Raw genomic sequence first — 72,089 nt, forward strand, 5'->3', positions numbered from 1 at the left:
CTCAATGGTCTTAAAAAGAACGCGTGGTTTATCCATATTTTTTGAAATAATGTCAGAGAAATGCCTTGATTTTTCCTCTTTGACAGTCCTCTGATATTTTTTCCAACACTCATTAAGAATGTCATGTGACACATGGAGCCTGTCTTTTCTCCACCTGCGCTCAGCCCTCCTACACTCTCTCCTGACAGCGCGGGTGGTGTCATTTAGCCAAGGCTCAGACTTGGGTTTGGGACGCATGGCTTTTAAAGGCGCAACATTGTCCAAAATGCCAGTGCAGGTGGAAAGAAACGAGGATGTAAGTTGCTCAGTGTCAAGACCCTCGGAGAGGCTAATGTCAGCATGCGCTACGCTATTAAAAGCTGAAGAAAAAAGACCGGCGGTGGCAGGTTTCAACACACGGCACTGGCGTGTAGAAGTGCATGTTTTAAACGTGTCACAGGGCAATAAAAAATCAAAAAGTACAGGGAAATGATCCGAACAAACTGGAGCACAGACCTGCACATTAGAGATTTGCAAACCATATGAAATGACGAGATCTAGCGTGTGACCAAGTTCACGTGTAGGTGCATTAACATGCTGGACAAGGTTAAAAGCATCAAGTACATCCAATAAATCTTTAGCTAGTGGCTTAGAAATGCAGCAAACGTGCACGTTGGTATCACCAACAAATAAGCATTTATCGTACTTAATCAGAATGCTAGCCAAGAAATCAGAAAAGTCCTTTATAAAGTCCTTATTGTATCCAGGCGGTCGGTAAATAACCGCACAAAGCACCGGGTCAGAGCGACGTAGTTCAAACAAGCTCAGTTCAAATGAGGAGAATGACAGCGGTGTCAAGGGTTTACAATAAAGACTGTTTTTAAACAGGGGATGTGGGAGTGGTTGACATGGAGACATGGTCTGTAGGGCGCCAGACCATGACACTGTCTGTCTGTCTGTCTGTCTGTCTGTCTGTGTGATTTTTTTTAAATAGCAGACCTACAAGCTCATAGCGCGCCACCGAGTGGCGCGCTATGAGCTTGTAGGTCTGCTATCTGTCTGTCTGTCTGTCTGTGCGTGCGTGCGTGCGTGCGTGCGTCTGTCTGTCTGTCTGTCACGAATAGGCAGGGGGGGTAGGACCCAAATGCAGTACAGAGGCAGAGAGGCAAAGTAGGTTTTAGGCAGAAGGTTTATTACCAAAATCCAGGTACAGGAACACGAGGAAAACAAGAACTTGGAAATACTCTGGGAGTTCACTATACGAGCAAACACTAGTCACATACAACAATGAGGAGCAAGTCCGGCTGTATTGTGTTGAATGCAGAAGAAAAATCTAGGAAAAGTCCTCAAGCATAGGACTTTGGTTTGTCGAGATGTTTGGAGATGAGGTGAACCAGTGTGACAACTGCATCCTCTGTACTGCGAACTTGCTTATAAGCAAATCAAATCAAATCACCTTTAATGATATAAAGGGTATTTGTGCATGTTGCACTTTGTATATGTACTGTATCTGAACTGAATGAAATGGGTTTTCTTTTATTTATTACACATTGGTTTCTCTGGGCTGAGCACGGAATATTGTGGTTTTCAGCTTTTTCTTTGGTGATGGAAGTTCTCTTTTCACTCGCGGCGTAATGTAGCACTGTTTGTAATATTGGAGTTTTGTTTATAAATGACACACTTTAACACACATTTCACTATCTATACTCTTTTTGCTACTGTACTTGAAGGAGACATTTTTAATAAAACAAATGATTTTACAGTACTCGTCTTAACATTTTATTTCAGATCAACTCAAGACTGTTTTTACTACAGGGTAATGTACTGTGCCCAACTGCCCATGATCAGGATCAACCCAGACAATACAGTCTCAGGGGGAAAAAGTCACATTTGATCCAGTACTTAACTCTGGCAAATGGGTTCTAAGTACCATAGGTTCTAACCTGACTCCACCAGCTGGGGGCAGTATTGTTTCACAACAGAAACCAATGTGATTGTGATTCTCTTCCATTTAGGTGAAATGGGTTCCCCTCTGCAGATTTACCAGTGCACAGATATAATTACCTCATTTTAAAAGTTGTGACCAGTTTACTTTAAATGTGCTTTGTTGTTGTTTTGATATCAGTATAGCCTATCTGTGGTGTACTTTTAGAAGTGGGTGCACTGTAAATCCCTGGAACATGTGACACGTTTAACCTAAACACCATGTGTGTAATAATAAAATGCCAAGTGTTTATTAATGGTCATAAAATACAGTAGAACACCTCACGAGAACACCTAGTGTTCAAATTCTAAACACCTATATGACTGACTTTGATTGTAAAAACTAAACACGTTTATGTGTTTAAAAAGTGTTACAGGGAATAAACATGTTCTGCTGTTTATAATCTAAACACTGTGACACGTTTAAAAAGTGTTACAAATAAGTGTTTAATACTGTTTATAACCTAAACGCTTGGGTTCAGTGTGTGGACCGTGGACGCCCGATAAACTCTGACCACAGACAACAAGGTCAGACTTTATGAATGAGTTCATGTGCTGAACTCTGGCAGTGGGTGACATTATATTATTGTGAGTGTCAGACAACCTTACTCTAACAGTATTGTCCTTCAGTGTGTCATTGTGACATCTCTGTTCACGTAGCAGACATAATATCACAGTACAGAAGATGTCATTTCATCTTTCCTGTTTCTGGACTCGGCATCCATCAGTAAATCAGAAGGATGCCAGGCTGCCAGCCCAGCACGCATTCTGTCCTGAGTGATGGCTGACCTAAACTCAAAACTGACTTTTATAATTTTATTCTCTGTATTTAATTTATAGCACAACTTTAAGCTATGAGAAAACATCATTCAACAGCACAAACCTGTCTGGGCTATAGTCTAAATCATATAAAAATAACAATTCTTCTACATTCTCCAATTGTGTTTTTCTTGTGAATTAAGTAATGCAGATATTTAACAATAATTTTACCCTTGAGCATTACATTAAACCCGTTAATTAGTACATTTTAGTAGGAAAAAAGAAGTGTGTGTGTGGGTGGAAAAGTAGAAGACATTGAATTGTTAGATTTGATTCATAAATGGTTTCTAAGTTTATATTTAAAATGATTCGGTGAAGTAAGTTAGACTTTGATTCCACCTTCCTACAGTTTTATTGGTTCACAATGAAACGGTTCAGTGTTTTGTAAAAGCCTTAAAATCTTTGCATTTTAGGTTGGACTTTATTCTTCTTCTTCCTGTTGTTGCTATCCTCTTCATGTTCTTATAAAACTTCATAAAGAACACAATATTCTTCATTGTTATTGATTCATTAAACAACTTGAGCTGAAAAACACATCTACAGTAAGAAGGAAAAACACATTTGTGTATCAGCCTATAGTATAATATTTGATTGGAGCAACATTAAACCGATGTTATGGGTAAAAGAAATGTGTGGATAGGTTGGTGTTTGTTTTCTAGCTAGGAAGTCCCCTATTGTGGTGTCGCGCGCCGGAAATAGCAAATCTACAAGCTCACAAGGCCTTCCATCGGGAGGTCTTTGAGCTTGTAGATCAGCTATTTTAAGGGCGCGACGCCGGCGTACGATGAAATATCGGGCTCAACGTAATTATTAGTCAATTTCAGTTTTCTTCTACCACAACAGTACCAGGTAAGTTAACACTGGGGAGCTTTTGCTAATAACAATACACTTTATTTAGTAGCCTAAACACAGTGACTTGTCACTTATAACTACAGTGCAGATAACAAAAAGCCCAGGGAAAGACAACGGGTCAATAATATATATTTTCTTTTTCAGTCTGTGGGTTAGCTAAGCTAGCGAGCTGCCAATCAATTTAAGTGAATACATGCTGGTTAGCACTGAGTGGATGACTTAACAAGTGAAGACTGGGGTAACTAGTTTAGCGGTGTAAACAGAGTTAATTGTTTACTATTAAAGTTAAATTTGTGTATTATTAAGTAACCTTAACATACAGTCATATCCTCCTATATTTGTCATTTGCAGTAACTTTGGAACACGATTTTGGAAGGGTCAACAGTGACAGGAAAGCTGATTCTACCACCAGCGAACCACACAGGACTGAATATGAATAACAGCAAAGGTCTTCAACAGAAAAGAACTCTGGAGGTGATGAGCACAAATTATAATAATGATAATAATATAAAGGAGCTTGTTAATTTCTGCTACTTTACCTTCATTCAGTGGTTTTCAAAGTGGGCCTGGCTGGGGACCCCCATGGGCCCTTGAGGGGGTTCCAAACTTCCAGGACCAGGGGGTCCCCAATTGACAGGATACAGGATGGACCTTTGTAGCTAAATTTGCAAACTTAATGAGCGAGGAATCATTTATTTAAAACAAAAACCCTTTTTGGAAGCCTTGGAAGCCTTCCTTTTCAGGTTTATGATCCAGTCTGGAGTGGAGGAATCAGAAGTACCCCAAATTCCCTGTGATCAAGGCCATCAGCATTTTTTAGGACTAGTACCCAATAAAAGCCTTGATGCAGCGTATTAATTCGACATGTTTCTTCAAGTAGCCTACTGTACGTCTTAGAATTGTTCATTTGGTATATCCATATTTTATTCCACAACAGATATTACCATCTGCTCGAGACCGGATCACACAGCGATTTAGAAACAAACCAGGCTTTCCTCCGAGGTGGAAAGCCTGGTGACGCCGAGGGTTAGAACAAAACTACAGCAGATAGTTATCTCATATTGTTATGATGTGCTGTAGTCCTAGTCTCCAACACTAAAATATGTTTGATAATACAAAATACAGTAAGTAAGTGAATACAATGAGCTTTTATATAGCAAGTCTTAACATTTCCTCATGTATCTATCTAGCTTTGTCAGAAAGCACTCACTTTAGATGAGGAAATTGTTTTGTTTGTAAATTGGCCTTGTGGCCGGAATAGCATTCTTCAGGCTGATCACTGAATACAACTAATCTACTCATTATTGTAGATGGAAGCCTACAGTAATGAGCCTCCACAGCAAGACGGCTCTCCACCACAAAAGAAAGGGGCTGTGGATCCAACAACTGTATTTGAGATGGCAGTTACAGGTAATGTTATGCCCAATGTGAAGTTTTTTGTCTCATACAAGATGTTTCGGTCTGGTGAAGAATGGGTATTCAATTATTACTATTCTATTACTAATTCAGAATCCACTGTATTGTCATTACATGACATGTTTTGGCACTAGACTAGTCACTAGACCATTGACCAAATTATGCTTGGCAATGCTCTCTGGTCTTATTGATCTTTCAGTCACAAGCTGATTGATATCAATAATGTTATGTAAATTATGTATTATAATGTGTATTGCATTATATCTCATCTACGTTGCCAGCTCATGTCATATTCCCAAGACTAGATTTAACTGCTAATGTCATTTGGATTATCAATTTATTTTCAATCTGTGAAGTTGAAGGCTTATTGAGTTATCTTTCGGTATCAGGTGCAAATGAGGAGACCAACATGCTGTTTGCAAACTTTGCTGATATCCTAAGGTAAAAACATTACATATATAAATAGGCCTATATCAGTCTTCATTGACAGTGTGAGGCAGATGTTTGCGCAACACATTTCTGATATTATTAGTACAGATCACGCAAATAGGTACACATTATTATCTCTATAGACGCCGCTGTTTCATGTTCCATCGTGATTGGCTTCACGAATGCAGTGTTCGATTGCCGTGAAACTTTACACGGACATTCCCACCAGGCCAAGGAAGAAATGTCACCCTTCAATTCTTCAAATCGGCCTTCATTGTGGTGCTGCTATAACAGGCCGATTTCTGTTGCAGCTAATATCCAAATATTGCCGTTGGACCGATCAGTGTGAAACTGTGCACGCACACTCCCTGGAGGCCAAGGAAGAACCTCTGGCCCAAATCTTTCCCATCAGACACCTGATGTTGTAGCGCCACGCCGCCTCCTGATGTTACTCCTACAGATTTTGTCCAAACATCACATCAATTGGTACACATTATCTCTACATCGGCATGGAACAAGCTCCCTCTGTACCTTCGTCAGGCAGCCTCTGTAAACATTTTTAAAGCTCAGCTCAAGACCCACTTCTACAACATTGCCTTTAAGTGATCTTATATTGTTTGTTACTGCTTGTTTTTTAATGTCGTTGCCTTGCTTTTCTTTTATGCTTTGCTTTTATTTTATTCTCCATTGTTCTGTAAAGCACTTTGAGCTGCATTTGATGTCATGAAAGGTGCTATACAAATATTATTATTATTATTATTATAGTCATGTGATCAAGAGAGAAAAGACGGTTCTGTTCGGTTTTTCATATTCCATCCTGATGGGCTAAGATTTGGCTACCAATGTTTGCAGAGGTTTTGAACAAAATGTTTCAAATCATGAACTCGTCCAATTGTTGTGAAACATTTCTGGCCCACAATAAGCTGTGCTCCGAGGAGACATTTTTCTAGTTTTATCTAAAATGATTGTATTACATATAGCCATTGAGTCACTTGTATACGCATGGAAATGTGTACCTTACAAGTACTGCATTTCCAACTTGTCCTATAAAAATCTTAAGCTGCAGAAAAAGGTATTACGTCTCCTCATCTCCCAGATGAGGGATCTGGAGGGCATTCTGTTGGAGGCCAAAACCCTGGACTCCCACCTGAAAGAAAAGAAAAATCACCTTGGGCGTACCCTGGCTCATATTTCTGACAAGCTTACTGGATAAATTGTTTTCCTCCATTGAAAAGCAAACATATGGCCAAGTGTCTTACAGTGTGTAACTAATCTAACAAAAACAATTAATTAATTTATAGTTTGTTATTGTGTTCCTCCAAATACTCGCAAAATGTCAAGTTATTTTGTAAGATGTACTGTACACTCCCAGTATTTATTTCCTCAGAAAAAGGTTATTTCTTTATGTGATTATTACTAATTAAAGTTAATTAAACTAATACATATATTGTATGAAATATTTCCTAAACCAAAATGAAATGTTATGGTTTGTTATGTAATGAAATACAATCAAATAATTTGGGATTTGCACACCTTTATTACATTTATGATTCTATATTCTATTTATTTACAAACAACAAACACTTCCACTTTGTGGCCTATAGGGCAGGAGCCTAACTCCTGTTACTGTTGCAATTATGTGGCAGCTTGATGTACAAGTTACACCCGCTTGTCTTTACACACCAGGGACAAACCCACAATCCAACCGTTGACACCGAGTGCCAAGCAAGGGTGGCATTGGGTCCCATTGTTATAGTCTTTGGTATGACCTGGCCGGGGATCGTATCCCGACCTTCCAAAATCTCAGGACGAACACTCTGGGGGCCGTGCGTTAGTCCAACATCCCGTAGTCTGACTATACATGGCTGGTTAGACCAGTGCATGGTTCCCAAACTTTTTCATGTCAAGGACCCCCAAATTGAAAAGATATGCCAGGGTCCGGGATAATAATAATAATTGTACAAAAAAGCTTTAATAGAATGTATAGGCCTACTAGTGCTGCTCAAAATGGGGTTCGGGGACCCCTGGTCCCATGGGGTCTGGGGGCGTTCCAGGAGGTCCCCAGGAAAAGTAGTTGATGCAGCAAATAATTTTAAACACTATTGGTTGTGCCGCGCTGCGAGCTTGTACATCTGTTATGTTCTGCTTTTCTGATGACTGACTGACAGACAGAATATAATGCATTTCATGTACTATTGAGTGGAGTAGTATTAAAGTCTCAATACCAGTAATTTGGCATTGTGATTGTACATAGTAGTAGTGTATTGTGGAATTTCGGGACGCAGTGGTTCCACTCCACTGCTAAAGTCACCCCGGACGGAACTCAAGAGTATGTTGCAATACTCTATGGTTGCAACACGGAGGAGAGAGGGGGACGGACACGTGTCCGGTGTCCGTGCCTCTCTCGTCCGGGTTTATATTTACACCACGTCCGTCCGTCGTGAAGCAGAGAGACAAACAAACAGCAGAGAGTGAGCGAACAGAGAACGTTTTATAATAGACGTTTGCAGTGAACAAACCTTTGTGTAACTTTGTGTCTGATGTTGTGTTTGCACGACAGTCTTTTTAAAGTTGTGAAAACAGGAAGAATTTCCACGGCTGTTTTATTGTGAGCTAATGCTAAGCTAGCCGTCCGTCCATTCCAAGTGAACAGACGTTTTCTGGCTAAAGTTAAACTTGAACCAGTTGGTCGTTTTGAGGGACAGTCTGTCCTTTTCAACCTGACACCCAGATAGAGCTTTGAGCAACCAGGGCTTTCTCCAGAGCTGTTTCAGGGAAACGGGAGGAACCTGAAGAGCGGCCAGACCTCAGTAAGTCTCTCTTTTACAGCTTAAAGGTGTTGTTCATTGTCACATAACAGTTTGGATTGAATAGTTGCGTCCCCTCTCAAAAGAGCACTCGCCCGGTGTTGCGGTTTAACTTGTGCCTGGTTTGTCTACTGGTTCCCTGGGCTGTCTTTGCGCGTGCATGAGCCGTCTTTCACAGCTGTTTCATGAAGGGGGCGGAGCTATCTTCTCCTATTCTTTTCGATAAAGATCATTAAATATCCATCCGATTGTTTGTGGAATCTCACTTGTATGAAACAGTGACAACATGCACTTATAAAACACAGTTAGAATGATGAAAACAAAAAATAAATGAAAATATCTGTGGGAAGTGGGATTCGAACTGTCTTTGCAATGAACCTGATGTGCCATCCTGTGAGAGGGTTATCTAATAGTCCAATAAACAGGCTGTACACTTAAAATTATGGATTCACAAGATCTGGCATTTATTGATTGCCCACAATTATCCCAAATTGAATGGTCATGTGATATATACATGTGAACAGCAAAGACATATATGAAAGCAAATACGACCTGTTACATCACGAATTCGGATTCGATCATATCAGTCCACAGATTTGGGGGCCCCGCGAAGCGCAGGACAGAGAGCTTGTCTGACCTGGAGAATTCTGCCGTGTCACTCTCTGCCCTGACAATATATACAGTAGCAATCTCTCACTCACTGAAGTGACCTTGCATGCGCACAGCTCAGGCGGCACACTCTGAAAGTAATGGTAACTGCTTGAAGGGTCTACTTTACCCCACCAGCCCTCCTTGGTAATGAGTAATCAATTACCAGATCCACTTGACCTGATGTTATCATACGGACGTTCGAGGGGCACACCAATTTAGGGACGGTAGAACACTGCATTCAGGGGTTAGTGGTAGGCAAACTAGGCATGTAACGATATATCGTAGATCGATATATATCGATATAAAATGTTGACGCTACGTATCGATTTATTAAAAGCATATATCGCGATCCAAACAGCAGAGGGCGCAATCACATTAAACTCCCATTCTTGTTCAGCGTCCTATGTCACACATGATAGAAGAACCGTGGGGAAAGAAAGAAAAAAGAACAGGCTGGCGTGTGGTGTTGTTTGGGGGCGTTAATGTGGAGTGCAGACGGGCGGTAGTAGCACACATAGAGAGAGAGAAAGATAAAAGAGGAGGAGAAGAGAGAAAAGAGGGGGAAAAGAGGGGGAAAAGTGACTCAGTCATGGCGGGGGTCGGTGAAAGTGATATGGAAATTGTGAACCCACCACTTGGTTTCAAGTCAGAGGCTTGGCAACATTTTGGCTTTCCTAGGACAACAAATGAAAATGGTAACAGACAAGACACACACACAGTATGCCGATATTGCAAAAGGCTGGTTCCCTACAACACCAACACAAGCAACATGATGATGCATGTAAACAGATATCATAAAGAGAAGCTCCAGCAAACCCCTCCAGCTACACAGTCAGACGGTGACTCAAGGAAACTCATTGCGACCGACCAAACCACACTGACAAGCGGGTTTGGAACTCCTCTACCCCCCACGGGTGCAAGATCCCAGCAGATAACGAGGTGCATTGCTGCCTTCATGGCACTTGATATGAGACCGTTCTCCGTTGTTGAAAATGTCGGGTTTAAGAAAATGGTGAACACGCTGGAGCCGAAATATAAAATCCCGTCGCGCCCACACTTCAGCGAGAAAGTAGTGCCCAAGCTTTACAGAGAAACGAAACAAAAAGTGATTCAGCGCCTCGAAGATGTAGATACCATAGCGATTACAACAGATGGGTGGACATCGAGGGCCACTGAGAGCTATATCACAATCACAGCCCATGGTATTACGAGCGACTGGGAGATGGTTAACTTTGTGCTTCAAACTCGCCCTCTGTACGAATCGCACACTGGTCGTAATATAGGCGAAGTACTGACAACAGCTGTGGAGGAATGGAATCTTACACGGGCTAATCGCGACATTCCTATCGTGTCAGACAATGCGAGGAACATGGATGTTGCGGTGAAAGAGGCCGGTGGGTTTGCGCCCCATATTAAGTGTTTTGCTCACACTTTAAACCTGGCCTCGCAGGCGGGTTTGAAAGTTAATTCTGTCCACCGCTTGCTGGGTCGTGTGAGGCGTGTGGCAGCATTCTTTCACCGAAGCACCACTGCAGCTGCTGTGCTGAAATCCAAACAAGAGGCACTGGGGCTTGGTGAGCACAAACTCATCATCGACGTCACAACACGCTGGAACAGCAGTCTGGATATGCTTGAAAGATATCTCGAACAGCAAGAAGCTATCGCAGCAACTCTCAGCACCGAAACAATTCGAAGGTATGGTGAGGATCTGGATACACTGAGTCCCCAAGACATAAAAGATGCCTATGAGATTGTGAAAATTCTGAAACCCCTGAAAAAAGTCACCAAGGTGATGTGTGATGAAAACAATCCAACGGTGTCTCTCATTGCACCATTAAAGCACATGATTGAGAAAGAACTGTTACCCCAAGAGAGAGAGTCAGCCGTCCTGCCCCAAGAGAAGGAGTCAGCCCTCGTGACCAGCTTGAAGAGAGCCATCCACAACAACCTGTCCAGCAGGTACACAGATGACATGGAGTACCTGCTGGAGTACACTGCATTAGACCCCAGATTCCGCGCCCTGTCTCATCTACAAGAGGAAGAGGAGCGCACTGATGTGTACCGGAGGCTGAAGGAGAAAGCTGTGCAGTTTTACAACCAGGTATTTATTTACTCAACAATGTATCTCCCTTTTTAATACTTAAAATGTTTTATTGAGTAGTTATTTTCTTGTATGATTATAATATTAATTGTATTGTGTTAACCCATTCTGACCGGGCACCCATTTTGGTGTCAGCATCATGTTATGCTTTAGCTATTTAAAAATAGCAGATCTACAAGCTCATATCGCGCCACCGAGTGGCGCGATACGAGCTTGTAGGTCTGCTATTTTTGAAAAATCGAAGAGTGACTGACATTTTTAGAATCTGATCTCAGGTCAGAATGGGTTCATCAGGACCAGTGTGTGTTCGGCGGAAACCTCGTATGAATCTGATCTCAGGTCAGAATGGGTTAATGCCTGGCTTGATGGTTTATGCTATGGCCTAGTCTATCTTTCTTTTCTAGATTCCTTCCTGTCTACCAAGTCGTTCTTTCTGTGATAAATGAGACCCCTGTCTTATTTGACTTTTCTTTTTTCCCCCCTGCTATTTACAGGCCACTCAGACCACCAGTGATGATGCGATGGAGACAGATGGGGACGTAGCAGGTACCAGTGGCCGCACACCTGCAGCAGGACCTGCTGTGGAAGAACCGCCTGCCAAGAAGACAGCCTTGGAAGACCTCCTTGGAGGGACTTTCACTGACACTGAACCACCAGCAGCAGCACGGCCCATCATTGAGATTGAGAGAGAGATGGATAAGTACAACAGTGAAAAATGTATTCCCCTCACAAGCTGCCCACTCAAGTGGTGGAAGGAAAATGAAAAGCAATACCCACTGCTTTCCCCTCTAGCAAAAGCCTTCCTCTCAATACCAGCCACCTCTGTCCCAAGCGAAAGAGTCTTTTCAACAGCAGGGGATATTGTAAATGCTCAGAGATCTCAGCTGCTGCCTGAGAATGTAGACATCCTCGTATTCCTCAAAAAATACATGTAAAAAAAAAAGAGACAAAGAGAGAGAGAACAAACATGTAAACTTGAATGTAAACTAAGCCTAGTTTGATTATTTCATTTTGAAGTTGAACATATTTTATTTATAATTTATTTATTTTGTCAAGGATTTGTTTTAAAAGTATTTTATTTTTGGTAAGACTACATTTTAAGTTATTCTTTATTTGATACAGTTGCCTTTAATGCCTTATGCTACCTCCTAAAAGAAAATACTGGATTTGTGTAGCATTTTGTTAAGACAAAGAAAATAAATATGCCTTAATTTGTGCCTGCCTGGCATGGTTTACAGACATAAGTTACACTAGTCTACAGTTGCCTTATGCTAACCTCAGCATATTAAAAAAGCATTATTTGATACAGTATTGAAAAGAGGGTGGTAAGAGTTGTTTAAATTCTTTAAGAGAAATGATAAACAAGTTTCCTGTCATTTGCTACAGTGTTGTTGAACTGTTAATTGAACACTAGTGTTGAGCACAAATATTGTAAAAGAAAATACTGGATTTGTGGAAGAGAAATGTTAGTTAATGTAAGAGTTAAGACAACGACAAGAAATAATATGCCTTAGTGTGTGCCTTTGCGTTGCAGGCTTACAGTTACAGCACAGTTGCATTATCTTGTACCTACAAAAAAACATTCTTTGATAGCCTAAAGCCTACAGTATTGTAAAGATTTGAGATTTGTGGAAGAGAAATGAAAAGTTTCCTGTCATTTGGTAGTTGCTACAGTATTGAGAACAAAGAAAAGTACTGGATTTGTTTAAGAGAAATTAAAATAAATGTTTTTCTGCCATTTTTGTCTGGAAAATAATTTGTTTAAAATATCGGGAAAAATCGTATCGTGAACCTCATATCGTGATATGAATCGTATCGTGAGTTGAGTGAATCGTTACATGCCTAATCAAAACTAGTTCAAACAAGTTCAAACTGTAGTGTAGACACAGAATTTGAGAAAGCAACTCTTATTGAATCTGCAGCCTTCATCATCATAATAAAAGGCTTTTTAGTTATTATAAAATAAAATATCGGCTGAAACAGATTATGGTTATTTCGGTTCGATACCGCATTTTTAAGGCCAACATTGGCCTATACCGATAAGAACATTGTTCATCCCTATAGGGGGAACCTACTATGTTCCCTGCTCTTTTGTGTGTAACCCATTTTGGTGTTAGCATTATGTTATGCTTTAGCTATTGAAAAATAGCAGACCTACAAGCTCTCGGTGGCGCGCTATGAGCTTGTAGGTCTGCTATTTTTGAAAAATCGAAGAACGTCTGACATAGAAACATAGCTTTTTCAGAAAACTGTGGGGTTGTAGAAGACATTTTTAGAATCTGATCTCAGGTCAAAATGGTTTAAGTCCTGTTGTCTCTCTCCCAGTACTACCACCACAGGTATGGGCTGGACTTCCGCTGTCTCAGGTACCCCGGCATCATTTCTGCAGACTCCCAGCCCGGTGGAGGCACCACTGGTAAGCACTTAACTGGTTAATTTCCTCTCCATATGCACATCCCAGTTTTTGAGTGGTGCAACCCAGGGGGGCTGAAGGGTGGGAGGGAAATCGCGGCCGAGCACAGCGATAATAATGACTTATTTAGGACCTAGTTAACCGAGTTAATCATAATAACAGTATGTGACTCTTATTGTGTTGTTGTTTGGGTTAGATTTCTTTAAACCTGGTGCAGGTGAAAGTAAAACTACAATAGGTTTTTGCTGTCTCGTCATGTTGTGTATCTGTCAACTCACTCGCTGTGCATTCTTCATTCAGCACGCTCTGATAGACATGTCAAAAAATGCTCCTCTCCACCAGCAGGGGGTGCTGGAGCACCCTCCGCACCCCCCTTCCAGCGCTGATGGTGCAACCACTCCCGAGGAACAGCAATGTCCGTGTTCACCTATTCCTGTGTTCACCTATGTGTGTCGGTGTTGGTTAATGAGCACCAGTATATGACTACGAGTACCAGTAGGGGCGCTGTTGTGCCAGAAACAGAGAGAGGGATAGTGCTGCACTGTTGCCTGCTAATGAGAGAGAGAGAGAGAGAGAGAGAGAGGTGTGTGTGGGGGGGTGGGGGTTGCACCACTCAGTTCACACAGGTGTGATTTTTAAATACGGTGCTGCTGGATCCAAAAAGTGCTTGAATGAAGAAAAAAGTAGAATGTCCGCACACCACAATATAATTCTGCTCCCCGTCCTTTTTATTTCAACCTATATAAAACGGCAACGTTTCGCCCATCGGGGCTTTCTCAAGTTCAACTGTCAAGAACTGAAAAATAAACCGATCATTCCGGCCTTTCTGTCAGGGGGATGGCTGTGTGTCGTTAATGATGTCCATTCATATTTGATACAGCCAGTTTCTGGAGAAAGAATTAATTTGGCCTGCAAAAGCCTTGAAACTACATATGAAAGCAATGTCGCTGCTAATGTATGTCATGAGCAGCTGTCAACACATTGCGTTCCTGAGATTCCTCGTTGACGTAAGCTCAGCTCATACTCGACTTGTACTAACCACGAAACATTAAATATCAATGAAAAAATAAAAATAAAACGTACTTAACATGTCAGTTTCTGTTGTGCCACCCCGCCTACCCGGAAATGTAGTCAATTCAATTCAATTCAATTCAATTCAAAGGGCTTTATTGGCATGAGAAAACATACGTTTACATTGCCAAAGCAGAAAGAACAGTACAACAATACAGCAATACAATCAAAACAAAAACAAAAATTATGTAGTCTCTGGGTTGTTTGACTCGTTTCTAGTGCTTATTGTGTTACTCTTTAGGTATATTTGTACATTTCCACCTTCAGTCGATGCTTTATATCCATATGAGTGAAAAGGCCGGGATGATCGGTTTCTTTTTCAAACACATGAAGAGATCTAAAAATGGTGATTTCAATGCAAATAAAAAGTACACAATCCTGTGGACTGGCGCCCTTCGGTGCTCTATAAAGGCAAAAAAAGCCGCAAACATATCATTATAATAATCCTTTTTCTCTTTTACCTTTTTTTCAGTTTTCTATATGCCCAATGGTATATCATTTCTGCTCCGTTTTATTGTCTCCACTGTGTGTGTGTGTGTGTGTGTGTGTGTGTGTGTGTGTGTGTGTGTGCGTGCGTGCGTGCGCACGTGCACGCACACGCGCGCCCGTCCCTCCGTCCGTTACCAGCTAATCTCTGGCACCGTTAACCCGGTCGATGCCAAATTTTGCATTCCTGGATGCCAACAATGAACCTCTGCCCCAAATCTTCTAATGGCCTGTTATAGAGACCGACTTTTGAAAAACTATTTTTTTTTATATTACTCCTCCAGATTCTGTCCAAAAATCCCGCAAATCGTTACACACTATCTCTATAGCCATGTGTTCAAGACGGATCTGTCCAATATTTCATATTCCATCCTAATTGGCTAACATTGGCTTTCAAAGTTTTTTTGGGCTTGATTCTAAAGTGTACAGTAGTTGCTTATTTGGGCTTGCTTACACATTTCTTCACAACAAGGAAACCCAAATGAACACTATGTAATTGTCTCGAACATCCATCTGAACATATTTTGTGCCTTTTTTTTAAATTAAAATATTTCGATGTATTCTCAATGTGTTTTTAAATAACGGATGTACAACCTCACAATGTGTCGCTGTGAGCTTGTAGATCAGCTATTTTCATTTGTCCTTGTTTTCATAGACCTGGCCACTTGTTTCTCTTGCAAAACTGGCAACAGACAAGAGAAAGAGGAACTTATGCACACACAAACGCAAAGACTTATGGGCTGTATGAAAATTGTGGATAAAGCCAGACCAGATCTTTCCCTTATTCCGCCAGACTATGCAGTCCAGATCTTCCATGCAGCCGCGAAGACGGGTCAGTTTGAATGCAACCTGCGCAGTGACACACGTCTCCCAATGATGTACATAGGTACACACACACACACACACACACACACACACACACAGGGGGGTGGGGGTAGGCGTCTGGTGGTTGGGAACCTCTGCTTTATGCTTTCCTCTCTGCAAGCTCGGTAGAAAATAAAATAAAAATCATCAACAAAAAAATGAAATAAACAATCTGCATCATCCCCATTCTCTCATGTCTCCATGTTTTCTTCATCCTCTCCGCCCACCTTCGCCCCTTTTGTTGCTCCACTGGTGCTCCTCTTCTCCCCTTCCTCTGCACCTCTTGCCCTCTCCCCTCGCCCTCCCCTCTCCCCTCACCTCACCTCGCCCTCCCCTCACCCCTCACCTTAAAGCAGCTAAAATCATCGGCAGCACAGAATTACCCAGTCTCCATAACATCTACACCACTTGTTGTATGGAAAAAGCCCACAACATCATGGAAGACACCAGCCACCCCGCAGAAACCCTGTTCAAACTACTCCCTTCCAAAAAACGCTACCAGAGCATCAAATCTCGCACCACCCGTCTCGGTAACAGTTTCTACCCCCAGGCAGTCAGGCTTCTGAACAGCTTCTGACCTTGAACTTTATTGCACTGTTTTGTCACTTCACTTTTTTCTGTTTTTTTGTCTTTTTCTTGCACTATAGATGTTTGATTATGTCCTGTGTATGTAAGACTGAGAGTGCTCTGAGCAAAATCATTTTCATTGTATTTATACTGTATCTATACACATGACAAATAAACCTGAACCTGAACCTCACCCTCCTCTCGCCCTCCCCTCCCCCCTCACCCCTCCCCTCTCCCCTCCCCCTCCCTACAGATGACTGTCTGAGGGCCACCCTGGAGGTGCTGGAGGCTCCGGCGGAGGCGCTGAGAAGCCGCACGTACAACATCCACGCCATGAGCTTCACGCCACAGGAGATGCAGAAGGCGCTGCCCGACTTCAGGATCACCTACAACGCAGAAGCCCGTACGACAGGCCATAGGTGGGTGGACTTTAGGCCATAGGTGGGTGGGTGTATGCGTGGGTGGACTGTTTGTTGTTGTTGTTTGGTGTTGTTTGAATGAATGAGTGGATGGATTTGCTTCAGTGTTGATTTGTTGGATGGATCATGGATGTTGGGAGGAATGGAAGAGAAGATGGATGGATCATGGATGTTACATGGATGGATGAGAGGATGGATGTTACATGGATGGAAGGTGGCTGTTGGAGAGATAGATTAGGTACTAGGACTATTACTACCTTTTTAATATTTAATATAGACAGGTAAACAGCAAATAGCATATATGGCAAGAATAACTTTGCACCTCGTGTCACCTAATTTCTTTTTTAAAACATCACAAAGCATCGCAGACAAACACAAAGGTAAAAGCAACATCCTATACCCCCCCCCCCCCCCCCCAAAAGAAACAAGCACAACAGGACAAAGGATCAAATGAAAGGGGAAAAAAACTAAACAAAGAAACACAGGTCACATCATGGGATGGGTTACAGTCGTTTGGGTCACACCAAGCAGTCTAATCTAGGGAGGTACGGATATTTAAGTATTCTAGAATAGGTCTCCATGCATTAGAAATGAACGGCACAGAAAACCACCCAATGATAGAACCGCAGACATTTCGATTAATTATTAACTGTTACGTTTAATTGATTAATTTCTTAACGGCGATTAATCGATTAGCGATTAACATTAACATCCCTACTTGCTAGAGATGAAGTGTAATTAAAAGAAAACTAATATTTTGACTTGATTTCTCTCTCTCTCTCCCTCCCTCCCTACTCTAGCGGACAGTTGGCCAATGGCATTGGAGGACAGTGCGGCGTGTCAGGATTGGGGCTGGAAGCACGAGTACGACCTCCCGGAGTTAGTGACCGCCATGCTGACCCGCCTCACCCCCGGTAAGCGGCTGGCACACGCAGCCTGAGCCCCGTCGTCGTAGCGCGCCGTGAGAGTGGACTCCATCCAGGAGGGAGTTGAACTTCAGTCCCTGTGTCCACATGTCACTCCTCGGGGACGGCACTCGAGTCTTAAGGCCTATTCATAGTCTGGATTTTCGGTGGTGAGGTGACCACCGGAGCTGAAATAACGTTGAGCGGTGGTGAGTAAAAACAGAGAGAAGGGCTGGAGCGGTGGCGGTGGTTTGGTCTTCACCGCGGTCAGTACCTAACCACCGAAAATCCAGACTATGTATGAGTCTTTATGTCCACATGTCCCTCCTCGAGGACGGTACTCTGATGTCCAAAGCCTTATATCATCATTACGACGTTTCTGTGAGTTAGACAGGAGTTTATGGAAACCCAGATCCATTCTGGAGACATATGCTCCCGTCACCAAGTGTAGTTCTGTTTAGTTTAGTTTTGGCTTGTGCTGACACTGGCAGCTATAAAAACCAAAGCCATAAAATATACTTTTAGGTATTACAAAAAAAAGGAAAGAGAAGAAAAATGTCCAAAACCAACTACGGTAGCTGTTACTTTTTAACAGCCATAGTATTTGCCTAGAGTACATCCAAATATCCTCCTGAAAGGCTAGCTCCCCTCATCCTATACCGGTTACCCTGTTTTCTTTCGCTTACTTGTCTATTTCACCTTATTCCTTCTCCTTCTAACCGCCGCCCCCTCCTCTGGGACACGGTGGCATTGTTGTGCACTAGTCATAAACGAGAGTCAAAGAAGAATCCGCCTCCAAAGCTTAACAAATGGTGTTAACGCCGACCGCGCTGCTGGATGCTAAAGCAAAGTTACTGAACTTTTCCAGAGAATTCCGCTCTCTGCGTTCCTCAATGTAGTATATGCATGTTCTCGTACCTCGGCATCTGCAGATAACTACTATATGCAGATGACTTTCCCGCCCGTGGAAGCATGACAGTGTTGCGTATATAGCAGCTCTGGGGTGAAAAAGAAAAAAGGACACCGTCCTTGAAACCAGTTGGCCTTTAGAAATGACCCTTTACTCAAAATTCCCAACTGGCTCCTAAATATAATATGTACTGTAACCATAGATACTTGAGCCTTTACTGTTACTGTTACCATGCATGTTGGTATGGTGGCCATAGCCGGTGTTGCTATAGTCACGTCTTTACGGGTGCTTGAACCATAGTGGCCTGCTGTAGCTTTATGTATCATGGCTCTTGTTGCAATAGAGCGTCACAGTCGTCCCGCCCATGACGACGAGCGGCGGCCCGGAAGAGAATTTCCCATTCATTTTTCCCATAGACGTTTCATAGGGTATTTATTTAAAGACCTGTAAGCGTCGGACAAAGCCAACTCGGATGGTGGCAACTCATGACGATAAACAATTATTTTGGGGGCCGAACGAATAATTAGAAGGAGAAACAACAACTCATGACAATAAACAAATAAAGTGTTTATTGTATATGAGTTGTCACCATCCGAGTTGGCTTTGTCCGAGGCTTACAGGTTTTTAAATAAATACTATCTGAAACTTCTATGCGAAAAATTAATGGGAAATTATATTCCGGGTCGGAGGGGGTGGTACTGCGAGGCTCTATGGGAGCCCCAGGGAAGTGCTTTGTTCTACTGTATACTAGGGAAATTGTTTTATTTTGTTTTAGATTTTTCATTTGCACTTGTGTGCTTTATGTATTTAGTGTCCTTTTAAGGACTTCTTAGCATTGTTACATTTTGTTATTCTGTCTAGCAGCTTTAAGCATATTATATTATTTTGGTGCTAAGTGGCTTGTTTGAATGTTGAATGCGTTAGCAATCTGTTTTATTCTGGTGGGAAGCTGTGTAGTGGTGCTCAGTTTGGGGAATTATATATGTGCTTTATGGATGTTGGATGCACTAATAAGCTGTAGATGTAGAGAATGAGATGTTAACGTTTTGGTACTGTGTGTGTGACACATGTCAGCAATTTGTGATCCATGGAAATGTAAGACTTTCTTTTCAAAGATGTAGGTTGGTATATTTTGCTGCTTTTCTCATTCAGGCAAAAATTTGTTATTTTTTTCTTTTTTATTAAATATTTATATAGATGGATCACATTCTCACTATTGTGACTATTTTGAGTTTGTTTTTATTTTTTTCTGTCATAGAACTTGCCACTTTCTTTGGAGAATAGGTTTCTCATCGACGCTGGGTAGTAATTGGGCATCAGAAGTACCCACGCCGTGCTGTCTTGAATCCCGCCGCTGCCATGATCCTACGTCAGGATACGTCCACCTGGACCGACGCGGGCAGACAGCAGAGCCGAGATGCACATGAAAGCACCTGTGTCAGGATGTGACGTCACACTCGGTCGCACACGGTCCCTGAAAAGAAAAGAAAAAAAAGAACAGGGTCATTTGAAGATCAGCCGTTTAAAAAAAAGTTTTTTTCCAAAACACTATCCCTCGAAAAGCGCTAAAGAAAAATGGTAAACGACTCAGTATATAAAAGTATTGATTTTGTCAACAAAGGGACTTGTGTTACTATCATTTTTGAAAGCGCGCTATCGCTTGTTTATTTTATTCTTAAGTCAGTATGAATAATCTCATGAGGTTGGGTGTTCAACATATGGACACGCTCTCTGGACTGCTAGATCATGCTCTCTGGAGCTTCCAAAGGGGGGTGGTCTAAGAACTACCCTGTGGTGTAGTTCCAACCATGGACAGAGAGTATAGGCTCTTGTCTTTGCTTACTGTGTAGGCCCCTATAGCTGTGAAATGTGATGGGATTTCATTTCATTGAAATAAATTTCATTTGCTGTACTTTAAGTAATTGCTAATTAGAGACATGTGTCATGTGGGCAAAGTGTGTCTTGTCTTGTTCTGTTTGTGCGTACGCACTCTCAGTATACACAGAATAGCTATGTCACAATCCACACTACCTCTCACAGTTTGAAAACGACGTAAACTTGTATTCTCTACATTTTCTCATACATAATGGCTGTATGGAATGTAACGGCTAACAATAAGCTATCTTGGCTCTCACCTGTCCTGGGGGTCATACCTATGTTCCCTCAGCCCTATGTTCCCTCAGCCCCGAGGTGCGCTGCGGGTCGGGAGAGGGTTGCGGTTAGGTTTAGGTGTCTGCCCCGGGGGTGCGCTGCGGGTCGGGAGAGGGTTGCGGTTAGGTTTAGGTGTCTGCCCCGGGGGAGGTTAGGGTTAGGGTGAGGGAGGAGGTAGGTTGTCGTAGGCTGAGGGAACATAGAGCTGAGGGAACATAGGTACGGTCCCCTGTCCTGGACAATGTATGTATGTATTGGAAAAAGCATGTGCTTTTTAGTGTTTCACAAAGAAAAATGAACATCCGTAGGAGCCTCATTCATAAACATTTAAAGTTTCTTACATTTGTTCTCACCAGTCACTCGTTAATAAAAATAAATGTCTTCCTATTAAGCAAATCATACACAGCCATAATAAATGTATACCTGTGCTTTGCAAGGGACGACATGAATGAACAAAAGAATGCAGAACATTAGTCAGCAAAGCAGAGGTTTGACGAATGAGCCACACAGAGCTAGCTGCTGTCCCTGGAGGAAGTATAGATGATCACAGCATTTGCTTTGTGGTCCTTATGTCCTAAAAATGTAAGTTTAAAAACAGAACCCATGCTCTTCTCTTGGTCTTACTATAGGGTCTGTTCACGAATGTACATGGCCAGGCATGGATGCCACACAGCTTGGCGTCGGACAAAGAAAATACCAAGTTAAGCCTCAGCTGCCTGCATGGGAGAGAGAACTGTGGATGTCAAATTGTTTTATCACTTTATGGAAAGGTGCTATTAGCTACACATATCAAGTATGATTGGTCTTGCTTCTTGTGGGTCCAACAAAGCATATAGGGTATGGAAAGGTGCTATTAGCTACACATATCAAGTATGATTGGTCTTGCTTCTTGTGGGTCCAACAAAGCATATAGGGTATGGAAAGGTGCTATTAGCTACACATATCAAGTATGATTGGTCTTGCTTCTTGTGGGTCCAACAAAGCATATAGGGCCTATGGACTTCTTCCGGTGGCTTGTCAAGTAGTGCTGAAGGAATGTCAGCCATTTTAAACACAAATGTATTGGTTATGTGCACAAAGTTCAAATAGTTAATGTCCTGAATGTGTTTTGGTTTTTAGCAAAAATAAACCTCCATAATGAAATAGAACGCAGAATGAAAAGGAAAGCGTAATAAAGAATTAGAACAAAGAAGGATATTCAGTTTGGGGTTTCCGTAGATGCTGTGTAACATTTTTACAAAATATAAAGGTTGTCTTCCTCAGCAGTGGTACTTTCTGATCTCCTGCTGTCAGTGCAGGTGGAAAGTAACTAAGTAGGCTACATTTACTTAAGTAGGCCTACTGTACTGTACAGTTTTGAGGTACTGTATTTGTGCTTTACTTAAAAAAAAAATACTTCTACTCCACTATACACTTGGATCAAATATTGTACTTTTATTCCACTATAATTATTTGACCATTTGAAAATCATAAAGGAGGCAAAAAGGGAAAAGAAAAATATACAGTGACGGGAAAAAGGGGGCGGCCTGAAGCCTAATTTACACATTTGTCGCATGGCCGCCGTGTCACTCAGCTAACTACTGATCTACAGTATGTCTATGTACAGTATAGTGTCGCATGGCCATTCGTGAGAGATGAATATCTACCCCCCCCCTCCCCTCCATGTAGCGGTGCCGGAATGTTTGAAATATCAGGAAAAAAAGCTTTTCGATTTGCCTAAAGTGAAGTGAAAAATGGCATTGATGGATGCTGGATTCTGGCTCTATCCCCCCCCCCCCATTTTTGATGTTTGATTGTCTCTCTCTGCTTGCTTTGCTTGTTTCACAACTTCATATTCTCCAAATAATGAATTTGTGCCTTTATAGATGGCAGATAATTTTCCCATTCTGTTTCCGTGCGGTTAACGGGAAATACAATATTGAAATAATAGAATATGCCTTTATAGCCATTCGCTTTTAACCCATTTTAGACTCTGAGGCCGATTCTAAAAAGCGGCCTCAGGGCCGATTCATACTCCTATTTTAGAGCCCAATAAAAGTCGGTTCGGCTCTGTAGAGCCTACAATGTGACATCATTTTGTAGATCTTCAACTCTTAAGAGTGTAAAGTAAAAATTTAACCAAATGGACCCGTATGGGTCCATTTCATTTTACACTCTCAGGTACATTATTGTTAAACATCTGCATTCATTAATTTACAAGCTGTCTAATTAGAGAATGTAGAAGAATTGTCATTTTGATCAACATTTGCCTGTTGTCTCTCCTAATGGTACCAACATCAATACAGCATGGAATTGTGAACAAAATATTCTTTATAAGTTTGGGTTTGAGAGGCTAAATGTCATCAAATGGTGGTTCCGTGGCTCAAATGGGTCTGAGAGGCTAAATGTCATCAAATGGTGGTTCCGTGGCTCAAATGGGTCTGAGAGGCTAAATGTCATCAAATGGTGGTTCCGTGGCTCAAATGGGTCTGAGAGGCTAAATGTCATCAAATGGTGGTCCGTGGTTGAAAACCTGCACTGGACTAGAGCAGTGGTTCCCAAAGGGGGGTCCGGGGACCCCCAGGGGTCCTTGAGGGAGTTCCAGGGGGTCCCCCAGCTGGATGATAGTTTGGAACCAAATGGACCCATATGGGTCTGTAACTCAGAGAGTGTACAATTGGACCTTAACATTTGGTTCCATTTGTTTTATTTTGAGTTAGTGTTTGTAAACAATTGTAAGTATTGCCTTTGTTAAATGTTAAATGTTTGTCTGGACCCCAGAAAACAAACAATAAACACTCAGTTTAAAATGAGTTAAATGAACAGTGGTTTCTACAATATTTAAATTGGGGGTCCCAGAGATAGAAATGCCATTAAATGGGGGTCTCTTATGGGGGGCGGGGTCCCTGGCATATATGTTGTCAAATGTGGGGTCCGCGGGCTAAATTAGTGTCAATTTGGAACCACTAGGAAATAAAACGTCTGGGTTTCCGAGGCTAGGGAACACTGACTGCACTACTTCAATCACAACCACATAGCACCCCCATCTGGCGGAGTCAGGTATTAAAGTTATCCTCACCAGGCTTTCCCACCATAGTTCTCTAATAGTTCCACGGAGCGCGAAACCGACAGTCCAATTTACCTTCCCACCCCCAGACCGTACCAATTTAAAAACACGGGGGTGTAACGAGGCTTAATAAATACAATAAGGTAGTGAACATACATATCATTTAATCAGGTCATTATATATAAATAAATAAATAAAACATTTTGGTTCTACAATACAATCCAAGTTCATGTATCAGTAGGCTACATGGCATATCATTTCATATAGTCATAACATTGAAACCCCACCCTGTTAATTTAATGGTTTAATCCAATTCCAGCCTCCACCCACGATTCATTTGGACTCAACCACCATTGTTCTGAATTCTCATCTTTTCCCAACCGCAGCTCTAGTTTACCGTTGGAACTAAGATAGAGATTGGAGATAAGTACATAATGTACATCCAAAAGGTAAGCTGACATCACATGGTTTAGTTTAGTGATATTTAGCACTAGTTTTCATGAATGCATTGTTCATTCATGTGCCAATTCAAGATTCTGTACTCACACACACCGGTACACAGAAAGTAGCTCATAGTACTCATGCATGTCTTGAGACTCTTCAGTAGATTTTTTTTAATTAAACAAAACTCTTTGTCAATAGAGGATAATTCAAGGCAAGCTTTTCGTACAACTCCAATGTTGGTTGACTGGTGCACCAAATTCCTGTGCATTCGATGGGTGGATTCATACTACATCGGGTGCGTTTAACTCGTTTAAAACTTGTATTAGGCAGATTGGATTTGGTTTAATTTGTACACTCGGAGTTCATTTTACATTTAACATCAATTGGGGGTACCGGAGATAGAAATTTCATTAAAACGTGGTGCTCTGTCTGTAGATTAAAATGCATGTCAAACTTGAAAATAAACGGGTTGAGAATCACTGCTAGAGCCGTAAAAACTTCTCTTATCAGAGAGAGACTCGCTACCAAGAGGCTACCATTACAGCCTATTTGCTAGCTGGTTTGGTTAACATGCTGAACTAAAAACAATTAGGCAGCGTTTCGAGAGAGCTGAGAGGGAGAGAGCATGTTTGGAGAGACTGCATGCATTTGGAGAGAGAGAGAGAGAGAGAGGGAGATGAGATGAGATGAGCGTGCGAGAGAGAGAGTGTGTGAGAGAATATGAAATATTTTTTTATAGTTTCACAAGATATTATTACTCAAAATGTTAATAACACATCTGTTTACACCTTTATTTAATTCCTATTTATATTCAATATTTATTTCTACATACATTGTTTTATCTTGATTGTCTCGTTCCACTTTTGCTTTGGCAATGTAAATGTATGTTTTCTCATGCCAGGCAATGAAGCTAATTTGTTTTGAATTGAGAGAAAACCTTTCCCAGTTCGTTTTGAGTTGTGATGGCTGCTTTTATAACCTATGATTTGATTATGATTACAAAATGTCATGGCTAGAATGGCTCACTGTAGTAGGCCTATGCTCCATGAATGGGGAACTTTATGCCGACAAACGGAGAAGAAAGTTTGAACCCCGTCAGAAACAAACGTTTATTTATTTATTTATAACCACTGTTAATTTAACTCGTGAGTGTACAAATGGAGCCAAATGTTTAGGGTCCATTCATTTGGTTCCATTTGTACACTCTCAGAGTTACAGACCCATAAGGGTCCATTTGGTTCCCCCTGGAACTCCCTCAACACTTTGAGAACCAATGAACTGTAGGATCCCAGAGGTAAACGATAACAGAGTAGGACTGTTCCTGTGCATTGCACAGGGACGTGCAGAGAGTGGTACAGAGGCAGGGATGACATCTCGTAAGAGGGCATGTTTGGACAAACATAGCAGATCTACAAGCTCTCAACGCGGCGCAGCGCAACGCTCTTTTCGGGGCGCAACCCAGCACACTCGAGTTAGTGGAGATGCGGTGTAACGACATGGATTTAGAAATAATTAGTTCAACACAAAATGGTGTGTTGAATCAGTTCAGGAGCATTCGGAGGGAAAAAAAGCTATTCTCCTGAATGCTGCCTTCCGGTATACAGTATATGGCATGGAAAGGAGTGGCATTTGCATTTCTTTCACCATGTAGTAAATACTGCATTCGTGGTCTGGAGAGGGCAGTTGTTTTACAGACGGGTAAAAGGGCAGGGGCTGAAGCCCACTTTGACGTCTGTGTGCACGTCCCTGGTTATGTGTGTGTGTGTGTGTGTGTGTGTGTGTGTGCTGCTGCCGCCAAATCATTGTTCTGTTTATTCTCCAGGTCAGAATCAGGGGGTTCAAAGCTTACGTGGACGTGGAGGTTGTTGACCCGTTTGACCCAAAGCATAATGTCATTCATGGTGGTGAGTACTGTTTAGTCCAAAACATAATGTCTGTTTATTTATATGAATTATAGTAATCCATTTTCATTTCGGACACTTTCACACATCCCAACCAGATACAGTAATGTTTTTTTTTAATGTTTATTTGATGTTTATTGTTGTGCTTTTCTCGTGGATTACAGCTGGACTAAATGACTCATTTTTCTTTGGTAGGTACAACATAAGTAAGATAAATGATTTGCACTTTTTGTTTTGTGGAGTTTTGTTGATTGAACAGCGCAGCAAAAACATTACTAACTTGACGAAAGACCTTACTACTGTACATTTTTGACTTGAAGCATTGATTGACTAGGCAATGGTTCTTGTTTCTCCTCTTAAGCCTTTCAGTTTGTGCTCGGGGATGACTTTCCCAGTCCCCTTAGTAAGGAGCATCAACAGGAATTTCTCCCTGTAAGTAATAGTCAAAATGTCAAACTCCCACAGAATCTTTTTGATGGTTAACCAACTTTTATGCTGTCTCGTGCATTATTTGCACAAGACACATTGTTAAGGGCTTTTCAAACGTGAAGCGAGGAACGCAGAAGCAGGTCTGCTCAAGAGGGGTGCAAAGACGCAAGCGTAAAAAAAAAAGCTAAACAGAATCCAGGTCTGGTGAGTCACGGGGGGCGTGTGCACGTAACGACCACGCCCGCGACAAATTCACAGGACCGCGCTCGCGTAAATACGCTTGCGTTGTCGCGCCGCGACTGCTCCCCCATGTCCCCACGCAAAAACGCCGGTCTCATTGAAAATGAACTATAGGCGCGTTCTATCGCTTCACGTTTGAAAGGCCCTTTTAGACAGGAAAAAATATGTTTGTGTTAGGATCGTTCATAAAAAGAATTTATGATGTGTGAAAAATGTGTTTGTTTTCTAGGTGACTGGGGCTTTTGTGGAGATTACGTTTGGCAGTGAGGTAAGACCTTTTCATTTTATATACACATACTTAAATCTTCTGACATGATCTCATAATAATGCCCATTTTAATACTCATGCATGCATCTTGTATTTTTAAATGCAAGAGTTACTCATGGATGGATTAACTTGATCTATACTTACTTATCTATCCTACTCTTAAAAAATATATATGTCTGTCCATTCGACAGTTGACGATATTGCTAATACTACGTGCTTTGATCACAAAAGCTTGTTCTAACTAGGGCTTTCACTTCTAGTGATTTTGACTAGTTGCCTAGTTGACTAGTTTAACTACCTATTATGTAAATATTTGTACATCAAAACTGTACATTGGTGACTTTAATCTAGCATTCTAGCTGATCTTGAGGCCTACAAAAACGGGAAAAAGTCTGACATAATAGCCTGCTGTGTTTGCCTCCCCTCAGATTGACAAAGATGTGTTTCCAATCACAGTCACCCGTTCCTTTACTTCTCCTGGTCAACAGGACAATTATTTCTACAAAGAACAGGACGTAAGAACGTAAGTACTGCTGTCAGCCAGCTGCTTGTCTGTCATCACTGTAAAACCATCATTTGTTGTGAACGCACTGTGGTTCTGCTTTTCTTTTGTAACAGTAAAGATGTGACAGACAAGAAAGATGTGATGGAACGGTTGGAGCTTGCTGGCTTCTCTCGCAGTTACTGCTACATTGTCGATCAGAAATTGGTGAGTGTGAGCGGCACCTTCACGCGATTACTACCACTGTTGTATTACTCATGGAAATTGGTTTATTAGTTAGTTAGTTAGTTGCTGCCAGAGTGAGGTCTAGCCAACACCCAACTCGAGATTCCTGGATCGCTGCCCACCACAATTTCCGATCCAACATCAGGTTCTTGAGCTCTGCAGTGTTGTCAGCCAAGCTGTCGCGCCACAGCACGTCTACATTAGGTGGTACGCTTCTTTCCCCTCCTGGCTTTGCTCTGGATTGGCTCCCATAGGGTCAATTTACTTGCCTCAAGTTCTGGGTGCCTGACGCAGTGCCCTGACAGCCTGACTTTGTCCGTGACCTGTGGTAGGTCCGTCCATGTGACACCTAGTACCATTCGTAGCATTTTTGTGTAGACTCCATCCAGGGATTTTTCCTGTTGTATTGTAAGGGTCCATGTCTCGGCTCCATACAGCAGTACTGACTCCACAGTAGCTATGAACAGCCGCCAATTTCAATTCTTGTATTTCTTGTAAACTGATAATATTCATCTAATATTCAATCATGTATTCACTAAAACCAACTTACAGTTAGTTGATTTAAAATGTATTTGTGTGTGCTCGTGCTACGTTGTCACAATATCTTGGGGGATGTTGTAATCCTTATTTGATACATTGAGTTTGTTGTCTGACTTTATGACAACGTTTGCATTCAAAGATAGCCGATCTACAAGCTTGAGACGTGGTGTGTTGCGATCCTGTAGAGATGCTAGCGAATCAAGTAGGGATCAAGCGACACCGTGAAGCAGTGTTGTTTTCGTCAAAGACGAAAAATGTTCGTTGACTACCTTTTTTCACTGATGAAACCTAAATGAAAACTAAGCTATGATGACTAAAACAAAGACTACCGGTAAATGTATTGACAATTTTGTCAACAGCAAAAAACTAGACTAAAATGTAGTGGACAAGAGATCCAGTATGTCATTTTACACTTGGTTGCATGCCGACAATAGCAGATCTACAAGCTCACAATATGTCGTGCTGCGACGCATTGTGAGCTTGTAGATCGGCTATTTTCAGCAAGTGTAAAATCAGCCATAACGACAACATCAAGGCCCGCCAAAATACATTTTAGTCGACTAAATCAACTGTAGATTTTGTCGACTAAAATCTTATGACATTCCGGGTGACTAAAACTAAATGTAAACTGACAAAAACTAAAATGTCCAAAAACAAAACTCCCGCGAAGATACACTCGACTCATCAGCGTGGATTTTGATCTCTTTTTTTTCTTTTTCTTTTTTTGCAGTTCATCCAAATGGCGCTGGCTTCTGATTCTCAGCGTCTGGGACAGTTAAGAGAAGTGGCGGGTATAACTGGCGTAGGACTGGCGTGCGACTGGCTCCGCCGCATGAATCAGACGGGTAACAGACATCTTTTAACCCATTTTGGACTGAGGTCGATTAAAAGAGTTTTAATGTATGTATTTTTTGGGACTAGGAGCTGTGCGACCCCCCCTCCTTTCTGTTTTAAAGTTTGTCTCCCGTGGTCAGCACCTCCCTACTGTGTGTCCCTACAGGGTGGCTTGGCGTTGAGTTGTTAAAATCTGTCTGAATGCACAGATCGGATCTGGTCAGTGGCAAACGGTAGTGTGAATGACCGGGCCAAAAGTTCGGATTTGACAACAAACAAAAAAATCTGATTTGAATCGGATCTGTCTTGATGTGACTGCAGTCTAAGTCCATGTGGGCTGGGCACCTCTGGTGCATGACACAAACATAAAGAATCTATCTATCTTATAACGTGTTAAGCAAATCGGATTTCTATCTTGAAGTGACACAGATCTGATTCAGGCTACATTCAGGCTAGATTTGGCTGCCAGTGTAAATGAAAATACATTTCCTAAAACAAAATTCAAGTTTTTCATAATCATCTAACTAGAAAAAGTTACCACAAATAGTTGTCATTTTACTATTTGTGGTAACCTTTTCTGGTTAGATGATTTATGAAAAAGACCGGAGGGGACCATGTCTTCTAAATCAATGGTTCCCAAACCCCCCCCCAAACATATCTCTGCTGTCGGGAGGAATAATAATAAAATAAAAAATATACATTTTTCAGGAAATAAAGAAAACCTTATATATTTAACCCATTTTGACCTGAGATCAGATTCTAAAAATTCTACATCCTGACGGTATTCTGAAAAAGCTATGTTTCTATGTCAGTCGTTCTTCTATTTTTCAAAAATAGCAGACCTACAAGCTCGTAGCGCGCCACTCGGTGGCGCGCTATGAGCTTGAGCTTGTAGATTGTAGCTTGAGCTTGTAGATTTTTCAATAGCTAAAGCACGAGTCAAGGACCCCCAAATTTTTGTCATTTTTCAGGAAATCAAAAATATACATTTTTCAGGAAATAAAGAAAACCTTATACGTTTAAAACAAAGCAATACAATACAGCCTCATTAAAGTTTGTGTTGTAACTATAGCACTGATTTATGCCAAAAAATACAATCGAAAATGGAGTTATGAGGTTTCCTCCCGACAGCTACGATATGTGATTGCCACTGACCCTCATTTTGACCCCGCAGAAGCAAAGATATGAGTTCCACCACTGCTAATAAAAATGTGTCCCTCCTGTCCACTGTCTGTCCAGAGTGTGGACGAGTGGACACCTTAAAGTTGTACGAGATCATCCGCGGCCTGGTGGCCAGTGCGGACAAGTACGCGAATGAGTGGGTCAATTTTAATAAAGTCCTGCAGTACAAGATGGACGTCATCGACAGCTTTGACCAGGTACTGACGTACAGGTGTTGTTGACACTAAGGGTTGCCCACCTGCTTAGTTTCCATTTAGTTTTCGTCTGAACAGCCTCAGTGAAGCCTCATTCTAAACTCTATACCAGTGGTTCCCCAAAGTGGCGTCCGAGGGGGACCCCCAGGGGTCCTTGAGGGAGTTCCAGGGGGTCCCCAGCTAAATGATAGTTTGAGAGTGTAAAAATGGAACCAAAAAAGGGCCCATTTGGTTCCAGAGTTAAATTAACATAGAATTGTTCAATATAAATTGTACAATTTCTATTGAACTATATAAACACACTATTTTGCCATTCAGTCATCCATTTTGCTTGCTGCAAGACTTTCAAGTTTTCTCTGACATATTTCTCTACATAACTTGTCATAACTTCTTGACATCCTCTTTACGTTGTCCGTCCAGAAACGCCTGATGCAAAACATTGAGGAGACGCAGATCAGCGGAAGATCTGGCTGCCCCATTTTGTCCAGGTAGGGGTTACTCACATCACAGATCACAGATCAGCGGAACATCTGGCTGCCCCATTTTGTCCAGGTAGGGGTTACTCACATCACAGATCACAGATCAGCGGAAGATCTGGCTGCCCCATTTTGTCCAGGTAGGGGTTACTCACATCACAGATCACAGATCAGCGGAACATCTGGCTGCCCCATTTTGTCCAGGTAGGGGTTACTCACATCACAGATCACAGATCAGCGGAAGATCTGGCTGCCCCATTTTGTCCAGGTAGGGGTTACTCACATCACAGATCACAGATCAGCGGAACATCTGGCTGCCCCATTTTGTCCAGGTAGGGGTTACTCACATCACAGATCACAGATCAGCGGAACATCTGGCTGCCCCATTTTGTCCAGGTAGGGGTTACTCACATCACAGATCACAGATCAGCGGAACATCTGGCTGCCCCATTTTGTCCAGGTAGGGGTGACTCACATCACAGATCACAGATCAGCGGAAGATCTGGCTGCCCCATTTTGTCCAGGTAGGGGTTACTCACATCACAGATCACAGATCAGCGGAACATCTGGCTGCCCCATTTTGTCCAGGTAGGGGTTACTCACATCACAGATCACAGATCAGCGGAACATCTGGCTGCCCCATTTTGTCCAGGTAGGGGTTACTCACATCACAGATCACAGATCAGCGGAACATCTGGCTGCCCCATTTTGTCCAGGTAGGGGTTACTCACATCACAGATCACAGATCAGCGGAACATCTGGCTGCCCCATTTTGTCCAGGTAGGGGTTACTCACATCACAGATCACAGATCAGCGGAACATCTGGCTGCCCCATTTTGTCCAGGTAGGGGTTACTCACATCACAGCCCGTTTTACGGGGAGCAACAGTAAAAAAAAAACTGACCAATGGATTTCTTTTATTTTTTTCATTTGTGCTATTTATCTATTCTACACTATAAAAGTCAGTATAGTTAAAAAATAAAAATTAGGACATGTTATCGGGCTAACCATCTTTTTAATGTGGATTTAAAGTTTTCAAAGGAACTGATCACCTTGAGGCTGGAAGGCAAGCCATTCCACTGAACTGCTGCCGAGTACAGGAATTATGTTTTTTCCCATATTGTTGTGAAAATGGCAGGGTTTGAAACGGGGGGGCAGTCAGACAGATATTTTGTGAAGCCATAAGGAAATCGGGATTTCATATAATGGCCTGTTGTGGCGCTGTCATTGGGCCCAAAAAGCCCATAGCCCCATAGAAGTCCATGTATTTGGGCCCAACTTCACCTAGACTGTATTACCTTAATAAACTTGGTCATGAATACTTTCTGCTTCCAGTCACTAGTTTAAAGTGTCATTTCTAATGTCATAATATTCTTTTTGGAAAATTATGGTCCCATTTATTTAAGAAATGACCATAAAGTCGCGTATGTTCTGAGGGGCGTGGCTACCGTTACAGTCTATGATCGGGATTCCCCACCCACTCGAGTCAAAATAAAAACCAACTAAGAAGAAGGGGGGAGTCCCGCCTCGTTGTCTGGGCCAGCCAATGGGCCAGCTGGGCCCAAACGGATCTAGAAAGATGGCGATTTACAGGACTGACGGGCTTCATTTTACGTTCATGTTAGACCCGGGGAACGCTTTGTCCATATTCTTTACAGTCTATGGTTTGAAACCAGTAGGGCTCCCTCTGGTGTAGTGCCTCTGAGTATCACTAACCTTTGAAAAGTAGTCACTGAAATATTCGGGTGCTCATGTGTGCTCAATGTTCGTCGACTACCTTTTTTCACTGACAAAAACGAATGGAAGCTAAATGAAAATTAAGCTACGATGACTAAAACTAAGACTAAATATACTGACAATTTCGTCGACAAATAAAAACTACCGTAATTTCCGGACTATAAGCCGCGGCTTTTTACCCATGATTTGAACCCTGCGGCTTATACAACGGTGCGGCTAATCTATGGATTTTTACAGCTAACGCAGAGCCATCTCAGGCTCTGAGCTAACGTAGCTGCGGCTTATAGTCCGGTGCGGCTTATAGTCCGGTGCGGCTTGTATATGGGATTTTCCCTAAATTTGGCTGGTGCGGCTTATATTCAGGTAGGGCTTATAGTCCGGACATTACGGTAGACTAAAATGTTAGGAAGGGACTAGTGGACACGAGATCCAGTATAAGTCATTTTACACTTTGGTTGCATGCTGAAAATAGCATCTACAAGCTCACAAGCTACAAGCTCACAACACGTTGCGCTGCGATGCGTTGTGAGCTTGTAGATCGGCTTTTTTCAGCAAGTGTAAAAACACTCATTACGACGGTATCAAGGCCTGCCAAAATACTAAATCAACTGTAGATTTAGTCGACTAAAATCTTATGACGTTTAGTCGACTAAAACTAGACTAACACTAAGACATTCCAGGTGACTAAAATATGACAAACTAAATGAAGTTTCAGTCCAAAGACTATGAGTAAACTAAAATAGAAATTTGCTACCAAAAATAACACTGCTGCTCACCCCTCCCAGACTGGCCCTGGCCACCCACGAGAGAACAGACCTGTATGCCCACCTGTATGCCCACCTGTATGCCCACCTGTATGCCCACCTGCATCCCTCCCAGACTTGCCCAGGCTAATCACGAGAAAACAGAACTGACTCGAGGCAGCCAGTTCACCTCCAAGGATCTGAGAGACAAGTGGATCACGGAGAAGCAGAAGTCCCTGGACAAAGCCATCTGCGACGAGGAAGAACTGATCAACAACAATGTGAGCACTAACTATGACGGCAAGGGCTGAATGTCTGTGTGTGTGTGTGTGTGTGTGTGTGTGTGTGTGTGTGTCCCGCTGTTACATCACCCGCCCGCCACCAGAGGGCGCAGCTGTATCACACAAAACACACACACACACAATTGTTGCGAACGCAGTGAGCCACTTACTATGAGACCCTGCTGCTCATGTCTGTGTATGTGTGTGTGTGTCTGTCCCGCTGTGACACCACCCGCCCACCACCAGAGGGCGCAGCTGTAGCACACACACACACACACACGGCGCAGCTGTAGCGCACACACACACACACACACACACACACACACACACAACCACACACACACGAGCTGCGTTCGCTTCCCGCGTTTGCGCGTCTTACTTGTTATTGCCATTTACGAGCTGCGTTCGCTTCCCGCGTTTGTGCGTCTTACTTGTATGTGTTAGAAATGATATTAACCCATTCTGACCTGAGATCAGATTAAAAAAATGTCGTCTACATCCTGACAGTTTTCTGAAAAGGCTATGTTTCTATGTCAGGCGAATCCTCCGGAACTCAGCCTGGAGACTCTGAATGCCAGCCTGCAGTACATGAAGATCACCAAGACGGCCCTGTCTGGCCAGCTGGGCAAAGAGCTGGGCAAAGAGGAGAGGCTCAGTCATCTCAACAAGGTCATCTCCCAGCTGCAGCAGGTACATGGGTCGGCGGTTCGAATCCCGGCTCCTCCTGTCTACATGTCGAAGTGTCCTTGGGCATAGGGGTGGACGATATGGCGATAATTTCGTTCACAAAAAATAAAAGATCTACAAGCTAACCACACGTTGCTACGGCACCCCAATGGACGACGTGGTTTGCTTATAACTCTGAGTTCTCAGCACTCCCAAAGTCCCCGCCCCCTTTCTTCTAGGCAGAGGGAAACAGCATTGCGCTCACAGCTCAACATGTCGAGGAAGGGCGACGTGTTATAGTTCCCAAAAAGAACTCCACGTCTGTCACACAGACAGAGCCCGTGTGTTAAGACCAACGTGACTCGTCTTCATGGATATAAACTCACAAAACAACACCACGCAACAGCATAGACTGCAGGACTCCTCCACCACCATTTACCACGCTATCGTCTGCTACGTTAGTTCACAGAGTAAATTGTCCGTAACACCGGGGCTCCACCGGCCGCGTCAGCATCGCGTCTCCGTCACCATCACAGAATGTTCCCCTTTTAATCAATGAAGGGGTCACCATTAAAATTGAGCCGGTTCGTTTGTTGACGCACACGACGGAGACGCAAGTAGCCAAGCACCAGAGCGCGCGCCGCTCACTGTACACGCGTCGCTCGCTTAATAATCATTAATTTCTGTATCAATGCGGACATAACGTGGTAAATGTTCATAAGCACACAAGTGTACAAAATGCTTTTTACACTTGATTTATCTCCAGAGTCCTCAGTCCTGCAGCCCCACAATGCCATATGCCAGTTTAGCCTTAACCGTCTTCCTGCCATTGCCGAAGCCCTTCGGCAATTGAAGCATTAATTTGATATTAACGCTTGCTGCCATTGCCGAAGCCCTTCGGCAATTGCCCTTTATTAGTGCATATGATTGATCAAGCCATAATGCTACTCACGTTAGCCGGTTAGCTAGCACTGTTGTTAGCACTGCACTGGATCGTTCATATTAATTCACCGTCGCCATAAGAATCCATTCTATCCGTTTCTTTCAATCGCCTGTATCTCCTATTCCTTGTCCCAGATGGCATTTTTGGTCAAAACAGCGTTTCTTTGACGGCACGAGCCGACGTTGTGGAGTGCAAAAATGTACCGGCATTTTTCGATCATGTAAACAAAGGTTGTCTTGGCAACGTAAAGCTGGCAGGGATAAGCTCACTTCCGGTTGAGGCAAAATGTGGCTTTTCAAAATAAGAGCTCAAATTAAAAAAATGCTGGCATGAATTAGGTCCTAATTTCTCAATAAATGGCAGCAGTAAAAGGGTTAACATCTACATGTTATTCAATGTATTACTTTAGCACAAAATAATCTTTTCTAAACCAAGCCCTCATTCAAAAGTTATGTAAGTAAGTAAAATGAAATGTTATTTATAAAGCACCTTAAGAAACAAAGTTAGAAGGTAAAAACAAGGAACATATCAATCACAGTTGTGACAATATCAGAACAAAAACAGACGAGGCAGAACAGAAACATAGGGCTATACAAATGAATGTAGGCTGTCTGTCATTGTATTTTCTGTGAATTAACTCAGTTTAATCCAGTGATCCTCAGCCATTTTAATTTCATGGACCCCAATAGAAAAGGAACCACCGCTCATCCGCTGAAAAAAACTTTAGAGAGGTGCTGGAGCCACAAAGGGAATAAGAGAAAAAATAAAGGGAAGCTCCGCACACTCAGATCTGTGCACAATCAATTTATTTTTGGCAAGCTTTCGGTCTACTGACCTTCTTCAGGCATTTCAAGGACCCCCAAATTAAATGTATATGAATTAGCCCAGGGTGACAGGGTCCTATAGGCCTTTTCATTGTGATTTTCATCTCTGCACTGGGACCCCATGTTACAGACATGTTTACAATATTTTACAACAGTAGCTACTTATATTTTGTTATTTAAAGCTGTGATTATTTATTTAAGAAGCACTGTTCTGAACCAATGTTCGCCTTTAAATAAATAAAAATGTAATCATCCTTAACCTTTTAAGCTAAAATAATGATGACCGGGGACTTAAAATCATTGTTTTAATTGATGGCCTTCATGCCCTGGCACTTGGCCTTGTGCCCTCAAAAAGTTGACCACACTAAAGGCCAAATGGGACTCATTTGAATGACCACCTGTGCATCCCGGGACCCTTTACATTGAAAACCTATTTACATCACTGATACAGCGTCACACAAAAGCACCAAAAGTAGAAGATCCACAAGCTCGAGATGTGTGAGTGAAGTGACATGATTTGAGCTTGTAGATCTGCTACTTTAGCCCTTTTTTAATTTGAATCCTATATGGGATTTCCACCGACAGAGACGATAAGCAGAGCTTGCGGATCTGCTATTTCTGTTGCTTTTGTGTGATGCTATAGTATGGTAGAGCATACATTTGCAAGACATAAAATATAAAAAAATGACAACAAGCGGTTTCTGCTGACAGCTACATTATAATAGTGTGGGGTGTGTGTGCTCGTGCACATACCGATGAGGAGTTTCTCATGGTATTTAAATGTCTAAATACAGTCTAAATGGTATTTCTTAAATTTTTGTTACCTTGTACTGTTTAGTAACTTGAAAAATAACCATAAAAAACCGCGCGTGGAAATATCGTGATAATATCGTGTATCGTGATAAGCTTGAAAAAATATTGTGATAAAACTTTTGTCCATATCGCCCACCCCTACTTGGGCAAGACACTGAACCCCAAATTGCTTCCGATGTGCTGGTTGCATGGCTTCCGCCGCAATCGGTGTAAAGCGCCTTGGATAAAGGCGCTATATAAATGCACCATTTAGGGTAGTGTATGGCCACGCACTGTAATTTGCATATTCAATAACGTGTGTGTGGTGTGTGTGTCTCCACAGGACAACAGGAGGATTAGCCTGAAAAATGTGTTAAAGCTCACCCCAGCGCACAGTACATTCCTGGACGGGGTGGATCAGGTAACTGTAAACGCCTGGACCAGGTGGATCAGGTAACTGGAAACGCCTGGACCAGGTGGATCAGGTAACTGTAAACGCCTGGACCAGGTGGATCAGGTAACTGTAAACGCCTGGACCAGGTGGATCAGGTAACTGGAAACGCCTGGACCAGGTGGATCAGGTAACTGTAAACGCCTGGACCAGGTGGATCAGGTAACTGTAAACGCCTGGACCAGGTGGATCAGGTAACTGTAAACGCCTGGACCAGGTGGATCAGGTAACTGTAAACGCCTGGACCAGGTGGATCAGGTAACTGTAAACGCCTGGACCAGGTGGATCAGGTAACTGGAAACGCCTGGACCAGGTGGATCAGGTAACTGGAAACGCCTGGACCAGGTGGATCAGGTAACTGGAAACGCCTGGACCTGAAACTTCGGGTTACTTCAGTAACCTCAGTTGTATAAGTGACTCGAAGAAGAGAGTCATATGGGGTGCCGCCACCTGGTGGCGCTAAAGCACAGAAACTCTGCATGTACTCACGAACAATTCCATTGGATCGTGAAAGTGTCCCTCACGGTGACATCCCCAACCCCACCCACTCGGTATAAAACCGGGGGTTGTTCCCGTGAGCGTCATTCCTATCAATCTACCTTTCTGCCGCTGACAAAGCAGAAGGGCGTCTTATTTACTCTTCTTCGAGTCACTTATACAACTGAGGTTACTGAAGTAACCCGAAGTTGTCTTAAGTTCCTCTCTCGGAGAGAGTCATATGGGGATCATAACACTCCCGTATGATCACACCGGCTGATAGGACCGATCCAAGGTCCACCTATCAAGAGACACACGCACGTCACCCTACCTAGGTCCCTGACCAGGTAGAACAAAGCCGATAGCGGGACAGACCAACCTGTCCGACTGCTATCAATCCCTACTAAGGAGCCGACCGGCTAACCATCTCATAGAGCCACTCTAGAGAATGCTCATGTGAACATGGGGGCACTATGTACTGTCAATCATTGCGCTGCTGCACCCAGGACCGCTTGGGCTAAGTCCCTGGGCGCCACGTCAAGATTGTAATACGTGGCAAAGGTCAAGGGAGACGACCAACTTGCCGCTGCGCACACATCCTGGATGGGGACGCCCCGTGCCAAGGCCCAGGATGCCGCCATGCCCCTCGTGGAGTGAGCTTTTAACCCTTCAGGGGTTAGCGAAAGTGACGCTAAATCAGCTGGTAGGCCGAGGGCTAACAGCGGGACGTAGCGTGTAGCTACGGGCTGCAGGTGTCTAGCTAGTAGCTGGTTAGCACAACACCGGTAGGCTGAGGGCTAACAGCGGGGCAGATAGCGTAGACGACGGGGAAAGGGTGCCTGACGGCTACGCTTTAAGCAGCGGGCTCGCTAATGAGGGAAGCTGAAAGCTAGTAGCACTAGGGAGGCTAAGCTAGCAGGGCGAGCAGCAACCCTGAACGTGGCAGCTAACAGTAGAACAAGCGAAGCAGTAAGCTAGCTGAGTGCTAAGGCGCAAAGCTAGTAGAAGAGAAGGACTAAAACAACAAGTCGCGTGACTGCACACTTGTGTTTTATTGTCCGTGTAAAGGACTTACTGCTGGAGAAAACTTCAATGGAATTGTTCGTGAGTACATGCAGAGTTTCTGTGCTTTGGGAATCTAGTAAGAGGCATTAACACATTTTGACCTGAGATCAGATTTTAGAAATGTCTTCTACATCCTGACAGTTTTCTGAAAAAGCTATGTTTCTATGTCAGTCGTTCTTCAATTTTTCAAAAATAGCAGACCTACAAGCTCATAGCGCGCCACTCGGTGGCGCGCTATGAGCTTGTAGATCTGCTATTTTTCAATAGCTAAAGCAAACATAATGCTAACACCAAAAGTGGTTCCCGAGAAAAAAAGTTAAATATCCAACCAGCATCTCTAGCCCTGCTTTCTGTCTTCATCATTATCGTTACCTTTCAAATGTCATCAATGTGACTTAAGGCCGGGCCTTTCAAACGTGAAGCGATATAATGTGCCTATTGTTAATTTTCAATGAGACCTGCATTTTTCACTGGGGAGAAGTCGCAGTGCGACAACGCAAGCATATTTACGTGAGTGCGGTCCCGTGAAGTTGTTGCGAGCGTGCTCGTTTGGTGCACACTCCCGTGACTCAACAGACCTGGATACTGTTTAGCTTTTATTTTTTTACGCTTGCGTTGTTGCGCCGCTCTTGAGCAGACCTGTCGTTGATCCAGACCTGGAGGAGACCTGTCGTTGATCCGGGCAACAACGCCTGCGTTCCTCGCTTCACGTTTGAAAGGCCCTTAATTCACATTTTCCTTTTTTTCCGTCCTCCAGCTGTTGGGCAAGATGCCAATTGACCTGGCCCAGATTGACACGTTCATGGCCGGTGTGAAGGCCGACCTGAATGATAGTGAACGGCATCACTACCACAAAGACCTCAGTAAGCACATGAAGGACGAGGCCCTCAAACTGGTACTCAAACTGGTACGTAACATCAAGTTTGGCCACAACACAACAGGATACATGTCGGATGATTTGCTCTCTTGGTATTATAACCTTAAGTTGTTCCGTATCACAGATTTTCAGGTGCAACGCTATATAGTTAAATTTTGAGTGTTGTAACTTTCTTTTTTTGTCCTTCTCCCAGGTGTCTAAGCACTTGAGCGATATATTCCCGAAGCTGATTTGTGAGGGCGAAGCCACACTAGGGATTGACGGCAGCATCGAGGTAAGACTGGGCCTATATGTGCTTCTGAACTGTGGAACTAGTCGAAAGACTACACATTGCTGTAATGGCTACCGCTTTTGTTTTATTTGAGTCAAATGAAAATGTGTTTAAGAAAGAATCTGTATTGTCATCATCATCACCTTTATTCATACAGTTGAGGGCAAGCCCTCAATTACAGTCAAAACAATACATCAACACATTATACATCAGGATAAGTTACGAGTAAAATACATCAATTGAAACAGGAGCAATCACGGTGAAAAATGTTCTGGAGCATTCCTTTGAACTGACCGAAGGATGGCAGGGAGCTCAGTTTTGAAGTTCGTTCCACGAAGTTGGGCCATTGACAGAAAAAGCTGTCTTGCCCAACTCTGTCTGGGCCTGAGGAACCTTGAGCCTTAAGAAATCACTAGAGTGGGTCTGATAGGTGCTATTGTTCAATTCAAACATGGAACAGATAGTCAGGGAGCATCCCAGCAATGGCTTTATATAAAAATAGGTGCCAATGCTTATCTGGCCTCTCTGTGTGCTGTTCAGGTGTTGGTCAGTGGACAGCCGGTTGAGATGAGTGACCTGTCTGCCGGTCATAAGTCTCTGGTGTACTTGACTCTCATCTTCGCCATTCAGAAGAGTGGCCCCGCCCCCTTCTACCTGTTTGACAAGATCGACGCCCTCGACAAGGAGCAAAGGAAGGCCGTCTCGGGTAAAGAAGCAGACAGACATTTCATTGTGGTGGTGACTGGTCATTTCTTGGGCTGTTAACGTAAGGATGTAGCTTTAAGGGCCCATGACGTAGATGTCCGTCATGGTACTTAGTACGGTCATGTGCCCGAGACGGAGATTGATTAATCTCCGTCAAATTAGTGATATACTGTATAAATTTGTTGTCGATCGCATCGATAGTGTTGTGGCTATTGTTAGCTGCTACACACATTCACAACAACATCCGGTCCGTCTGTAAAAGTGGTCCGGGCGCTATAAACGATGGATTAAATAGCCCCAGGCCCTTAAAGGACAACTTGAGTTTTTTTCAACCAAGGTTCATGTTTTAGGTTGTTATTAGAGAAAGTAAAAGATGAGTGTTATTTTTTTTCCATTTGCTGCCTTCTTTCATTTTAGGGATTTTAGCTGTTTTGTACAGGGGGGCGGGGGCATTCGAGCATGGTGCTAAATATGTATTTTTTTTACAAAATATTATGGAGATTTATTTTTTTATTATTTACTACAGCCCTAATAAACCCCAGGAAATTACATCTGGCCACAAATAAATCACAGGATCTACTGAATGTGAAGGAGGCCTACTGGGGTGAAGCCACACTGTGTGTCATAGGCTCAATGTCAGTTTGACACATTCAGTAGATCTCGTGATGTTTTGTGGCCAGATGAAAAGTCCAGGGGTTTATTAGGACTATAGTAAATAATTACAAAATAAATCGCTATAAAATGTTGTAAAAAAATACATATTTAGTCCCATGCTCGAATGCCCCCGCCCCCCTGTCAAACCCAGCTAAAATCCCTAAAACGAAAGAAAGCAGCAAATGAAAAAAAAAGAACACTCATCTTTTAGTTTCTCTAATAACAACCTAAAACATGAACCTTGGTTGAAAAAAACTAAAGTTGTCCTTTAAGGTGTTAACCGAATGTATGCCAAGATCGCAGGACCTTGTTCTTCTCTCCACAAACGAGGGAACTAGTCTTTCTTTAATTTAATTTAATCCAGCAATTTTCTTTGCTTTTACTCACATGTTAAGACAGCCTCCACACGGATGCGACATGCACGTGGCCTCGCGCACGCTTAATGTTTTAACCCATTATGGTCGATTAAAAAAAAGGCTTCTAAATCCTAAATTTTTTCTGAAAAACCCATGTTTCTATGTCAGTGATGCTTTTTCATGTGAAGGACCCCCAGAATTATCTGTATTTGGCCTCGGACCCCCTTCTCAAAATATGTAGTTCCAGGGACCCCCCAGAAGAGCTTTTACTATTGAGCTTTTTGAGCGGTGCACACCGCTCCTTCAAATGGCTGTGTGTGTCCGTCTGTCCGTGCGGCCTACATCTTGTCCGATTAGACTAGAGTAGGACCTACAGTATTGACCCCTTACGACCTATTGACCCCTGCAGATGCCGGGCCTTTCACACTAAGCACTCTCCCATTGACCACTGCAGCACGCACACACACACACTCTGCAGGACACAGTCACGCGCGCACACACACACAGGCCAGGGGGCAGGGCTTGACACACACACACACACACACACACAAACGGTCAACTGTGCTTGACTCCAAAGCCACCGCTCGACTTCACATTATGGCTTGATTTTTCTATTAATCAGTGGAAAGACCTGCAGCGACAAATTCCCGCCAGAAATGTAACCTTTCACTTGCATTGGTGCTACCAATTTACAGATTAAAGGAGAAGTCCATGCATTGGTGCCACCAATTTACAGATTGAAGGAGCAGTTCATGCTAGAAGGCTTTCTTACCTTTTTTTGTAGTTGTTACGTCCCCACCAAAGAGGTCCAGGTGTTATTTTGTGCAAAAACTCCTTATTGGCTATTTCTAGGGCTGACCTTCGATTACGTTTTTGATGATCGACGCTTCGATATAAATTTGTTTCGATCTTCGACGCTTCGAAACCCAACGGGGGGGGTGCGCCATGCGAGGCGCGCGAGGCGAGCAGTGACTCTTTGGTTTAAACAACGCTATAGCGGAGAGAAAGGCATGCTTGGATTGGTATCATTTATTTTAAACGATAAGCCTTTAGGGCTGACCAATGAACTATAGGCTTAAAATAAAACAGCGATATAGCTGCAGAAGATAGAGAGGAGCGCATATTGGATTGGTCTTTTATTTAACAATTAAACAGCGCCTGAAACAGGCATTACCTCTCCATCAAATAAAAAAATATATAATCCAAACTCCTCTGTCAATTGTAAACGAACGGTAACATGAATGAACTCTTCAAGCCTGACACTTGTCAGAAATAAAATCAACCACGGTTAATTTGATTGATCATAAAGTTAATGTGACTGTGAGTGTGCGTATGGGGAAGAATATATAAACTACACAGATTATAGATCACTTGGAATTATAACAATCTGTTGAGTATTGCCTGAATAATGCCACTAGTGAAATCCCATTTTTATCGATGCCGATGGAGAAATCCCACATAGTTAAATTACCTCATAGTCATGCTGCATGCGCTGTTGGTCGATGAAGAATTATAATCCAAGGTTTGTCAATCATATTATGGTTTATGGTTGAAAGTAAACCATATAAAGTAAACTTTAAGAAGAGATCTGCAGTAATTGTGCTGCAGACAGTGCAGAGCGCATGAGAGCAGCTCCGCTTGCTAATTGAGTTGACATTTTGCGCAACTTCACTGCATGGCATTACAGTAATTAGTTATTTGCCAGCACCTGCTCCAATATAGGCCTAAATGAAACTTTATTTATATAGCACATTTAAAACAATAAAAGCTGACCAAAGTGCTGTAGGCCTACAGGCTGAAACAAGTGGAGCATCACCATCGGCGCACAAAAGAAACATAATTAAAAGAAAAAACACAGGCAAATAGGCTACATAATTACAATAATACGATCAGGTGCAATTAAATGCCAAAGAGAAAGGGTGTTTTGGTCTGGGTCTGTAGGAGCTGCTCTGCTGCATGGGAGTTGACAGTGATGGAACAGGTCAGTCTTCAGACAAGAAAAAAAAAAGATATCGCTGGCAACGCAAAATCAATTCTCCGCATCGCCAAAATAAATCTATAGGCCTAGTTTCATTCGTGCCATTATACTCAGCCAATATGCACAACGCAGCGCATGAGATTGCAGATCTTTGAATTTTCGGTGCACGCACTGCACTCACCATGTGAATCCAAGCAGGAATCACAAGTATAATGTAGCCTATACCGCCAGGCTCCACAAGGTTCTCAGCGCAATGGCGCGTCGATAAAAGTTGAGATTTTATAGTGGCATTATTCAGGCAATACTCAACAGATTGTTATAATGTGATCTATAATCTGTGAAGTTAATATTTTCATTTGGGTGTAAGTAATGTTTTTATATAACTTATAAAACATGGTAGCCTATATTTAATGTCCACTGAGCTGTGGTGCGCTTCCTTGTTTTTAACACGGGGAAAGAGGAGGCGTTGCGAGGTGCTGCGAGGCGCAAGCATGGCTCGCGGACCAAATGGGGCCGTCTCGCGGACCAAAAGCGGACACTTTTTTAAAAATGACTATTCGATTCAAAATTTAAAAATCGATTCCCGTGCGTATCGATTGAACATCGATTAATCGATTCTTTTGGGTCAGCCCTAGCTATTTCCCCTACCATTATTATTATTATTATATTATTTACATTATGAAGAGAGGATATATACAAAAAAACAATAATTTTGAGCGATGGAAATAGCCCCATTCAATTCATTTAGGGCTTACATTAGGGGAAATAGCCAATAAGGAGGTTTTGCACAAAATAACACCTGGACCTCTTTGGTGGGGACGTAACAACTACAAATAAAGGTAAGAAAGCCTTCTAGCATGGAATTCTCCTTTAAAAAGCACCTCCTCTTTAATCGCAGTAAGAGAAGGCTCTCCGTAGCTGGCTCGTGGCTCAGATCGTGTCTGGAATTAAATAAAAAAATATGTAATGTCGGAAAAGAGAAAGTGATCTTTCTGTTGTGTGGTTGTGTGTGTGTGTTTTTTTTGTGTGGTTTATTTTAGCTCTGATGGTGGAACTGTCGGGCAACGCCCAGTTTATCAGATTCGCCCCCACCACCTTAAGGACTGAGCAGTTGGAATCAGCCAAGTTCTACACAGTCGAGTTCAAAAACGAGGTGAGCCTTAACTAATTTCAACATGCCGTCCCTAATAGCCGATCTGCAAGCTCACAATGTGTCTCATTGTGACATTGGTGTGAGCTTGTAGATTGGCTATTTTAAATAGCTAAAGTAAATATAACATAATTCTTAAAACCCCAAAAGGGTGTTCCGGTCCAGAACGGTTTGGTAATGGAGTGTTTTGTTTTCAGGTGCGTTGCATCGTGAAGGATGACAACAACGGAGCTTAAGACCTCTGACCTTTTCCCATCCTCACCACAAAGAGGCTAAATCGTTCAAGACGGGCATGTTTAAAAAAAAAATGGTAAACCTGTTGAACACTATTCTAATGTTCTTGTTGTTCTTTTTATGGTTGTTCCTTTTATGCTTATTTTTTGTTTTTGTCAATATACAGTAACAATAAACATGACTGTGTGATATGTTTTTGATTGATTCCTATTTTATTAGACCAGGAAGGGGTGGCAGTAACTAACTATATTGGTGGTTCCCAAAGTGGGGTCCAGGGACCCCTAGGGGGTCCTTGAGGGAGTTCCAGGGGGTCCCCAGCTAATCCAGCTATGGGTCTGTAACTCAGTGTACAAATGGTCCCAGAGATATAAATGTCATTAAATGGTGGTCCGTAGACTAATGCATGTCAAACTGGGGGGTCCTTGAAATTAAACAGGTTGAGCATCACTGCTAGAGCCGTAAAAATCTTCTCTTATATGCCAGGGGGGTCCCTGGCAAATGTTTTCAAATGGGGGTCTGCATGCTCATTAGTCAATTTGGAGGGAGGGCAGAATCCATTTCTTGCGACCGACGGCCGTCGCGACGGACCTGTCCGTCGGGGGGTCCGCCGGTCCGTCGGGGGGTCCGCCGGTCCGTCGGGGGGTCCGTCGGTCCGTCGGGGGGTCCGTCGGTCCGTCGGGAGGTCCGTCGGTCCGTCGGGGGGTCCGTTGGTCCGTCGGGGGGTCCGTCGGTCGGTCGGTCCGTTTTTGCGTCGCGACGGACCGTCGGTCGCAGGGTTAGGGTGGATGGATTCTGCCCTTGCTGCCCAAATGGTAACTCTGTCATTTCTCTACCGTTTTGGACGGGGGTGGTCTCTTTGGAATCGTGTGGCCCCCCTGGAGGTTTCTATGGGGGTCTCGAGGTTCGGGGACCCCTGGGGACCCCCACGGACCCCCAAATGGTAACTCTGTCATTTCTCTACCGTTTTGGAGGGGGTGGGCTCATTTGAATCGTGTCGCCCCCCTGGAGGTTTCTATGGGGGTCTCGAGGTTCGGGGACCCCTGGGGACCCCCAGGGACCCCCAAATGGTAATGTCACCTGTGGACACTAACTGTAATTGTCTCGCTGTCTCGCTGCTGCGCTGCGCCGCACAGACAGCAGCTTGTGTCAGTTGTGCGTGTGTGTAACATGTGCGTTCGTGCCGTGTTGCTGGTATATTATTATTATTATATTTTTTGCGCCGCCGCGTTGTCTCGCTGCTGCGCTGCACAGACAGCAGCTTGTCCTTCCCAGCCTCCCCGTCCTGGACGGCGCAGAACAGCGTTGGATCGCCGGCCGCCTATCGTTGATCGCCCGCCGTCTCCTCGAGGACCGCCGACGCAGATGGTTTACTGCTATATGCCATAGTGTTTATTATAGCTACTATTATTACACACTGTGCTATTATCCAGATTCCTGAGGTGGACATTTCAAGAGGAGCTTGTGATTATTGCTTGCCTATAGATACAGTGCCTATTTATATTGCTATTTGCTACGTTTTAATGATTGCCAGTCATACAGTATAAATTGCCACATTGTTATACCTATACATTTACGTATTTTACTTGTATAGTGTTATATTTGATATCCTGCTACATGATTTTATACTTACCTGTTTTATCTCCGAGCTTATAATAAACTTTGTTACTTTTCTATATACGACCTGCCTGCTGCCCTTATCCGTTTTTCTCAAGCAATGACAATTTCACTGGAGCGCAGCGCTATATGCACGCAGACAGCACATGATACAGGCCTACATCCCGTCCCAAACACTGAGGACAGTGAGGAGGTAAAGTAAACTTGTTTATAATGTGGCAAGAAAAATATATTCCAATTACTTTTCGGTGCGCACTCACCATGAATCCAAGCAGAGGTCCTATAGGTAAAACACCGCCGCCACAGTCCCAATGGCCCGTGCGCAAAAAGTTGATATTTAACATTGGCTATAATCTGCCAAATCTCAACCGATTGGTATAATTCCAAATGGTATACACTCAATGAAATTTATATTTTCCATTTTTCATGGGCGTATAAGTCATAGAGCCAGAGAAAGGAGAGATATGGTATAGGGAAGCACTAAGCCCTGTTAGCCATGCAGCCTATTATGTTTCATGAGCTGTGGTGGCTTCACTGATATACAACCTTTATTCAAATAGTTGCAAATGTATTAATAAAAATACTGAGCATGTATGTTTGATATAAGGCCAAACCTCATTTGAAAGAATATATTCAGAGTATACTCTTCATTAGCAAACTGTACCAAACGAAGGAAAAACCCCCGCGGGGATAACTGACGTTATAAGAAGATAACGCCCCTGCATGACACCTCCCTGGCCACCGTATAGCGCATTGACAGGTCTGTCTGTCTGTCTGTCGTATTGCAGATAGACAGATAGGGGGGGGGGGGGGGGGGGGGGGGGGGCAGTTTGACAACAGCGGCTGACACATGTTCATTGATTATGATTAATAGGCCTACTGTATACAGCTACTGTGCTGCTGGATCGTCGATAAATGGACTATAGGCGAGACGAGTTGGTGACAGTGGTTTGTATTTTGATTTGAAATAAATAATGATGAATAGATGTCTACTGTTCATGCTTGTGTGTGTTTTTTTTAGACAATAGACCACTTAGCAATTGCTTTAACTATGAAAGAAATGAAGACGATGAAGGATATCGATGAAATGTATGTTTCACTATATATAAAATATATACCTTGACTCTCCCTCTGAATGAAATTAAAAATCGGGTCCTAATAATTAACCCTAAAAATCTATAGACCTACCCTTAGTTTTAGCTGGAACACACGCTCAGCATCGCGGGGTTAATGGTAGGCCTACTTGGTAACTATACTTAAAAGGTCTACTTTATTCCATCACAACTATAGTGATTTTGCAGCTATTTTCAATGAACAGTATGGTCTATTGTTGATTAATGTGGTCATTTCAATCTAGGCGCCGTAATGCGCAAAATGGAGTCGACCGGTGGCCACTGATGGCCTATTATTCCTATAAATTCATATCATGCCTGTTGGTGAAATATAAACATCTAAAATGGTTCAGTAATAATTAGCATAAGTTATTATTAACGAAAAACATCTAATACTATTTTAAATTGGTCTAGTAAAGTTAGTAACTAATCAGAAGTTGTTTCAAACAACTGTTTGAAAAAACTGTTTGTTTTTCGTTAATAATAATACATGCTAATTATTATTGAACGGTAAGTATGCTGGTATGTACGCTATGGTACACTATAAGCTTGTATATCTGTTTATTTTAAGAATGCGCCGCTGCATTCTGTCAGAATCTCGTGTGTGTGTGTGTGTGTGTGTGTGTGTGTGTGTGTGTGTGTGTGTGTGTGTGTGTGTGTGTGTGTGTGTGTGTGTGTGTGTGTGCGTGTGCGTGTGCGTGTGTGTGTGTGTGTGTGTGTGTGTGTGTGTGTGTGTGTGTGTGTGTGTGTGTGTGTGTGTGTATGTGCACACATGTGTCACACATGATGTGTGCTATATATTTTATAGCTCTAGAGACGCAGAGACAGAGACATATTTATTTAAAATCATCCTGGCACGTAGGCCTATAGACAACGGCGTCAACTCCGCGCAAGAGCCAAAGCACCCGCTGGCAAAATAATAATAAGTTAATATATATAGGCTACTCTAAGGTGGGCACCTGTCGTTATAAACCTTCTGCACTTGCCTATAAAGCCAATGAACGGAGCTCATTTCTCTCTCTCTCTCTCTCTCTCTCTCTCTCTCTTTCTCTCTCTCTCTCTCTCCATCTGCCGTGCACATGCAAAGAGCGCATGCAGGTATCCAACTATCCAACATTGATAAACTGGTTCGCTTATATCCGTGCAGTATAACATCAAAGTCCAGTAGGCCTATAGTCCATTTATCGACGATCCAGCAGCACAGTAGCATATACAGTAGGCCTATTAATCATCATCAATGAACATGTGTCAGCCGCTGTTGTCAAACTGCCCCCCCCCCCCCTATCTGTCTATCTGCATGCTACGACAGACAGACAGACAGACCTGTCAATGCGCTATACGGTGGCCAGGGAGGTGTCATGCAGGGGCGTTATCTTCTTATAACGTCAGTTATCCCCGCGGGGGTTTTTCCTTCGTTTAGTACTTTATTTACAGTTTGCTAATGAAGAGTATACTCTGAATATATTCAGCAGCAGGCAGGTCGTATAGAAAAGTAACAAAGTTTATTATAAGCTCGGAGATAAAACAGGTAAGTATAAAATCATGTAGCAGGATATCAAATATAACACTATACAAGTAAAATACGTAAATGTATAGGTATAACAATGTGGCAATTTATACTGTATGACTGGCAATTATTAAAACGTAGCAAATAGCAATATAAATAGGCACTGTGTTGAGATTTGACGGGATGTATGTCCTCACTTGTGTATTGTGTGTAATTCTGTACTGCTGTTCTGTGTGATATGCAGTGTTGTGCTTGTGCCACTGTGAGGCGCCAAGGCGCAAGGTATGGGATGCATGTTTGTCTCCTATGGCGTGATCAGGTAACTCGGGTCACATGACCACTGCCTGTGTGTGGAGCGGACCGGTGTTTTTTCATTCAGTGATTGTATTGTATTGGGTCTGTCACCGTGAGAATGATGCGTGACAGGGAGCCCTTAATATAATAATAAATATGCCATGCTTGGCTAAATGGATCTAATCTTTTCTCCGAATGCAACGTGTAAGCTGCAGAACTTCTCATAACTTAACACACTGTATCCTATTCCTAGGCAAGCAATAATCACAAGCTCCTCTTGAAATGTCCACCTCAGGAATCTGGATAATAGCACAGTGTTTGTTCCCACCCAATCTCCTAAGCAGCCCAAAGATTGATTAGTGCACATATATTATCGATTATCGTATACACATTAGTACACACGACCACAAAAGATGCCACGGCAAATCAAGTGCACACCAACGATCACTGCAATAAGCCTATATCAAAATAGGATAACACTTCTATCGAAAATCACAGCAGTAAAATACAAACATGCGTGTTCACCAATATAGGGGCGCTAAGAGACAGGTGAAGCCAACCCTGAGAATATTCCACCCCTGTAAGCAGCCCTCTGAAGCCTGAATGACCGCTGTACCCAATGTACTGTACACTACAATAATACGTGCCACACCGTTAAGTTAGCAAATGCCCAATAATAATAGTAGCTATAATAAACACTATGGCATATAGCAGTAAACCATCTGCGTCGGCGGTCCTCGAGGAGACGGCGGGCGATCAACGATAGGCGGCCGGCGATCCAACGCTGTTCTGCGCCGTCCAGGACGGGGAGGCTGGGAAGGAGGATATGATATATAATAATAATAATAATATCTATACCAGCAACACGAACGCACATGTTACACACAAGCTGCTGTCTGTGCAGCGCAGCAGCGAGACAACGCGGCGGCGCAAAAAATATAATAATAATAATATACCAGCAACACGGCACGAACGCACATGTTACACACAACTGACACAAGCTGCTGTCTGTGCGGCGCAGCGCAGCAGCGAGACAGCGAGACAATTACAGTTAGTGTCCACAGGTGACATTACCATTTGGGGGTCCCTGGGGGTCCCCAGGGGTCCCCGAACCTCGAGACCCCCATAGAAACCTCCAGGGGGGCCACACGATTCCAAAGAGACCACCCCCGTCCAAAACGGTAGAGAAATGACAGAGTTACCATTTGGGCAGCAAGGGCAGAATCCATCCACCCTAACCCTGCGACCGACGGTCCGTCGCGACGCAAAAACGGACCGACCGACCGACGGACCCCCCGACGGACCAACGGACCCCCCGACGGACCGACGGACCTCCCGACGGACCGACGGACCCCCCGACGGACCGACGGACCCCCCGACGGACCGGCGGACCCCCCGACGGACCGGCGGACCCCCCGACGGACAGGTCCGTCGCGACGGCCGTCAGTCGCAAGAAAATGGATTCTGCCCTTGCTGGGGGTCCTTGACATGACAAAGTTTGGGAACCACTGAACTATATCATTAATACACTGATTCCTCACAAAGGCTTGGTGTAGGTCAGTGGTTTTCAACCCTTTTTACATCAAGGTCCATTTTTTCAGCATTTGTGCCATGGACCACAGTTTGACATTTAGCCTCTCAGATCCTAAATTAAAGAATAATTTGTTGTCGTTGGATAAGATATTGTCCACAATAAGAGGCAACAGGCAAAACATTTTCTCAAAATAATTCTTCTACATTCTCTAATTTGTGTAGACTTCTTGTAAATTAAGTAATGCAGTTGTTTACCGGTATTTAACTCTTGAGCGTAAAATGGAGCCACATGCGTCCATTTGGTTACCAACTCTCCATGTAGCTGTGGTCGGGGGAATATCCAGAAGGACAATAGTCTAAAAAAAAAAAAAGAAGAAAAACAGTGGATTGACACAAAATAATGTGTAATTGTCAGATACTCTAGAAAGTAGAAACTCGGGTTATCGGGAGACACACCCTTTAGAACTTGAGTTGTGCTTGAATTTCAAGCACAAAAGCCTTGAAATGTACGGTACTGTAATTCTGCAAACTGTTAATACATACTTCAATCAGACAATCAGTAGGCTCCATGCGGGTTCTTTAAAATCCTCCAATTGCCCCCCCCCACACCAGCTGTAGTGTAAACAAACATGCAGATGATGTAGGTCTCCGTTCTGTTTGGAAGTAAAAGTTAAACAAGTAAATAGAATGTTCCCCCTCGTGGAAGAAGAGAAGTGTTGTCGTCTGGGACTTTATTCTCAGGTGAGTTACCTTTGGTGTGTGTGTGTGTGTGTGTGTGTGTGTGTGTGTGTACGGCGCGCTCAAAACGTGCATGCCATGTGCCATATGTAGCCTAATGTTATTAATTATTATGTTAAACAGTATGGAGATTAGTCAACGAGACTGAACTAGTGCAACTCAGTGCAGCTTTACCCAAATTAATTATCTGCCTATTGGAAACCCTCTGCAATCTATAATATTGGCGGCATGTAGAAAATAAGGTTTTAAGTGAAATGTCCATACTATGTACTTTTCTAAATGTATATTCATATGAGCAACCGACCATTATTTGTTCATTCAATTTAACCCTTTCAACATGTATAGGGTCTCCCACCCTGTAATTGGGAGTGGCCTATAGTAACTGATTTAATTAGATGTACTTGGTGGCTCCATTTGGTTACATATATTTTATGACAAATTAAATCTAAAGGCGTGCAGACTGTGTGCACACAAGATCCTTGAGTACGTTGTTGACGCCTCTGAGTATAGCAATGTGGTCGAATAGCTGCCAAAATCTGTCATTTTGCCTGGCAATGAATAATGTTCAGTGACTGTACCTGGCTCAGACATGCTGGACCATATGAACCCCCTAGAACCCATCTGGGGCTGGCTAATTGTTCCCTCCATAGTTGGAACAGAACATAGTGAAGCATTTGCACCACACACCTGGAACAACATTCCATGTTAGTGGTTACATTAGGAAATCCCCATACCTCCGATGATAACAGCTAGGTCTTGCCTGGGCTTTAAATGAGCAGTGCTGTCACTTTATTTAATCAAAGGTGGAAGTGTTTCAAAATGTTATTGTATTATATTGCACTCTGCATTTGTTTTTATTCTGTAAAGCACTTTGAATTGCCTTTATGTATGAAAGGTGCTATATAAATAAAATGTCAATGCCTTATGCTTATCTGGCCTCTCTGTGTGCTGTTCAGGTGTCGTTCACAGGGCTTCAGGGTGAGATGAAGGAAATGCAGCAGCTGTCTGACGCTCTCTGGTGACCTTGACTCTCATCTTCGCCATTCAGAAGTTTGACCCCGCCCCCTTCTACCTGTTTGACGAGATCGACGAGGCCCTCGACGCCCGGCACAGGAAGGCCGTCTCGGGTAAAGAACCAGGCAGACATTTCATTGTGGTGGTGACGTAGGGATGGAGCTTGTTAAGACAGCCTCCACGGATGCAACGCGCACGTGGCCTCGCGCATGCTTAATGTTTTAACCCATTATGGTCGATTCATTTTTCTGAAAACCCCATGTTTCTATGTCAGTGGTGCTCAACCTTTTTCATGTCAAGGACCCCCAGAATTATCTCTATTGGGCCTCGGACCCCCATCTCAAAATATCTAGTTCCAGGGACCCCCCCCAGAAGCCAATATTTGAATTAAAAATGTCCGCTCTGAAGTATATATTCAAAGATTTGTGCCACATTTTCACGATTTTTCAAAAATAGCAGACCTACAAGCTCGGCAAACTGTGACGAGCTTGTAGAGCTGCTATTTTTCAATAGCTAAAGTATAACATAATGTTTTAAAACACCAAGAGGGGTTCCCGTCCTGAATGGGTTAATGTTAATGAGCCCCTTATCGAGCCTGCTTATTGATCTGGGCTTTTACTATTGATCTTTTTGAGCTGTGCACACCGCTCCTTCAAATGGCTGTGTGTGTCCGTGTGGCCTACGTCTTGTCCAATTAGACTAGAGTAGGACCCAAAGTGTTGACCCCTTACGACCTATTGACCCCTGCAGATGCCGGGCCTTTCACACTAAGCACTCTTCCATTGACCACTGCAGCACGCACACACACACACTCTGCAGGACACACACACCCTGCAGGAGACAGACACACACACACACACACACACACACACACACACACACACACAGGCCAGGGGGCAGGGCTTGACACACACACACACACACACACACACACACACACACACCACACACACACGCGTGCGCATACACACTGCAGGACGCACACACACTGCAGGAGACAGACAGACACACACACACACACACAGGGCAGGGGGCAGGGCAGCGGCGACAAATTCCCGGTAGAAATGTACCTTTTCACTTGCATTGGTGCTACCAATTTACAGATTAAAGGAGAAGTCCATGCATTGGTGCTACCAATTTACAGATTAAAGGAGAAGTCCATGCATTGGTGCTACCAATTTACAGATTAAAGGAGAAGTCCATGCATTGGTGCTACCAATTTACAGATTAAAGGAGAAGTCCATGCATTGGTGCTACCAATTTACAGATTAAAGGAGAAGTCCATGCATTGGTGCTACCACTTTACAGATTGAAGGAGAAGTCCATGCATTGGTGCTACCACTTTACAGATTGAAGGAGAAGTCCATGCATTGGTGCTACCACTTTACAGATTGAAGGAGAAGTCCATGCATTGGTGCTACCAATTTACAGATTGAAGGAGAAGTCCATGCATTGGTGCTACCAATTTACAGATTGAAGGAGAAGTCCATGCATTGGTGCTACCAATTTACAGATTGAAGGAGAAGTCCATGCATTGGTGCCACCAATTTACAGATTGAAGGAGAAGTCCATGCTAGAAGGCTTTCTTACCTTTTTTTGTAGTTGTTACGTCCCCACCAAAGAGTTCCAGGTGTTATTTTGTGCAAAAACTCCTTATTGGCTATTTCCCCTACCATAAGCCCTCAATGACTTGCATTTAATTGAATGGGGCTATGGGGTGTTGTGCTAATTTGCTTATTTCCATCGAAATAAGTAGTAAAGTGTGCCACTTTACTGCTTATTTCGATGGAAATAAGCAATAGCTCGGGAGATTATTTACATTATGAAGAGAGGTACAAAAAACTAATAATTTTGAGCGATGGAAATAGCCCCATTCAATTCCCATTCAATTAATTTAGGGCTTACATTAGGGGAAATAGCCAATAAGGAGGACTTCTGGCGCAGCGCGCGCCAGAATTTTGGGGGCCCTTGGGGGACATTTTGGGGGCCTTTGCAGAAATTTCACATGAGAAATGTACCATCTGATGTTATTTATATTATTAACTTCTTCCCTCCATTAACATAAGACACACAATGTAGGTGTGCTGCAGCAACACTGCCTGAATTGAATTGAAATTGACTGTGGCTGGCCTGGCCTGAGCTTAGGAGAGATTTTTTTTGCTGGCCTGACCTGATGCAAAAAAAAAAACGTTTTTTTTTGCCTATGGTCCGCAGAGAGGTGGTCCGCGGTCCGGTCGTGGACCGCGGTCCGCCAGTTGAGTACCCCTGGTATAGGCAGCAATATAACCTGCATCAGCCATGCTTATACTCTTCTAGCCCGATCTCACCCAAACGCGGTGAAATGGCACGGATTGGCAATTCCGTACATACACGCCTATATGTTCAAGTGATTCAAATAATAATCCCTATGAATCATCAAGCCTGGGTGAGGCTGAGCATTATTATTCCCTCAGTCAGACAGGTTGTTCCAGGGCTGTGGTGTGAAACATTGGTGCCATCTAGTGGTTCATAAAACAAGCACAAGTCTGCGAGGTGTTCAAAGTCGAATGAATGCACAACAAAACGTCACAATAACTTTCGTTTCGCCGTTTTTGTTTTTGTGACATGTCGTGTCACAAAAAAGAAACGGATGAAATGTCGTAGGCCTATAATGTTTGAGTCAATTGAGTGGTTACTTTTACGCACTTTATATCGGTGGTTCCCATACGTTTTGCATGTCAAGGAAGGAAGGACCCCCAAATTGACACGAATTGACCCACGGACCCCCATTTGAAAACTAAAGATATGCCAGGGACCCCCATAAGAGAACTTTTTACGTCTGGGAGATATTCTCAATTTGTACCCGCCTGTTTCACATGCATAGTTTACAGACTATTTTAATGGAATTTCTATATCTGAGACTCCAATTTATTGTAAAATCAATGTTAATTTAACTCAGAGTGTACAAATTGAACCAATAAATGGACCCGTCAGGGTCAAATTTTTATTCCACTCTCGAGTAAGATTACAGAACCATAATTAAGGGTCCAAACTATTATTTAGCTGGAACTATCCCTGGGTCCTGGTTCCCACTTTTGCTTTTACCCTGCTTTGACCCTTTTACCCTGCTTTGACCCTTTTACCCTGCTTTGACCCTTTTACCCTGCTTTGACCCTTTTACCCTGCTTTGACCCTTTTACCCTGCTTTGACCCTTTTACCCTGCTTTGACCCTTTTACCCTGCTTTGACCCTTTTACCCTGCTTTGACCCTTTTACCCTGCTTTGACCCTTTTACCCTGCTTTGACCCTTTTACCCTGCTTTGACCCTTTTACCCTGCTTTGACCCTTTTACCCTGCTTTGACCCTTTTACCCTGCTTTGACCCTTTTACCCTGCTTTGACCCTTTTACCCTGCTTTGACCCTTTTACCCTGCTTTGACCCTTTTACCCTGCTTTGACCCTTTTACCCTGCTTTGACCCTTTTACCCTGCTTTGACCCTTTTACCCTGCTTTGACCCTTTTTGAACTGTGTATTATTTTAAAAATAATGTTACGCAACGGAGTGGTTACCATGGTCACTTGGTGCACTTTGTGACCTAGCTCGGTTGTTATTGGTCAACGGGCAAAACACGTGACCATCCTCCTCGATCATAATGTAAATTTAGTAACTGTTAAACTCTCTGATCTGTAGCAGAACTTAGAGGAACCATCCCGATCTGAGCAGGTATGACAATATAATTAAAACACAGCTGTGGAAAAGACCGTTGAAAAGGCTAGCCTAAAGCTTTAATAGGAGTCATTGATGAATGATGAGGAGGATCTATACAGGAGGGGAAAGAAAAATGAAGTTATCACAGTGTTGTTATACTTAGAATATTCGAGACTTTCACTTTGATTTGATGTCACTTATACACTTGTGAGAATGTCTAGTCGTTTTGTCTAGTCTAATCAGAAACTATAATGGATAAATAAAATAGCCTGTTGTTAAGTTGATGTTTTCACTGTTCAGCTACATTGTCAACCGTAGCAGCAGTTTTAGTAAAACTGTTACGGTTGAAAAAAGAAGAAGAAGAAAAGAAAAACAAGGCTGTTGGAAATTGGAATTATGGAATTATGGTGAAACAACAGCCTTGTTTCTTTTCTTTTTTTTTGGTACTGTACCGTATCGGCTAGTGTACTTTGCACACGTGCAAATAAAGTAGGTTGTGTTGTGTGTCCGCATGCATCTGCACTATGTAGATACATGCACTTATCAGCACACTGAGCACACATAATCAGACTGTGGTGGATCCTTGGCACCGCTATCTGGCTCGCGGTCTTGAACTTGTAGAATTGTACATGCAGTAGTAGGCTATTATAGTAGTTAGCTATACGTCTAACGTCTTCGAGTGCAATGCTCCATAATATAAATTACTAACTTATCTAACTTACAAGTTAGAATAAATTGTGTGCACTACCAAAAATATAAGATAAATGAACCCTGAGAATTTTACTGTACACATGTGACTCAGTCTGACGCACGCACGCACACACAATTATCATTAAAGACGTAATATGGATGTGCCATATTTATATCATAATCCATGGTGATTTATGCCGTGTAGACATGGCATGCACAATAAAAATTAGTCATCATGGTCCCGTTATTGTCAAAACGTTTTGTTGACTGCTTTGCGGCCAATGTTTGGTCTGTCTCAAAACTAAAATGATCATGTCTGTGATCAGCTATAGAAATGGGCGTGTCAGGGTATATGGGATGGGAATTATCATTTAATAATTCATTCATTCATCATTGATCATAACCTTATGGCTTATCGATCGATTGTTAAACAGTTAGTTGAGCAGCCTTATGTTAATATGATATTTTTTTTTGGTTTTTTTTAGATATTTTTTTGCGGCTTACGCCTTTTATTGGTTGTTTGAAGGGACAGACAGTAGGCTGACAGGAAACGGGAGAGAGATGGGGGAACACATGCAGTAAAGGCCGTGTCGGGCTCGGGAGTCGAACCCGCGGCACACTCCCAGACGGTTACGCCACAGCCTGGGCATGATAGTGGTTCTTAACATCCCTGTGTATTTTGGGGCACGGTGGCACAGTTGGTATAGTGCTGTCGCCTCACAGCTAGAAGGTCCTGGGTTCGATTCCCACTGGGGACGCTGGGGGCGTGCTCCGTCAGTGCCCATATACCCGAGGCGGGGTTGGCGAAAGGGCCTTTCTGTGTGGAGTTTGCACGTTCTCCCCGACGTCCCCTATAGGGCAGTAATCCTATGGTCTCTGGTCGCGCTACGTCCGGCCGGGAAAATCCCCCCCCCCCTGTCAGGTGAAAAGAAGCAGCTTGGACTCCTCATGCATAGAAGGAAGCATGAGGTCAGTCCGCTTGCCCCCCCCCCCCCCCCCCCCAGGTTGGCAGAGGAAGTGTAGCGCCCAGGATTACATTAGATAATTGACACTGGGTGAAGAAATGGGTTGCAAAATCGTGAAGAAAAAGAAGAAAGAAAAAAACCCATCCCTGTGTAAAGAACCACCATTCTTCTGTGCGTTAGAATCTGATCTCAGGTCAGAATGGGTTTTTAAAGACATGTACTTTTTGTCCCGTTCCTCCTCCTGTGTCCATAATAGCCATGTCCGGGTCCCGGACAAGGGCAGCAAGTACCGTAATTTCCGGACTATAAGCCGCACCTGAATATAAGCCGCACCGGACTATAAGCCGCACCGGACTATAAGCCGCACCGGACTATAAGCCGCAGCTACGTTAGCTCAGAGCCTGAGATGGCTCTGCGTTAGCTGTAAAAATCCATAGATTAGCCGCACCGTTGTATAAGCCGCAGGGTTCAAATCATGGGTAAAAAGCCGCGGCTTATAGTCCGGAAATTACGGTACGTCTACGTCACGGGCTGCGACTCCGGCTTCAGCAACCTCCTGGCCCGCCACCTGGACGAGCGGGGCTTCAGGGTGGTCGTCGGCTGCTTCACGGAGCGCGGCGAGGAGGAGCTGACGAAGGCGTGCTCCGAGAGGCTGACCACCGCCCACCTGGACGTCCAGAGCAGCGACAGCGTCGCCAAGGTGGCGGCCATGATGAGGGAGCTGGTCGGAGAGCGAGGTGAGTGAGAGTGTCAGTTTATGGTTGATGAAATGAGTCTCCCGGGTTGATTGTTGTTGTCGTGTTGTTGTTGTTGCTTAATATACTATAGTCCGTTATAGCCGACAGGCTTCTTTTGTTTAAAGTGGGGAAATTTGGTGTATAGGCTTTTTTTATTGGCTTAAAATAATTGTCTATATATGTACATACATTCATGAATCCATGCACTTTCTGACCGGCTGTTAGTATTGGGCAATCTTTTTATAGGGGTTTCTTGTGACTCTTACCATTAATCCATTTTGGGCGGGAACCCCTTTTGATGTTTTAAACATTATGTTATAATTTAGCTATTGAAAAATAGCAGATCTACAAGCTCATAGCGCGCCACCAAGTGGCGCGCTACGAGCTTGTAGGTCTGCTATTTTTGAAAAATCGTAAAAATGTGGCGCAAATCTTTGAATATATATTATTCTTTCAAAGTGAATGTTGTTAAATCAGGAAAAAAAATTCAACCAATGCCAAATTTCCCACCCGTCCACCTCGGCTGCCTCAAAAGAGCCATAGGGATATCCCTTTGGCTTAGTGCTTTGTTAGAATTAGTTAGTTTTGTAAACACACAACACAGTTTCAGTTAGTTGTCGTTTTTCTTTGCCTTCTCCATTTAGTTTTAATTTTTTGTTAGTTTTAGTTAACTATACCAGTAAGACGCCCTGAGGGCGAGAACGCACGCATCCGCCTAGGTGACGGCGGACTGCTGGGCGAGCGCTGGCGCTTTGGCATGGGGGGTGGGGGGGGGGGGGGGGGGGGCAGGTCAACATACTGTATGGAATTAATTCTATACTGGCCATATATGGAGCGTGTCTTGAGTGTACAGGGTTTGATGGGGCCCAGGTATAGGGCCGGGCCTTAAGTTTTGGGGCCTGTTGAGAACTCTAGTTTGTTTGTTTTATTTTTATCCCACGATTTTGTAATCCATTTTTCACCCCTGTGTCAATTCTCTAATGTGATCCTGGGCTCTACACACCCTCCGCCAACCCGGAGAGAGCAACGGACTCATGTTCCTTTGTGCATGAGTGTCCAAGTTGCTCCTTTTACACCTGACAGGGGAGAGTTTCCCTGGTTAGTGTGTGGAAGGAACACGTTATTCCAACCAGTTCCTTTCCCCTCCATCAGGCGCCCCGGGGGGAGGCAGTTTCGGCCTGTCTAGAGTTTGAATGGACAGGTATCAGTCAAAAGGGAGACATCGAAGAGGAAGGACGGGTGGGGATGGATCAACATAACCTTACATGTCCCCCCCCCCCCGTCCCCCCCCCCACCCTATAGACGCACACGTTATTTTTTTTTACACCCGATAGGCCTGTGGGCGGTGGTGAACAACATGTTTTTATCACCCGATAGGCCTGTGGGCGGTGGTGAACAACATGTTTTTATCACCCGATAGGCCTGTGGGCGGTGGTGAACAACATGTTTTTATCACCCGATAGGCCTGTGGGCGGTGGTGAACAACATGTTTTTATCACCCGATAGGCCTGTGGGCGGTGGTGAACAACATGTTTTTATCACCCGATAGGCCTGTGGGCGGTGGTGAACAACATGTTTTTATCACCCGATAGGCCTGTGGGCGGTGGTGAACAACATGTTTTTATCACCCGATAGGCCTGTGGGCGGTGGTGAACAACATGTTTTTATCACCCGATAGGCCTGTGGGCGGTGGTGAACAACATGTTTTTATCACCCGATAGGCCTGTGGGTGGTGGCCCTCCCCTCCGCCCCCTGTGACTGGCTGACCATCGACGACTACAAGTCCATGCTGGAGGTCAACCTGAACGGCGTGATCGCCGTGGCGCTGAGCGTGCTGCCGCTGGTCAAGCGGGCGTGGGGCCTCGTGGTCAACGTGGCCAGCGTCTTCGGGAGGATCAGCGTGGTGGGCGGCCCGTACACCGTCTCCAAGTACGGCGTGGAGGCCTTCAACGACAGCCTCAGGTTAGTTTGGTCACACTCGGTATCCCCTCAGTGTCCCCTCAGTGTTTGAAAATAAATCAAATAAATCTAAAAACGATGGGCTATAACCCATCGTTTTTTTTTTTTTCGTTTTTTTCAAATCCTCAAAAATGATGAAAAACGGCGTGCTATTGTATGCCGTATGGTATGGGCTATTAGACGAGCGTCTAAAAATGGGATAAAAACGTCTAAATATAGACGTCTAAAACACGTCTAAAAATAGACGTGTTTTAGACGTCTATTCTTTGACGTTTTTTATCCCATTTTTGACCATGGGCTATAGCCCATACCGTACGGCATACTATAGCACGCCGTTTTTCATCATTTTTGAGGATTTGAAAAAAAATAAAAAAAATAAAAAAACGATGGGCTATAATCCATCGTTTTTTTTTATTTAATTTTTTTTCAAATCCTCAAAAATGATGAAAAATGGCGTGCTATAGTATGCCGTACGGTATTGGCTATTAGACGAGCGTCTAAAATGGGATAAAAACGTCTAAATATAGACGTCTAAAACACGTCTAAAAATAGACGTGTTTTAGACGTCTATTTTGACGTTTTTTATCCCATTTTTGACCATGGGCTATAGCCCATACCGTACGGCATACTATAGCACGCCGTTTTTCATCATTTTTGAGGATTTGAAAAATAAATCTAAAAACGATGGGCTATAACCCATCGTTTTTTTTTTTTTTCGTTTTTTTCAAATCCTCAAAAATGATGAAAAACGGCGTGCTATTGTATGCCGTATGGTATGGGCTATTAGACGAGCGTCTAAAAATGGGATAAAAACGTCTAAATATAGACGTCTAAAACACGTCTAAAAATAGACGTGTTTTAGACGTCTATTCTTTGACGTTTTTTATCCCATTTTTGACCATGGGCTATAGCCCATACCGTACGGCATACTATAGCACGCCGTTTTTCATCATTTTTGAGGATTTGAAAAAAAATAAAAAAAATAAAAAAACGATGGGCTATAATCCATCGTTTTTTTTTATTTAATTTTTTTTCAAATCCTCAAAAATGATGAAAAATGGCGTGCTATAGTATGCCGTACGGTATTGGCTATTAGACGAGCGTCTAAAATGGGATAAAAACGTCTAAATATAGACGTCTAAAACACGTCTAAAAATAGACGTGTTTTAGACGTCTATTTTGACGTTTTTTATCCCATTTTTGACCATGGGCTATAGCCCATACCGTACGGCATACTATAGCACGCCGTTTTTCATCATTTTTGAGGATTTGAAAAATAAATCTAAAAACGATGGGCTATAACCCATCGTTTTTTTTTTTTTCGTTTTTTTCAAATCCTCAAAAATGATGAAAAACGGCGTGCTATTGTATGCCGTATGGTATGGGCTATTAGACGAGCGTCTAAAAATGGGATAAAAACGTCTAAATATAGACGTCTAAAACACGTCTAAAAATAGACGTGTTTTAGACGTCTATTCTTTGACGTTTTTTATCCCATTTTTGACCATGGGCTATAGCCCATACCGTACGGCATACTATAGCACGCCGTTTTTCATCATTTTTGAGGATTTGAAAAAAAAAAAAAAAAAAAAAAAACGATGGGCTATAATCCATCGTTTTTTTTTATTTAATTTTTTTTCAAATCCTCAAAAATGATGAAAAATGGCGTGCTATAGTATGCCGTACGGTATTGGCTATTAGACGAGCGTCTAAAATGGGATAAAAACGTCTAAATATAGACGTCTAAAACACGTCTAAAAATAGACGTGTTTTAGACGTCTATTTTGACGTTTTTTATCCCATTTTTGACCATGGGCTATAGCCCATACTGTACGGCATACTATAGCACGCCGTTTTTCATCATTTTTGAGGATTTGAAAAATAAATCAAAAAATCTAAAAACGATGGGCTATAACCCATCGTTTTTTGTTTTTTTTTTCATTTTTTTCAAATCCTCAAAAATGATGAAAAACGGCGTGCTATTGTATGCCGTATGGTATGGGCTATTAGACGAGCGTCTAAAAATGGGATAAAAACGTCTAAATATAGACGTCTAAAACACGTCTAAAAATAGACGTGTTTTAGACGTCTATTCTTTGACGTTTTTTATCCCATTTTTGACCATGGGCTATAGCCCATACCGTACGGCATACTATAGCACGCCGTTTTTCATCATTTTTGAGGATTTGAAAAAAAATAAAAAAAATAAAAAAACGATGGGCTATAATCCATCGTTTTTTTTTATTTAATTTTTTTTCAAATCCTCAAAAATGATGAAAAATGGCGTGCTATAGTATGCCGTACGGTATTGGCTATTAGACGAGCGTCTAAAATGGGATAAAAACGTCTAAATATAGACGTCTAAAACACGTCTAAAAATAGACGTGTTTTAGACGTCTATTTTGACGTTTTTTATCCCATTTTTGACCATGGGCTATAGCCCATACCGTACGGCATACTATAGCACGCCGTTTTTCATCATTTTTGAGGATTTGAAAAATAAATCTAAAAACGATGGGCTATAACCCATCGTTTTTTTTTTTTTTCGTTTTTTTCAAATCCTCAAAAATGATGAAAAACGGCGTGCTATTGTATGCCGTATGGTATGGGCTATTAGACGAGCGTCTAAAAATGGGATAAAAACGTCTAAATATAGACGTCTAAAACACGTCTAAAAATAGACGTGTTTTAGACGTCTATTCTTTGACGTTTTTTATCCCATTTTTGACCATGGGCTATAGCCCATACCGTACGGCATACTATAGCACGCCGTTTTTCATCATTTTTGAGGATTTGAAAAAAAAAAAAAAAAAAAAAAAACGATGGGCTATAATCCATCGTTTTTTTTTATTTAATTTTTTTTCAAATCCTCAAAAATGATGAAAAATGGCGTGCTATAGTATGCCGTACGGTATTGGCTATTAGACGAGCGTCTAAAATGGGATAAAAACGTCTAAATATAGACGTCTAAAACACGTCTAAAAATAGACGTGTTTTAGACGTCTATTTTGACGTTTTTTATCCCATTTTTGACCATGGGCTATAGCCCATACTGTACGGCATACTATAGCACGCCGTTTTTCATCATTTTTGAGGATTTGAAAAATAAATCAAAAAATCTAAAAACGATGGGCTATAACCCATCGTTTTTTGTTTTTTTTTTCATTTTTTTCAAATCCTCAAAAATGATGAAAAACGGCGTGCTATTGTATGCCGTATGGTATGGGCTATTAGACGAGCGTCTAAAAATGGGATAAAAACGTCTAAATATAGACGTCTAAAACACGTCTAAAAATAGCCGTGTTTTAGACGTCTATTTTTTGACGTTTTTTATCCCATTTTTGACCATGGGCTATAACCCATACCGTACGGCATACTATAGCACGCCGTTTTTCATCATTTTTGAGGATTTGAAAAAAAAATCAAAAAACAATGGGCTATAACCCATCGTTTTTTTTATTCAATTTTTTTTTAAATCCTCAAAAATGATGGAAAACGGCGTGCTATAGTATGCCGTACGGTATGGGAAATTAGATGAGCGTCTAAAAATGGGATAAAAACGTCTAAATATAGACGTCTAAAACACGTCTAAAAATAGACGTATTTTAGACGTCTATTCTTTGACGTTTTTTATCCCATTTTTGACCATGGGCTATAGCCCATACCGTACGGCATACTATAGCACGCCGTTTTTCATCATTTTTGAGGATTTGAAAAAAAATAAAAAAAATAAAAAAACGATGGGCTATAATCCATCGTTTTTTTTATTAATTTTTTTTTCAAATCCTCAAAAATGATGAAAAATGGCGTGCTATAGTATGCCGTACGGTATTGGCTATTAGACGAGCGTCTAAAATGGGATAAAAACGTCTAAATATAGACGTCTAAAACACGTCTAAAAATAGACGTGTTTTAGACGTCTATTTTGACGTTTTTTATCCCATTTTTGACCATGGGCTATAGCCCATACCGTACGGCATACTATAGCACGCCGTTTTTCATCATTTTTGAGGATTTGAAAAAAAAAAAAAAAACGATGGGCTATAACCCATCGTTTTTTTTTATTTAATTTTTTTTCAAATCCTCAAAAATGATGAAAAATGGCGTGCTATAGTATGCCGTACGGTATTGGCTATTAGACGAGCGTCTAAAATGGGATAAAAACGTCAAAAAATAGACGTCTAAAACACGTCTATTTTTAGACGTGTTTTAGACGTCTATTTTTTGACGTTTTTTATCCCATTTTTGACCATGGGCTATAGCCCATACCGTACGGCATACTATAGCACGCCGTTTTTCATCATTTTTGAGGATTTGAAAAATAAATCAAAAAATCTAAAAACGATGGGCTATAACCCATCGTTTTTTTTTTTTTTTTTTCATTTTTTTCAAATCCTCAAAAATGATGAAAAACGGCGTGCTATTGTATGCCGTATGGTATGGGCTATTAGACGAGCGTCTAAATATAGACGTCTAAAACACGTCTAAAAATAGCCGTGTTTTAGACGTCTATTTTTTGACGTTTTTTATCCCATTTTTGACCATGGGATATAACCCATACCGTACGGCATACTATAGCACGCCGTTTTTCATCATTTTTGAGGATTTGAAAAAAAATCAAAAAACAATGGGCTATAACCCATCGTTTTTTTTAATTCAATTTTTTTTTAAATCCTCAAAAATGATGGAAAACGGCGTGCTATAGTATGCCGTACGGTATGGGAAATTAGATGAGCGTCTAAAAATGGGATAAAAACGTCTAAAAATGGACGTCTAAAACACGTCTATTTTTTGACGTGTTTTAGACGTCTATTTTTAGACGTTTTTTATAGCCCATACCCTACGGCATACTATAGCACGCCGTTTTTCATCATTTTTGAGGATTTGAAAAAATTAAAAAAAAAAATTGAATTTCTTTCTATAGATATACTATAGAGTATAGAGTATATATGTATACATATATAGTATATGCCTATATACTATATATATTTCTTATGTCATCATTTAGAGCTAGTCATACGTATACTATATACATAATCAGTAAAAAATAAAATAGCAAATTGTGCCTGATCTGCTGGGACCAGAGTACGTGGTGTGTATGTGTATGACTAGCTCTAAATGATGACGTAAGAAATATGGTCATTTCGTCATCATTGGTCCAGCAACACAGGCACAGGTTTGATGTTTTTCTGCGTAAGCCTCAAATGGCGGAACAGCTGTCACGGTTTTTGGCGCAAAGTAACCACAGTATACCGCTAATCAACTTACAACTACACACTTTATACAGTATAGAGTATAGCGTATATATGTATACATATATAGTATATGCCTATATACTATATATATACTATATATATTTCTTACGTCATCATTTAGAGCTAGTCATACGTATACTATATACATAATCAGTAAAAAATAAAATAGCAAATTGTGCCTGATCTGCTGGGACCAGAGTACGTGGTGTGTATGTGTATGACTAGCTCTTAATAATGACGTAAGAAATATGGTCATTTGTGGTCATTTGGTCCAGCAACACAGGCACAGATTTGATGTTTTTCTGCGTAAGCCTCAAATGGCGGAACAGCTGTCACGGTTTTTGGCGCAAAGTAACCACAGTATACAGCTAATCAACTTACAACTACACACTTTATACAGTATAGAGTATAGAGTATATATGTATACGTATATAGTATATGCCTATATACTATATATATACTATATATATTTCTTACGTCATCATTTAGAGCTAGTCATACGTATACTATGTACATAATCAGTAAAAAATAAAATTGCTAATTGTGCCTGATCTGCTCGGACCAGAGTACGTGGTGTGTATGTGTATGACTAGAAAAACTAAAAAGGGATCCAGAATATATCTACAATGATAAAACAGTATTTCTTATATAGATAGAAACTTGAATCATACTTAATAATACTAGATGTTTATATGTATAAAGTAGGTAGCAAATAGTTACATCTAAACATTAATCATTTCAAACGTTCCTTCACAGAGATACTGAGATTTGACAGTTTACAGCGGTCGAAAGGACTTGCGCGCTCTGCTTGCGCACTAGTTGGCCATTTATGGCCTACTAGTGTGCAACAAGCAAGTATGCACTCGACAGAGTGCAGTTCTAGTTTGTTACTGGTTTGAATGAGTGAGTCGTTTATAGCGCCTAGTTTTGCGTAATGTGCTTTAATGTGATCAGAACCGTACAGGCCAGAATGCGGGGGGAGTTTATTTACTAACTGTGTGGCAATATTGGTGAAGAAATTATTGAAACAGTTTGCTACTAGTAATTTGTCAGTGATAATGGCACCGCTTGATATAATACAGAAATGAGACTATTTCGTTTGAAGTTTGTTGCTGCAACCAAGTTTATTTAGAGCCTCCCATAATTTGATTCAATATTATCATTAATGTAGTCTTTTTTGGCGTTTGTGATTAATCTCTTTACTATATTTAGTTGTTTTTTTAATTTGTCATGGATTTGGACATTTCTATTTTTGTTATATTCGGAATAGTATTTGTTTCTCAGTTTGATGGCATGTAATATTTCTCCCCTCATCCATGGCTCTGTACGGCCGGGCCCTGATTCTCACCATTTTTGTGGGAGCAATGTTATCCAGGATAGCCAAAAACCTTATTTTGAAGGAGGTCCAAGCGTCTTCCACTGAGGTGCGATGCAATATGTTTGACCAACTTCTCTATTCTCCTTCTCAATACGGCCAACTTCTCTATTCTACTTCTCAATACGGCCAACTTCTCTATTCTCCTTCTCAATACGGCCAACTTCTCTATTCTCCTTCTCAATACGGCCGACTTCTCTATTCTCCTTCTCAATACGGCCAACTTCTCTATTCTACTTCTCAATACGGTCAACTTCTCTATTCTCCTTCTCAATACGGTCAACTTCTCTATTCTCCTTCTCAACAATGCCACTATACCAACTTCTCTATTCTTCTCTCTCTCTCACACAAGACACTATAAAGGTCATTGACCCTTTCAGTTCAACCAGGCCTTTCTGAAGGGTTCTATCTGGTGCAGAGCTGTGCTTCAGAGGGTCACCACGTATACAAACTACCTTGACTCCGACCTTGACCCCGAGCTTGACCTAGAGTCCTAGACCATGACCCCAACAGCCTACAGTCCAATAAATTGTCTTAGTATAAAAGTGTGAAAAGAGACTCTTCAAAGAATTTAATACAATTAAAACAGCCTTTCTTTCACATCATGAGAATGAAACAATACAAGGAAGAATCATTTAGGAATGCTTAAACATTCTGCTGAGAAGAAAAACTATGTTGTAGTCACTCAACACCTGCCCAAGTTTGGGTTGTGGATGTGCATGCATGTCTTTGTTGTGAATTTCCTCAGCAATGATGCCGAGGAAATTCACACTACAGCAGCTGCTTTCTGATTGGCTGGAAGCAGTGCAATTTTACCACATCCGTTCTCTCAAAGAGTCCATCTTCAAACGTCCAATGTAACGTGGGAGATTACCAAGAATGGCTTTATAACTGAGAATATACCAATGTAGCAACCTGCGAGACGTTAAGGAATACCAACCCACTAGTAGGGCATACAGAGTACAGTGATGAGTCCTATAGGGGGAGTTGGTTATGAACCTCAATGCAGCATGAAACAGGGGGTCGAGTCCTATAGGGGGAGTTGGTTAGGAACCTCAATGCAGCATGAAACAGGGGGTCGAGTCCTATAGGGGGAGTTGGTTATGAACCTCAATGCAGCATGAAACAGGGGGTCGAGTCCTATAGGGGAATTGAAACGGGGTCGAGTTTGCTCAGAGTTGAGGAACTAGCAAAGCGGTAGACAGTATCGCCATAATCAAGCTGCGACAGGAAGAGGCCTGTAACCAGCTTTTTGCGATAAGCATTAGAAAAGCAGAACTTCATTATGTAGATGAGGATGAGGTGTGTGTGTGTGTGTGTGTGTGTGTGTGTGTGTGTGTGTGTGTGTGTGTGTGTGCAATAAGTCACAATATGACCTTTAGGAGCATTGACGCATGCAGAGCATATACAGCCAACATTATAGACATTTTGTCATGAACAGGTATCCACCAACACCAAAATAAATGACTGCAGTGTGGACCTTTAGCATGGTCCTGTCTGCTAACTGTCTGTCCATGTGGACACATAGTGGACTTAATGGCTTTACAATGACAAACGCTACATAACAGATCTGTCTGTCCCTGTGGACACTAGTGGACTTAACCCTAAAAGACCTGGATTGCAAAAAAGAGATTTCAACCTTACTACTACTTTCTACTACTAGGACTTTGCAGGGGACATTATGTTAAAAAGGAAAAAAATGTTTAGTGCAAATGTTATGCACATTTATAATGACAAAAGCTACATGGCAGATTCACTAAGTCTGTTTATGTGGACACATACTGTAGATAGATACTTTACAATGTCAAACGCTACATGGCAGATTCAAACTCCTAGAACTTCAACCCCTGTAGCAACCAGACACCTCTCTTTGTCTCTTTGTCAAATGCAGACTTACGATCACAATAAACAATTTACAATTTAGGCATTTAGCAGACGCTCTTAATCCAGAGCGATTTACAATAATCAAGAACAAAAGCATGGGAAATACATCACAAAAGCATTTATCATAAAACATGCGTAAGCTAAGAAAGTAACAGTGGAATATCTATTATGAGACTATACATATAAACTATACATACTACTATGCTATACATATGTACTATGGCGTGCTATGACTATATACAATGCAATTATGGTGCTGTCTACATAACCTGCTATAAGTCTGTATCAGATGCTATCTAAGTCTACAGAAATGCTATCTAAGGGGGTAGGGTAAGTGCTATGGGCCATGATGGAGTCTAAAAAGGTGGGTTAAAGCTGGATGTAATACTACTAATCAGTTTGTTGATTATCCTTCTTGCAGATTTGGACCTGACTAAACAGAGAGACCAGTGGAAGACCAGTTTTGATGAGTTACTGAGCAGACATACCAACCTGACCGAACTGAAGAGGATTATTTGTGGTCAGTGAGACGTCACTGTGTTTATACTGTACATTCTAATATCATGTTGTTCATCATTTTGTCATTAATCACATAAAGAACAGTGTCTAACATTATATTTTGTTAGAATCACATGGATTTACATTTGGTGATGTTGTGTGTTACTACATATCTACTGAGGAGAAGACCTGGGAGGACAGCAGAGCATTCTGTACAGCCAGACAATCCTACCTGATGACCATAAAGAGCAGAGAGAAGCAGGTGCAGTGCGTGGGTGCGTGCGTGCATTAGTGCATGCTGTAACCTACTCCATCTAGTTGAGACACACATCTAGTATTGTACAGATTGTACTTCAGTAACCAGCTGCTTGTCTGTCCAGGACTTTGTTGACAGACTCGGTGGCGGATCCAGACTCAACGTTGTGTGGTTTGGATTGACCGACAGAGAGACAGATGGAGTGTGGAAGTGGGTGGATGGAACACCACTGACCACAACGTAAGACTTTACCTTCATTATTCTACTGAGGCCCATTCTAAATACTGACCTAAGTTTTCTGAAAAACAAATATTTATATAACAGCATCACATTTTCTTATTTCTTTAATACTGTACATACTGTACAGAACCCCAAAAGGGGTTCCCGCCCAGAATGGGTTAAAGAAAACATTTTAACTACATTTATTTTCAGCAAACTACATTTCACATTATTTCCTCTTCATATTTATTTCTAAATGGAATCCAAGGCTATAATACAACAGTTACTCTGTATGCGTTGTCTATTTCATTGTCCAGTTAATTTGTACGTAAATATATAATCATTATATATATTTTATCTGAATGTTTAGGGGTTTTTTTTTAATCATGACTTCAAATGATATTACATTATATTATATATGTAATATAATTTGAAGTCATGATTAAAAAAAACCCTAAACATTCAGATCAAATCCTTGTTGTGAAGGTAATGTAATGTATTAATGTGTCTACTTCTACAGGTACTGGGGGCCTGGTGAGCCTGACGGTGGTGAAGGAGAAAATTGTGTTACTTCTAATAGAGAATGGTTCGACCTTCCATGTGGGTTAACACACAATTGGATTTGTGAAATAGTTTTCTAGAGTTATGCATTAACTAGTAATGGTTATGTGTATGTGCAGCACCTGATTAAACCTTGGGGGGGGGGGGGGGGGGGGGGGGGGTTATTGTCAAGGATACATCCTAGATATGTGACCTCTTCTTTGCTAGATATGACTGTCATCGACACAGACCTTAAAATCATCTACATTTGTCCTACTCAGGGAATGGTTGGACCCAAAGAGGATGGATTCCGTTTTACCGAGGTGTAATGAGAGCTTGTTATCGGTAAGCCAGGTTCGTATTTTGGTGAGTTCTTTACTAAGAGCCTCCTGAACCTGCGCTTTGTTTTCTCCCGAAATCAGGAGTGCTGAGTCAACTTACAATTACATGCGGCGCTCATGTCGTTAATGTATAGTAGGAAGAGTAATGGCCCTAATATGCTTCCTTGGGGAACCCCACAGTTCACTGGGAGGGGGGAGGACATGGTTCCATTAATGTCAACCATTTGTTCTCTACCTTCAAGGTAGGACCTCATCCAACATAGTGAAGTACTATCAAAACCAGTCGCCTTCAGCTTGTCCAGTAGGATCGAATGATTTACCGTATCAAATGCCTTTTGAAGGTCCAGCATGACCATCCCACAGTATTTACCCGCGTCTACCTCACGTATGATGTAGTCATTCAGATATAATAGGCATGTGTCAGTGGAGTGTGATGTTCTGAAACCGGATTGGAATTCGAACAGCAGATTGCGTTCGCTTAAATATCTGTCTAATTTGTTCATAAATTATTCTCTCTATGATTTTGGACATAGAACACAAGATAGAGACAGGGCGGTCGTTTCC

The 72,089-nt window shown here is 42.4% G+C and overlaps 1 protein-coding gene across 2 annotated transcripts; it reads left to right on the plus strand.

The window, feature by feature from the left end:
- The first annotated feature begins 7,876 nt into the window (after positions 1-7,876).
- LOC310878662 (putative epimerase/dehydratase SAR0558) lies at positions 7,877-20,811 on the plus strand. 2 transcript variants are annotated; one of them, XM_083793032.1, is made up of 6 exons: positions 7,877-7,949; positions 13,363-13,453; positions 15,801-15,893; positions 16,692-16,857; positions 17,658-17,771; positions 19,931-20,811. In XM_083793032.1, exons 3-6 carry the CDS (start codon positions 15,881-15,883, stop codon positions 20,097-20,099), a joined length of 462 nt encoding a protein of 153 aa, XP_083649158.1. In that variant the 5' UTR covers positions 7,877-7,949; positions 13,363-13,453; positions 15,801-15,880; the 3' UTR covers positions 20,100-20,811. The 2 variants fall into 2 exon arrangements, with proteins under 2 accessions (XP_083649158.1, XP_083649157.1); XM_083793031.1 differs by having other exon boundaries at positions 7,899-8,288.
- Positions 20,812-72,089: the final 51,278 nt, after the last annotated feature.

Source organism: Protomyctophum parallelum, assembly GCF_964188405.1.
Source record: "Protomyctophum parallelum genome assembly, chromosome: 21".
In the NCBI taxonomy this organism is placed as follows: domain Eukaryota; kingdom Metazoa; phylum Chordata; class Actinopteri; order Myctophiformes; family Myctophidae; genus Protomyctophum; species Protomyctophum parallelum.

Bases quoted from the DNA above. Each gene is read 5' to 3' on its own strand.
- LOC310878662 (XM_083793032.1), top strand. The intron at 16,858-17,657 runs GTGGGTGGACTT...TCCCTACTCTAG, and splicing joins GCCCGTACGACAGGCCATAG to CGGACAGTTGGCCAATGGCA. The intron at 17,772-19,930 runs GTAAGCGGCTGG...TTTCTGTCATAG, and splicing joins GCTGACCCGCCTCACCCCCG to AACTTGCCACTTTCTTTGGA.